Source organism: Diadema antillarum, unplaced genomic scaffold (genome assembly GCF_040938485.1).
Source record: "Diadema antillarum isolate AM-2024a unplaced genomic scaffold, OU_Dant_1.0 seq00000836_RagTag, whole genome shotgun sequence".
NCBI lineage: Eukaryota > Metazoa > Echinodermata > Echinoidea > Diadematoida > Diadematidae > Diadema > Diadema antillarum.
Window position 1 is genome coordinate 737,216 of NW_027271712.1, and position 60,948 is coordinate 798,163.

Here is a 60,948-nt window from a genome sequence, read left to right on the forward strand (position 1 = left end):
TTGTAGTTAAGTAAGTCGATAGGTGGTTAAGAGTGCTTATTTATTTCTTTTTGCATCCGATGAGGCCCCAATATTAAGCCCGGTTTACGGGATCCTCCTGTATGGATGTTCTCTGTCACAATTATTTGCGTACCTTTCATGCGCAAAATCAGTCATAAATTACGATGAACCATGTGTATATTTCTGAAAGTTATCTTAGTTGATTATTTGTACATGCGCAAAATCAGTCATGAATTACGATGAACCATGTGTATATTTCTGAAAGTTATCTTAGTTGATTATTTGTACAATGCTGAAACAATGAAATGAAATGAAACACCGTACTGATACGTTGGACTAATCAATTGATTTCATGACAGACTGCATTGTGCTAAGAACATTATGTACATTTAGTTTGCTCCTACATGCTCTTAACACTCTGCACCTGTAAAAGGTTTCGTTTCTGAGGAATATTGAGCCGTCTTGCATAAAAAGTAGCAATGGTTGCAAGCAATCTATTGCCTCAAGCACAAGCATGAGCTCGCAAAGAACAAGATCAAGTTCAAGTTCAACACATTTGCAAAGCTTTTTAAAAAAAATCTGCTCAAACCTTTTGCTTGCCCTGAATAAGCGATCAATATTGCTTGCGATTTCAACAAAAGGGCCGTCACGCCAAATACTGGAACAAAAATGGGTTGAATTATGATGTGGTACTTGAAAGGGCACATGTGTGCGGAAATATTTCCTGACATAGCAATACAACTAGAAAAGCACAATCATAAATGTAATAAAAAAACACGTACACACAAATACACACACACACACACACACACACACACACACACACACACACACACACATAATATACATACATGTATGCTGGCTGATTCCAATCACATCCCCAATTGCTACGTGGTATAGCCCGGATCTGCCAGATTGCACGTTGAGAGAGGTCTCCATGCTCTCCACAGATGTCTGGTATCTTCTAGGCCCACCCGTTTCTTATCACATTTTGTACACTAACTACTGGACATTTCCTCTATGTTGAAACGAAAAAGTTTGCGATAAATCTCAAGAGAAAATTCGTTTTGCATTATTCCAATCCTTCACAAATTAGCTTTTCTTTGAAAAACATGACCCTGATGTTTAAAAGCGAACTTCACATTTAAGCAATAGTTAAAGTTCGTTTTACAGAGCTTGAAAAAAAAGAAAACCTAGACAATATTGCTGGCAAGAACAAGCAAAAGGTCCGTTTTATGCATACGTTTGAAGCAAATGTTTGGTCTCTAAGCAATTGCTGACGGGCATCAAACGATTGCTTGTGCTTGCTATCATGAGCTTTTGCTCGCATGCAATGGCTTGTTTTTATGCATAGGCCCTACAGATTCAGGCAAAAGGCTCGCAATAGTAATTGCTATATACTTTTTATGCATGCGACCTGCCTCGTTTAGATACACTGTATTATGATTCGATGCAGGCTTGCCACATTGATCACAACGCAAATGACATATCGTCACTTTCATCACCAAAGTCATTGTCCCCGGCCCTTAACCTCTCAAATCCTCCATAGGACACATGTCCCCTTCGACTGATTTTAGTTAAATCTTATGATTAATCCAATAACACTTATGATATCAAAATGTATCTATGTGCTCTTTTCAACTATGTGCATTGTGCATGTGAATGTGCCATGTCAGTTTTATCATCACCTAAGCTCAACTACGTACGGTGCAGTACAATCAAAATTGACTTTTACATGAACAGTGAATTCTGCTACTTACAATTTGTAATGAAATTTCGCTTTGTTTTTACAACATTGCTCTTTCAATCAATCTTGGCTTATCTGTGCCTCATAATGTTACTTCCTAATGAGGTGAAATAAATCATACATTACCAGTGTACATCAGGCAAAATGGAACGCGCACCTGCAATAGCGCGTGTTTCATAACTGTGCAGCTCCGTAAAAGGGAGGGGCTTGTGATTTTTCTGTCTACTCAGGTAATGCAGGTCTATCAAACAATAAATACTAAACGATTCAAATTAACTAGTTTTCGCGTCGTTTCCTCAACATTTCATTATGATTTAACTTTAGACATATAGGTAAGTACCTGATATAGGTTAAACACTCTTCTACGTAATAGCTGCTACAGGTAATACATTGTAATACGTGTACCTTGAAAACAATATACATGTACCCTTTTTCAACTTCCACGTACATACTTTTTTAACCTTCAACACATTTTCAATTGACCTTCCCAAGACAAAATTGCAAATACATTAATGAGTCAATAAGGGAGCAGAAGCTCAGAGTAGTCTTACTCGTGAGTACGAGATTTCACATTGTGTAATGAGGAAAACATCATTATTGGTCATCATGATAACTGTAGCCATTTATGAAATGACAATAATCACCTTAACCTGTGATTGTGTGAGAATTGCCAGGTCATCAGAGACCACAGGTCTATGTCTAGTCAACTATTGGAAACCAATCTGTGACATTAAATGGGTTAGTCAAATACCGGCTAGTGATTGGCTTAACACAGTGACGTGATGGAGGCACATTGGTTATGTTCGCCCAATACACATGGGCAGAACATTTTTGTAATGTTCTCCCATGGGGAAAACATTTTCACGTAACAAATGACAAACGATACCAAAGGGTGGAACATTTGGTATGTTCCCTCCCCCGCCAGTCATCATCTGCATTTTATATTGTTTTGCCTCTTGGTGTCGCTCCGTGCAATCAACATTCTGCGGTTCCCTTTCAAAATAGTACAAATGTGCCTTTCAGATTACTTCAAAACGATACATTAAATGCCATGGCATGACATTTTTTTTTTTTGTTTTCTTTTGACTAGCCACATTTTAACAGACTGAACCCAACGAGTACATTTGGGCAATTCATACCGGGAATCATGAACATTCAATATATATATATTTTTTTCAATATTCAGATTACGCAGTAAAAACTGTTACGGCATATCAGGCTTTTCAGGAGCTGTTCATAAGTGTACAATCATAGTTTTCTGTTCACCAGTACATAAAGTAACAACAAGTATTCAAATTGCTCAGTAGGTGGGAGAGACTGGACATACGAGTGGATGATACTTATTTCTCCTACATATGTATTATTAAGAATTCAGGTTTATATTTTCAAAAATTAAGAATATATCATTCTCCATCATACATAAAATGATGGAAATCAATAACCGTAGACCATGTTATTACATACAAACTTCGGATGTTTGTATAAGTGTAAATGATCGGGTAAGAATGTAGAAATGCTTGTTTCCAAAATACTTGTCGACATAAAAATAACTCGAATGTTTACTGATACGTGATTACGATCTTTGTTTGTATTTATGCCATTTTTAGCCAATAAGAAACAACAAAATAAATTAACAAAGAAACACAACCAATAAAAACAAAACAAAAAACACAGTTAACAGTCTGTTATAGCAATATTCCATTTGGGTCAATGCAGGGAGATTTGTCGCAATAATTTCATCAATTTCAATAGGTACTCAGTAGTACCCGTTGCATGAAGGATTATAACCAGCACCAGCTGTTCGACAGTCTAGACGGTCTTGACGGTCTAGTGGATAAGACGCCTGTCCGGCGATCAGGAAGTTTTTGGTTCGAATCCTGCTCGAAATCATACCTATGACTTTTTTTGTTGTTGTAATGGCTACTACTAAAACACTGACTTATCTTTTTTATGCAGGTCGATATATAGAGCCACTTGCCAATCAGATCATGCAGTAAAATAATTAGCTCGACCCAAGAATTTCATTAAGTTGGATGATGACTGTCGCAAATCAATAAGTCTCCAAATGTTTGTAATGATTCGTCTTTGTTTTTTTTTAAATCGAAATATATGCAGAAACTATAATCAAGGTTATAATTAACGGTACGCTGCTCCCTCCAAGCAACCGAGTAGTTGGTATAGACGCCCTGATGTCATATCAATACTTTACGTAGTAGATTGCCGATGATGTTTCTTCATACAAGAAAGATAAGACTGTAGAGGTGATACAACCCACAGCGGACTCTCTGCGGGTGCTGTTCGTTATTCCGAAGGTTCGTTATTCCGAAGGTTTGTTATTCTAAAGATTCGTTAATCCGAAACACACGAATTCCCTATACCTAAAGGTTCGTTAATCCGAAAATGAAAAAGGGTTCGTTAATGCGAACATTTGTGGCGTCATTCCGAAGGTTCGTTATTCCGAAGGATCGTTAGTCCGAAAATGAAATAGGGTTCGCTATTCCGAAGGCTCGTTTATCCGAAAATGAAATAGGGTTCTTTATTCCGAAGGTTCGTTAATCCGAAAAATAAATAGGGTACGTTATTCCGAAGGTTCGTTGATCCGAAGTGAAATAGGGTCCGTAACGAACCTTCGGAATAACGAACCTTATTTCATTTTCGGATTAATGAACCTTCGGAATAATAACCCTTTTCACACTTTCGGAGTAAAGAACCTTCGGAATAACGAACCTTCGGAATAACGAACCTTCGGAATAACGAACCTTCGGAATAACGACCTGTAACCCTCTCCGTCACTGTCTTTCCTTTAGTAAGGTCTTTCCTTGACGGGTTTGAGTATGAGCGACACTCGATCTCCTGAACGCCCTGATTAGACAAGGGGTATTTGATGCTTCAGTTCAGGCGGTGACAAGGAGGGACAGGACGAGGCATGACGTCGGTAATTCTAGAAAGGCTGATGTGTAAGTGTAGGCTAATCTTTGAGAATCCTATCCTGTAAATAGCCTCGTTCGATACCTGTCTGTGTAAGTCATTCGTCGTAAGGAACGTCTGGCAACGTGTCAGCACTTCTTCGGTTGTCTAGAAAACTTGAGTGTGTCTCTCGTTGCGAAATTTCACTGAGACCTGTGACATAAAAAGGACCGGTATAACCGTTATTGGCGTAGTCATTGTCGGATAACACTGAAACATCATTTGATCCGGAGTTTTGCAACTTCTCACTGAGATCCGTGACATAGAGGGGACTGGGAAAATCTGCACAGGCGTAGTCCCGGTCAGGTACGAGCGGAGGATCAGCGTTTGACAAATCTATGAATCCAGAATCTTGAACTTTCTTACTCAGATCCGTGATATAGAAAGGACTGGGATAATTTGCGCAGGCGTAATTCCGGTCAGGTACGAATGGAGGATCAGCGTTTGACAAAACATTCGATCCTGGGTTTTGAAGGTTCTTACTCAGATCCGTTTCATAGAAGGGACTGTGATAATCTGCATAGGCGTATATGTGCTGTTCTGAAACCATGGGAGAATTAGCTTTGGACAAAGCTTTCGATCCCTGGTTTGACAATTTCTCCCTGAAATCTGTGACATAGAAAGGACCGCCACAATCTGCATAAGCGTAGTCCCGATCTGATATGATTCGAGAATCGACGTTTGACAAATCCTCCGATCCTTGCCTTTGAAGCTTCTTACTCAGATCCGTGACGTAGAAGGGGCTGCGATAATCTGCATAGGCATGGTCCTGGTCAGGTACGACTGGAGAATCAGCGTTTGAAAAATCATTGAAACCTGCGGTTTGCAACTTCTTACTAAGATCCGTGACATATAAAGGACTGTGACAATCTGCAAAGGCGCAGTCCTCGTCAGATACAACAGGAGAATCAGCGTTTGAAAAATCATTGGATCCGAAATCTTGACGTTTCTTTCTTAGGTCGGTGACATAAAAGGGACTGCGAGAATTGTCACTGGCGTAGTCCTGGTCATGGACGACCGGAGAATCACCGTTTGACATATCACTCGATCGGAAATTTTGCAAGTTCTTACTCGGGTGCGTGTCATAGAAGGAACTGTGACAATCTGCAGAGGCGCAGTCCTCGTCAGATACGACTGGAGAAACAGCTTTGGAAACCTCTTTCGATCCGGACTCTTGAAGTTTCTTACTCAGGTCGGTGGTATAAAAGGGACTGCGAGAATTTTCACTGGCGTAGTCCCGGTCAGGTACGACTGCAGAATCTGCGTTTGACGAATCACTCGATCCTGAGTTTTGCAAGTTCTTACTCAGATCCGTGACATAGATGGGACTGCGATAATCTGCATAGGCGTATAAGTCCCGGTCAGGTGTGAATTGAGAATCAGCGTTTGACAGATCATTCGATCCTCGATCTTGAAAGTTCATGCTGATATCCTTATCATGGATGCGACTTTTATGATCTGCATAGACGTAGTCATAGTTAGATACGTTTGACAAATTTGTTGATCCTCGATTTTTACCGTTCTCACTGAGATCCGTGACATAGAAAGGGCTTTGATAATCGGCATAGGCGTAGTCATGGTCATCTGAAGAATCGAAATGTGAGAAAGAAGTCGTTCCCCTCGAATGTCTCGACGCCATTGGTCTTAGATATCCGTCATAATCTTCTTCTTTTTCCTGGCAATGCTGACGCTGGCTCCTTATTGATCTTGTATTATCTCGCATATCATGTGAGCGTCGGCGCCGACGAATCATGACATTACATGCGATCATGGCGAATAGAAACACCAGACAAAGACAGCACACGACGACAACGACTTGCCAAAAACCCTTGATAAACTGAACAAAGTTTAATACTGTGGGATTACTTGCAGAAAAATTCGTGGGTGAAGTGATTTCTGTACTAGACCTGTTCGTGCTAGCAGTGTAAATATCAGAAAGTTCAGTTGTCGTAATCAATGTCAGTTGCATTTCATCAATGAAAGCCCACACTCTTAACACTTCAGCATCAATAACCACATCACAAGTAATCAAGCTCATTTGATTGAGATCTGATGTATAAATTACGGATGCATTTCTTTGATCTTCTTTTTTAACGTCACTGTTAGCCGAAAGCTGCTCACCATCTACGTACCACCTGAAGATCGGCTCTTCTGTGTTTTCGGAATCGAACAAACACGTAAAAGCAAGAACACCGCCACGTTCATCATAAATTACAGAAAGCGAAAGATTCTGTGAGCCAAATGTATCGGAAGAAAAGATCATTGATTTTGCAAGTTCTCCTGATGGTGCAAAATCGATAGTGCTTTGCACGTTTAATGTTGCTGAAGAAGAAGTCAAGTATCCGTTGACACACTCAGCTTTACACGTGATATTAAACAGGTTATGCTGTGATGGCAAAAGTGTGATGGAGACGTTACCGTACAAGTTGAGTTTGTCGGTGTCATTGTAACAGCCGTGAATGAAACCTTCAGGTTCACATGTCCACGAGTAGGAGCAGGAAGACGATGACAATCCACGAACTTCACAAAGGAATTCGGCGGCGTTGGCCAATCCCTGGATGATAGAGTGACTCGCTGGTTTAACTCTGGCAGAGTGAACAACCTTGATCAATCCAAGGGCACATGGATTAGCGGGGAGTGAATCACGTTGTGCTGCCCCATAGCAAAATATTATTACGCCATTAAGGTGCGGGTCCCACGAGAGCTCGGTGGTTATCCGTCTGTATCCACCTGAAAACCAATGAAATCAAACCAAACCTAAGCAATCTTTCGACATATGATATCATACACTCTTAAAACATCCGAGTCAGAACAGACCCGGAACTGGGTTCTTTGGGGTCACACACCGTTCCAGGTCAGAAATCAATGACAAGGAATGGGGTCAGATATGACCCATTCAGAGTCATGAATTGGGTCAGGGTGACCCCATTCGGGGTCTTCATGACCAAATTCCAAGTCATTTTTGACCCGGAACGGTGTATGACCCCAACGGACCCAGTTCCGGGTCAGTTCTGACTTGGATGTTTTAAGAGTGTACGTTATCTTTCCAAAATATCATTCTTTTATATCATTTTTTTTTTTGGGGGGGGGGGAGGGGGTGGGGTTCTCTAAGGAAATATGTTAAGGAAGAACAAAAGACCTTCCTGCATTTTTAGTGTATGTGCGCATGTGTCACATGATTAGACTAAATCTACTTTTTGTTTCATTCAGTTATCGTTTCTCTTATGTTCACAATTGGCACGTGTTTTTTTCTTCAGAAATTTGAGACACCACTTGCGGTGAGTACGGAAGGGAAAAATTCCATTTCTGACACGAAAAGAATTATCGAAGAGAACAGAGCAATACTGTGCAGCACTTTGGTAATAGCTCATTGTAATACCCTTTGAAGATCAGGTAATAATGGTTAGAGATTCTACTCCACCGCAGCTCCAGTTATTACATGATACGAAGATGATCGTTTTTCTTGGACACTAACTTACCCTCATCATGTTTCCTGAACGTTATGAGCTCCTTCGAGAGATCTCTTGTGCTGTGCAGCGCCATCCATCGGGGTTCAGGAATATTACTGCTTGTCCTTGGACCCTTGCAAGTGATTGACAGATCTCTGCCTCCTTCATACAGATGAATAACATTTCCTTGTCGAAAATTAGGTGATAGGCATGAAATATTTTTATCTACTGTTTTTAAAGCTAGCGAAGCACTAGAAAAATCAACCAACGTTTCGGTATATTCATGGTCATAGACTTCGCAGAAATACAACCCTTGATGATGCTGCGCAGTATTTGCAATTGTCAGCGAAGAGTACACTGTTCTGTCCGTGCTGTTCCAGACGACAGAGGCATACTGTTCGAGATCACTCCAACTCCTGTGCACGAAGTACCAGTCGAAGTCATACACCGAGTCCACATTCGTACGATGCATGGAGTCCCATTTGATACGATGACGACCCATGTCGACGTTGCCAACCTGACAACCAAAGGTCACAGATTCCCCGAGAGAAGTAACCACACTTCTTGGCTGTTCAATAAAGAAAACAGACGAAGATTCTAATCTCTGAGCAGCGGAACCCATTTCAAGACCAAGAAAATAAAAGAATATAAAAAGAAGAAGACCTGCTTTCGGTGACATTTTCTGATGCCTATATGGTATTAGTTATCAAGAATTATATGGACTTAAAATATGACTGGATCTAATGCCTGACGCACACACCACTGGCTCTGTGACAGAGATATGTAAACTGTCCGCATTTTAGCGTTACAAAGATGTACAGCCTCAAGAGCACCTCTTCGTCAGCGGACGATGTAACATATGCTATGTGGCAATTGGTTCTATCCTTAATTGACCGTTGAAGACGCCGTTCTCAGTGAGGGTTGTATTGAGTTTCACATACCCAAAGGTCATTGGAAGGTTGACACTTCTGATTGCAATACTCTGAAATATTTCAAGGAGTTTCAGCAAGAGTAGTGATGGGACATGGCGATACAAAGCGATGTCCTCATGAACTGGAAAAACTTGTTTTGCCTCTAAGCTTTCATGTATAGCACCTCCTTTCACACCAACATCAAAAGATTTCAAACCATGTCAAACACAAGAGTTACATTCTATGGTGGGTTTTCGCTCAAGTGTGCTCTACAGTTTTTGCTTTCTTTATTGTCTGGTGAAACTGAAAGTATTCTGTGGCAATAGCGAAAAAGAACGCAACAAAAATAAAAACAATGTGTTTGCCTCATTCTGTTAAAATCCATTTCAGATAATACTCGTGACCTATTGACCTATTGGTCTATTTGGGATTAAACCGCAGGAGAGAGCGAGGGGTGCAGTTCTATTCAAACAGACATAGACAAAAAACTTTCCCAGATAGGTTTCCCTAACAACCTATCCGTTTTATGCGCGAAGGGGGCGTGGTTACAATGCATGCACGTGATCAGCGAGCGATGGGTAGGCCCGATTATTCTATTTGGATTACTGCGCATGCGTTTTGAGTGTATCAAGTGAATGTTACGGGGGATATGTCGGGATAATGTTGGAATAATGTCAGGGTAGTTACCCTGACTGCCTAGTGTAGAATTTGGCTAAAGTTGCCGTGACAAACGTCCGAGCAACATTTTGCAGGGACTATTTTAACAGCCAGTGGAAAAAGAATGCCCGAACGTTGTAGCGGTAGCTATAATATGGTATGAAAGCATGGGCGTAAATCCCGGGGGGATGGGGGGATATATTCCCCCCCCCCCCCCACCTGAAATGGAGGAGGGGGATAGCCTGTACAATCATCCCCCTGAAATTTGAGAAAAAATGGAGGAAGCAGAAATGTGATTGTGTCAATTTTGGCATATTGCATGACGTTCGTACGCACGCCTTCAGACAGTTAACAGAGCTGAACAGTATTCTATCTTGTAGGATAATGTATACATAATTTTCTCAAGCGCTCGCTCGCTCGCTCGCGAAGAAAGTAATATCGACATAAGGTATGGTCCAAACGTTGACAACGTCAAATAGCATAGGCTTACATGTAAGCATGCTATGATGCGAGCAACTCGGGACCATCTGCAAAATTATGAACGAAAACAAACAAACAAAACAAAAACTATACCGCCATAATTGAACCCCCCCCCTCCATTTTCTGAATTACAAATTGTATTCCTGAAACGATGATGACTCTGATACATCTAAGGGCATACCCAAGGATGATCAGGGGCGTCGAATCTATCTCGGGGTGGGGGAGGGGGGTGGGGGGAAAGGGGCATTTGCCCAGCCCCTACGGAAATGTTGGGGGCAGACAAATCATTTGTCCCCCAAGTTATTCCCGAGATGAGGACAAATCTCGAACTTTCTTTATGGAAAATTGGACAACTACCGCCAGAATTATGCACCGGATCGCTGAATTGCAATCATAAATATGCAAAAGCTCCGCTACTGGGTCCCTTTCGATAGACTTTGTACACTTTTGAGATTTTATTTCCTTATATTTATCAAAGAGTGTGCAGCAGATCTTTCACTTACAAAAGCTCCCTCATAATACGCAGAAGCGTCGATGAAGGGGGAGGCCTGGAGGATGGTTCCCCCATAAAAGTATTGGGGACAAACAGATCATTTTGCTCCTCCTCGTAACTCCTGAGATGTGGAAATGTTCTTACTTTTTTTGATAGAAGACTGTCTAAATATTTCACCCAAAGATGGCTAAATTTCAATTTTGGAAATACATGTACAAAATCGCCCTCGCGTAAGAGGGCGGGGGATAGGCCTTAACCCCTTCCATACCCTCTCCGTTCAATCATTTCTACTTAATACACTTTGGATTGACAGATTTCAAAATGTTTCATCTAAAGTTTGCACCAGGTCTGTTACTTCAGTTTAAAGAAATGCAAATGTTCCTTGGGTGAGAGGAGATATCTCGATACTCTCAATTAATGGAGGGTTCCCCCCCCCCTAAAAAAAAATAGTATACACTTCTGGGATTGAAATTTCCCCAGATTACATCATAAATGTGTTAACGAGATATTTGTTGCTACCACCAATTGCCAGCAGTTGCGGCCGGTGCGCCCCCATCCTTTAATTTCCAAACGAAAAAAAAAATACAGCTACAAACGGCAGTTTTGGGACTGTAAAATGTCAACATTTTCAAGCTCGCTTGCTTCGCTCGCTTGCATTTAATCGTCATGCCATTCTCCTGATGTTGCTGCCGGGTAATTGCCAGCAGTTGCGCCCGATGCGCCCCCCTTATTTTTCAAAGCGAAAAAATATAGCTGCAAACGGCAGTTTTGGGACTGTAAGATGTCAAAATTTTCAAGCTCGCTCGCATCAGGGAGGTGGGAAGAGAAACACCTCCCTGCTCGCATTTAATCGTTATGTCATTCTCCTGATGTTGCTGCCAGTAATTGCAAGCATTTGCGCCCGGTGCGCCGGCCCCCCCCCCCCTTATTTTTCAAAGCGAAAAAAAAAATACAGCTACAAAAGGCAGTTTTTGGACTGTAAGATGTCAAAATTTTCAAGCTCGCTCGCTCCGCTCGCTCGCATCAGGGAGGTGGGAAGAGAAACACCTCCCATTTAATCGTTATGTCATTCTTCTGATGTTGCTGCCAATAACTGCCAGCAGTTGCGCCCGGTGCGCCCCCCCCCCCCCCCTATTTTGTCAAAGCGAAAAAAATATAGCTACAAACGGCAGTTTTGGGACTGTGAAATGTCAAAAATTTTCATGTTCGCTAGCTCCGCTCGCTCGCGTTTAATCGTTATGTCATTCTCCTGACGTTGCTGCAAGTCATTGCCAGCAGTTGCGCCCGGTGCGCCCCCACCCCCTTAATTTCCTCAGCGAAAAAATATAGCCACAAACTGCCGTTTTTTGACTGTACAATGTCATAATTTTCAAGCTCGCTTACTTCGCTCGCTCGCATTTAATCGGTATGCCATTCTTCTGATGTTGCTGCCGGGTAATTGCCAGCAGTTGCGCCCGGTGCCCCCCCCCCCCCCTTAATTTTCAAAGCGAAAAAATATAGCTACAAACGGCCTTTCGGGGACTGTACAATGTCAAAATTTATGATCGCGTTCATGATCTTCAGTGTAAGAATTAAGACAAGAAGTTTCTCAATGATACTATTTCATAGGCAAAATTGTTCAATAATAATCTACTGACATAAAATGTACTGCTACCTTAAACATGATGGACTGTTTGAAGTCGATAAAACACGCAATAAATGCATCAAATTGCACCATCTACAACATCAATATGCAAAAAGTTCTCACTCCCCCTCCCCCCTCGCTCGCATCGCTCCCTCGGATCTAACCGCTCCCCGTACGATCAAATCCTGCCTACGCCGGTGATATATAGGCCCCACTATTTAGTAGGCCTTCACAGTGATGTCGCACAGGCGGAGCAAGAGCTGAATTACCACGATGTAGTCATTCAATTATCTATGAATATTTCTTTTTCTTACTTGTTTTTTGATTGGAAAAAAATCCCAAATTTCACGAAAAGTGTGCACCAGATCGCTGAATTTCAGGTCTGAAAATACCAAATTTTCCTCGTGTGGGAGGGGGATACTCCCCTCCCACACCCTCCCCCCCGCTAAGCCGCTCCGCTCACTCGCACAGATATTCAAACTCAAAGTCCCTCCCCTACCCCCCCAACATTAAAACGGAACGATGCCCCTGGGATGGTTGCTTTACTGACTTAAATCAAAAAAATTGAAGAATATAATTAATAGCTACAGGAAAACATCTAAACGTTATTCAAGAAATGGATATCCTTATTAGCATTTTATATACACTTGTAATTTATTTGGACATTATTCAGGGCTGCGCTACGCTTTTGAAAGGGGGGGTGACAAAATCGCCTGTCAGTCAAGAAGAAAGAACATCAAAAGACAAGAGAAAAACAACAAAAAGTCTTCATACTTTAAAAAAACCAAACAAACAGAAACAAGAACAAAGAGTCTTCATATTTTTGCTGCCACTTCCCTTCCACTTTGCATGGAAAAGAGTGGGACATTAACTTGATCCCTGTAAAGTGTGTGTTATGCATGGGTGTAAATCCCGGGGGGGATGGGGGGATATATCCCCCCCCCCCCTGAAATGGAGGAGGGGGGGATGGCCTGTACAATCATCCCCCCCCCCTGAATTTTGAGGGGAAAAAATGGAGGAAGCAGAAATGTGATTGTATCAATTTTGGCATATTGCATGACGTTTGTACGCCGGCCTTCAGACAGGTAACAGAGCTGAACAGTATTCTATCTTGCAGGGAAATGTATACATAACTTTCTCAAGCGCTCGCTCGCTTCGCTCGCTCGCGAAGAAAGTAACATTGACATACACTGTAAGGTATGGCTCAGACGTTGACAACGTCAATATAGGCCTACATGTAGGCCTAAACATGCTATGACGCGAATAACTGGGGACCATCTGCAAAATATGTACGATAACAAACAAACAAACAATAATAAAAACTATATCGCCATAATTGAACCCCCTCCATTTCCTGAATCATTCCTGAGAAACGACAGTGACTAATGACTCAGTCAGGATACATCTATGGGCATACCCAGGGAAGATCAGGGGCGTCGAATCTTTGTTTTGTTTTGTTTGTTTGTTTGTTTGTTTGTTTGTTTTTTTTTTTTTTGGGGGGGGGGGGGGCAAAGGGGCATTTGCCCCGCCCCTGCGGAAGTGTTTAGGCAGACAAATGATTTATCCCCCAAGCAATTCCCGAGATGAGGACAAATCTCGAACTTTCTTAATGGAAAATTGTCGAAAAGTCGCCAGAACTCTGCACCAGATCGTTGTATTGCAATCATAAACATGCAAAAGCTCCGCTATACAGGATCCCTTTCGATAAACTTTGTACAATTTTGACATTGACGTATATTTCCCTAATCTATCAAAGAGTGTGCAGCAGATCTTTCACTTAACAAAAGCACCCTCATATGCAGAGGCGTCGATGGGGGGGGGGGGGGGATGGTTCCCCGATAAAGTGGGACGAACAAAAGCGAAAAATATAGCTACAAACGGCAGTTTTTGGAGTGTAAAATGTCAAAATTTTCAAGCTCGCTCGCTCCGCTCGCTCGCATTTAACCGCTATGCCATTCTCCTGATGTTGCTGCCAGTGACTGACAGCAGTTGCGCCCAGTGCGCCCCCCTTAATTTCCAAAGCGAAAAATTTATCTACAAACGGCAGTTTTGGGACTGTAAAATGTCAAAATTTTCAAGCTCGCTCGCTTCGCTCGCTCGCATTTAATCATTGTTCCATTCTCTTGATGTTGCTGCCAGTAATTGCCAGCAGTTTTCGCCCGATGCGCCCCCTTAATTTCCAAAGCGAAAAATATAGCTACAAACGGCAGTTTTGGGACTGTAAGATGTCAAAATTTTCAAGCTCGCTCTCTTCGCTCGCTCGCATTTAATCATTGTTCCATTCTCTTGATGTTGCTGCCAGTAATTGCCAGCAGTTTTTGCCCGGTGCGCCCCCCTTAATTTCCAAAGCGAAAAATATAGCTACAAACGGCAGTTTTTGGAGTGTAAAATGTCAAAATTTTCAAGCTCGCTCGCTCCGCTCGCTCGCATTTAACCGCTATGCCATTCTCCTGATGTTGCTGCCAGTGACTGACAGCAGTTGCGCCCAGTGCGCCGCCCTTAATTTCCAAAGCGAAAAATTTATCTACAAACGGCAGTTTTGGGACTGTAAAATGTCAAAATTTTCAAGCTCGCTCGCTTCGCTCGCTCGCATTTAATCATTATTTCATTCTCCTGATGTTGCTGCCAGTAATTGCCAGCAGTTTTAGCCCGTGCGCCCCCCTTAATTTCCAAAGCGAAAAATGTAGCTACAAACGGCAGTTTTGGGACTGTAAAATGTCAAAAATTTTCAAGCTCGCTCGCTTCGCTCGCTCGCATTTAATCATTGTTCCATTCTCTTGATGTTGCTGCCAGTAATTGCCAGCAGTTTTCGCCCGATGCGCCCCCTTAATTTCCAAAGCGAAAAATATAGCTACAAACGGCAGTTTTGGGACTGTAAGAGATGTCAAAATTTTCAAGCTCGCTCTCTTCGCTCGCTCGCATTTAATCATTGTTCCATTCTCTTGATGTTGCTGCCAGTAATTGCCAGCAGTTTTTGCCCGGTGCACCCCCCTTAATTTCCAAAGCGAAAAATATAGCTACAAACGGCAGTTTTTGGAGTGTAAAATGTCAAAATTTTCAAGCTCGCTCGCTCCGCTCGCTCGCATTTAACCGCTATGCCATTCTCCTGATGTTGCTGCCAGTGACTGACAGCAGTTGCGCCCAGTGCGCCCCCCTTAATTTCCAAAGCGAAAAATTTATCTACAAACGGCAGTTTGGGGACTGTAAAATGTCAAAATTTTCAAGCTCGCTCGCTTCGCTCGCTCGCATTTAATCATTATTTCATTCTCCTGATGTTGCTGCCAGTAATTGCCAGCAGTTTTAGCCCGTGCGCCCCCCTTAATTTCCAAAGCGAAAAATATAGCTTCAAACGGCAGTTTGGGGACTGTAAATGTCAAAATTTTCTAGCTCGCTCGCTTCGCTCGCTCGCATTTAATCATTATTCTATTCTTCTGATGTTCCTGCCAGTAATTGCCAGCAGTTTTCGCCCGGTGCGCCCCCCTTAATTTCCAAAGCGAAAAATGTAGCTACAAACGGCAGTTTTTGGAATGTAAAATATCAAAATTTTCAAGCTCGCTCGCTTCGCTCGCTCGCATTTAATCGCTATGCCATTCTTCTGATGTTGCTGCCAGTAATTGCCAGCAGTTTTCGCCCGGTGCGCCCCCGCCCCCTTAATTTCCAAAGGGCTATACTGAATCACTGCCATGCAGGTCCTACGCGGGCGAGTCCTGTGATGTATTCTCAAATTCATATTTTGTGTCTCGTTAATGCCCCCCTCAGCCCTCTATCGAATTTATCTGGATATCCGGCATAGCAAATCGCAATTCATTATCATTCAAAATCGGTTCCAAATGCGAAATCCGTGATTGAGACGATATTTTGATATAAAAACAACAACATCAACAAAATCCTAACTTTCATGACAAAACAAAACTAATCACTTGACAAATGGATTCAATGTCATTGAACATGCATCTCCATAATAGTTCCGGTCTATTGAATCTATTTATGAAATCGATTAGTTTTGTTTTGTTTTGTTTGGATTTTGTTGATATTATTGATGAAGGCTTGTTTTACACAATTAAGTTTGACACAGTTTCGATCAACACATATAGGAACAAGTTAAAGCGTATACCATTTGAACCGAAACAAAAGCCAACGTTTAAAAGTTTTAAAACTGCACTCGACAAAAATTGTTAATAGACTTACTTTTCTCAGTTTTTCTTTGCCTGCACGTCTCTCCTTATCTCCTCTCTCTCTCTCTCTCTCTTTCCCTCTCTGTCTATGTCTCTCTCGCTCTCTCCACATTAGCATGTCTCGTCCTTACTCACCCTCTCTCCTGAACTCTCCTTTGATTTTGTCTCTTTCATTCTTAACTACCGCGATGTACTTGTATGGTAATTGTATATGGTTATCCTTAATTGATGTTTGTTTCTATCTAGATGTTATATATATATATATATATATATATATATATATATATATATATATATATATATATATAACCCTCTACTCCCGACCCAGCTCACCGCCCTGGGCTGGGGCTACCAGCGGCAGGGGATGGCTGGGCTCGCGCCCGGTCTGTAAGACGCGAGGGGATTTGGTTAGTGCACTCGTATAAATAGACACACCTGCCACATCATCAGCAATTCATTAAATTGATTTACGGACAAAATTTAAGGAAACGTTACATCAAATGCATAAAATTAATTGCCTTTTATTCAAGGGGAAAATCTCCTCTTGTTCAATCAATTTCTATCAATGATTACTTGACACTGGCGATTCAAACACTATTACACAATTTAACTGGGCATGCGCATTTCACTCTCATTTCGGTTATTGTACTTACATACAGCTTCGGGTGCAAGTGCAAAAGGGGGGGGGGGGGGTTAATTGGGAGGGGAATTTGTCCGTGGATAACTGCAGTCATTTACGGAAGTCCTTCCTTCGCTCAGTCCTTTTCGCTGGCGCTACACGTAACTCTGCTGATGGCTGCCTTCGTCGCCTTCGACCCGTACCGCTTCCGTCGCACCGGCGGCTCGTCGCAGCATCTCCCTGGTATGCGGCTGCGTCGATCTGGCTGTCTGGGCTTCGCTTCACCTGCTCCTCGGCCTCATCGGGATATTAGTGGGCATCAGGGGTGGGGTTGTGCACAATTCACAATCACTTTTTACACGACAACTCGTCGGACAGTGGCACGGATAGGCGTTCCCATTCGAATCAAATTCCGATCTTTCCGCTAATTATATTGTCATTCGAAATTTCAAGCCGTTCCCCACGTCAGAAGTTAAAGTTCGGCCCACGGCACTATATATTAATAAATGGTCTGGCAAAAGTCAATCATTGTTCAGGACGACACCCCACTATAATTCAATTCAGTCCACCGGTGTGTTGCCAAACTCGGTCTTTCCCCACAAACTTTCAGAAGGAAATTATGCCAACGGGCTACATCTTCAAATCTGCTGCTCTGAGGACTTCATCTTTGCTAAACTTCAAATATCTGACAGAGTTCTCTCTCGAGCCGGGCAAAAAAAGTTCTCGCAAAAATTGCTCGCAGAAATCTCTCCAAAATGTGTGCGGAAATCTGGGCGAAATTTCCCCAAAAGGGGTGCCGAAAGTTCCGTCCACAAAATCTGTGCAAAAATCTATCTCGAAGTGTGCAAAATTCTCCTGAAATCTTTCTTCTCCCTACAATGCATGCCCTTTTAAACTAACCCTTAAATCCCTCCTACAATTCCATTATCCAATCATTTTAATTAATTTCCCACACCTGAATTATTGGCAACCCTCTTTCGACCAATCCGCTTACCTGTCCCCAACTTGACCCTCTCCTCTCACCTGCGTAACCTACCTGCGTCTCGAACCCAACCTGACACTCTCCCTTCCTCCTAATATTTATAAAACAAAACCTAGCTTCGCTACGAGCCCTTTAACTTTCTCCTCCAGTAGGATTCCCAATTTAACTCGCACTACCACAATATTCTCGTTAAACACCTCAACTCCTCGTCAAACATCTACTCCTAACATCCTGCCGGTCCTATCTATTTCTTTATTCCCTTAAAAATCACCTGATGTCTATCAAATGTCCTTCTTCTTTATTCCCTTTGTCTGATTCCCTACACTGTCCTACCATGCCCTAAGCCCGCTGTCTGAACCTTATTCCCTTCCCTTTTATTCCCTTTATTCCTTCACCCTGTGCTTTGCCCTATCTTCTTCCTGACCTTCTAAATTTTTATTATTCTCTTTATGATACCCATCCTATTCGGAAGCCCCCTATTTTCAGCTCGTTACATATATATATATATATATATATATATATATATATATATATATATATATAATATGCCGTATGTAGTTTCCTCACGTTTGTCTGTTCTCCATGTTTTTGGTTTTTTTAAATAAATTTTGTTTTTCATTTCTGACACATTTATGTCGTATTCTATCCGCATGGACCTGCGGAAAAACAGTCTTCGGACTGAAGTATGTGCCGTGCTTAAATAATGAAATGAAATATATACTAAAGCGGTATAGATTTTCGATGGACTTATGTGCGCGTGTGTGTCTGTGCAGGTGTCTAAACGCTAACGAAACGTCGTACATGTATAACGAAACGTTGTTTAACAAAACTAGGGTCCGAGAATCGTTTCGAACTGTATAACTTGGTAACAATCACCTGTGTCCAGAATTATACCCAATGTAAGGCGACCATACCAAGTATTCGCGATATGAAAGTTTCACAAATGGGAGCAGACGGCCTTCTTCGTGACATAAATTCTTCGTGATTTTATTTTTCTGGCATACAAGGTATAACAGTGTATAGAGAAGGGCTTCCGATTACATTTTAATTTCGCAAATCTTTGCTCCTCACAAAATTGGCGAAAAGTTCTGGCTTTACAGTATACAAGTAGGCCTACATTTTGCCTTGAATTTTTAAGGGGCCTCAAAAAAGTACATCGGGGTTGCGCCTCCAATAAAAAGTACCATTTTGGAGTCACCTCCGCCTTCATTTTAAAAAGAACCTCGAAATCATAGACAGAATATGTGTATTATTTTGTCGGCTGAATTGACAGAAAGGAAATATGAAGCAAGAAATGTAGTTGATGCGATGTTGTGGAAGGGTCTTACACAGTGACAGTGCTCGGGATGTCACAGCTGCTTTGTTACGTTTCATAGAGTTCGCGTTCGAAATAGCCTACGATCTCATAATTGCTTGGTGGCGTCACTGTTGCTTTATTACATATCGCAAAGTGGCCGTATGAAGCACCAAGCGTTGTCAGAGGATGTCATAATAATACCTTATTAATGGCCTATATCCCCTGTCGGTTATATATCTTCCAACCAATAACCTCTGGGTAATTCACGGGATGAGAGTACATGTAATTTCTTATTTTTGTAATTAAACAAAATATTACCCAAAAATTGCCGGAAAGCTTTTTCTTTTTCTTTTCTTTTTTTATACATAATCCCATCTATAGCTGATCTACAAAGTCGTCATGCATTTAAATTAGATCGTATTCGTCTTTGAGATTGATCAGTGTCTGTGGGAAAATTCATTACGTGATCATTTGATAAAGACGGTAACGTATACCCAGCAATACACAGGAAGTCACATGGTGTAAGTTTTCTCCAAACTTTGGCTATTTTATTATTACATATTTGAACTATGTAACTACTTACTTTTCACAAAAGTTTATAATACATGTAGTTCCGGTATTGCAAGTACCAAATCTAAGATTGAACATGTTGAATGTTACAGTTGCTGAAACTTTTGGCCTTTAGTATAGACATGAAGTAATTATTAAGTTATAATTATTAACATAAAAGACTACCATGGACGTCATAATGCGGCTGCAATTCTATCTTAGTTGCAAGAAGTATAGTATGAATAGCTTTCAGCTCGTGTTTTTTTTTTATTTTGAGCTTTGTATGTGTGTGAGTGTGTGTTCAATAGTAGTAAATTTTTTTCGTGTCAATTCTATTGTGTATATTTTGTATCAAGTCATTGACAATGTATATGCGTGTATTCATTTGCTTCAAGCCCTCATGAAGAAAAGCGCCTACATCTCAACCGCGGCCCATGGGGGGGGGGGGGGGGGGTCTGGTAGGTAAATGGGTAAGCATAAATAACAGATATAATGTTAGTACACAAAGGTCAATAAAACATTAATCATACGATCAGGAATAGTGTATGTGTTTAGAGACGAAATGGAGCATATGCATAAACTTCAATTTTCATTCTTATATCCCTCCCATCATAAAGGGGAAATTAAATGTTGCAGATTTACAATTTCTACAGAATCAAATCACAAAAAGGAACTTCCCTTATAAGCAAATCATGTAGGCCTATGTATAGACACTCGCAATATGACATAATTTGCTTACATGAATAATGTAATACAATAAGCTGCTAAGCTTACATTGTTGTTGGTATCAAATTCTTATATCTATCGACGTTGAAATACTCCACTCACTGTGCAATAGACAAATATAAACTATGTATGAAAGGTTTACCCTGGCCTATTCCCATTCCTATTTTGTACAGGGACACTATCTAATACATAGCATGAATAGTTTTCAGTATTGGGTACAATAATTGTCACATGAATCGACAACTTAGCATCCCATCACACTGTAAACATGGAAATTGATGTCACACCAAATAAAGTAGTTTTTCCACTCTTCTAATGCTCATGATTTGAAATAAACAAACAGCGTCATTAATAAAGCTGGAAAGGAAAATGATTAAAGGGGCTCTACAGTACTGGTTGAGATGAGGATTCATGTTTTTTTACATTCCTAAATGAGATAATGAGGAACCTCTTATGAAATACATGTATGAAAGAGCATGTCATTTTACGAAGGATTCCACGTCTATTTGATGAAAATTGGTTTTCAAATGGCTGAGATATCCAAAAAAGTTATAATGATAAAAGAATACAGGTCACGCTTTTATTAGGATCTCTTTGTTTCACCTTATTTTTGGATATCTCAGCCAGTTCAAAACCGAATTTCATCAAATAAACTTTTGATACCCCTTAGAATTGCATGCTCTTTGACATCTCAGAGTGGTTTCTGAATATCTCGCAAAACGTTAAAAGCTAAATCCTTACCTCAACCAGAACTGTACACACCCTTTAACCATGATTCCCCTTTCTTTCGGCTGCTTCGCATTTTTATGGAGAAGCAAAAAACAAACTAACTGATATAATGCACCAGAGCAATCTAACACACAGAATCATCTCAATTTTTTTTTCACATGCTTTGAATGATTTGTCACAGATATACTATCGACCTACACGGAGATTTTAGCGACAGATGCAGACCTGAGATGTATTTTTCGCCTCTCCTCCTTCCAAGCGACCGAGTCGTTCGCATAGACGCCTTGTTCTTTAGCATCAGTTTTAAACTCTTTTTGTGGTAAATACAATCTTTTAAGTTCAGTCGATTCCTGATGGTGTTCTTTAATGTGAGGAAGAGAAAAATGTGGCGGTGGTAAGGCCCTCGGAGGACTCTCTGGCGGTACCTCTCCATCATCAAAGCTCCTTGCTTGACAGGTTTGAGGGTAAGCAGCACTCTCATTAAAGCTCTGATGAGACATGTGGTATTGGTCCTTCGTTTCTGATGATGAAGTCGTGGAGTTCCAGGACGAGCTTGGAGGCTGGTCACTCCAGGAAGGCCGATGGATGTGTCTACTGTGAGGATTGTATCCTTCCAATGACAGTCGCTGTAAGTCTGGGCTGGATCGGTCATAATAGCATTCGTCAGTCAGAGTGCCAGGAAATAGGTCGGCGCTACTTCCTCTGTCTAAACTTGAACGTAACTCCCTCGGCCGATTTTTACCGAGATCCGTAACGTAGACAGGACCGTGACAATCTGCGTAGGCGTAATCATAGTCAGATGGCGAATTGGCATGTGAGAAAGATGTCGTTCCCGAGATATTATATCCTGCCACACTGGGTTCTAAATATTCTTCGTATTCTTCTTCTTTCTCCTCATGCTGCTCACGGATATTGTTCCTTATTGAATTATTCTCTCGTATATTTTCAGATCTTTGCCGGCGGCAACGATATACAATAACGGGGATTATGACAATGCATAGGATCACGACCATTATTAACACCCCCGCGACAAGGGCAACTTGCCAATGATCTTTGATAAACTGAATAAAGTTGACTTCTGTTTGCCTGCGTGTAGAAGATATGGAAGGTAGTATGGTTGCTGTACCAGTCACAAGTTCATCTAGAGTTTTCTGACGCGATGTCAATTGAATTTCATCAACGTGCGCCCACACTCTTAGCACTTCAGCATCTATGACTACATCACAAGCAATCAAATTCGTTTGATTAAGGTATGATGTATGAATTACCGACAAATTTCCTTGATCTTCCTTCTGAATTTCACTGTTTGCAGACAGTTGCTCACCATCTATATACCACCTGAACAACGGCTCTGTTGTAGCGTCGGAATCGAAAAAGCATTTGATCGCATAAACATCGCCATGTTTATCTTGAATTCCAGAAAGTGAAAGATTGTGAGATCCATATAGACTGTCTGATGAAAACGTTACGAATCTTGAATTCTTTCCCGACTGTTCAAATTCGATGGGGCTGTGTACGTTTAATGTTGCCGAAGACGTTGTTACGAAGTTACTGCCACATCGAGCTCTGCACGAGATATTCAATCGGGACGGTGACGTTGCCAAATCGTTGTTGTAGAGATTTAGAATATTGTTGGTGTCACTGTGGCAGCCGTGAATGAAACCTTCAGGTTCACATGTCCACGAGTACGAGCAGGATGACGATGACAATCCGCCAACTTCACAAAAGAATTCGGCAGAGTTGACCAATCCCGGGGTGATATCGTATACCGCTGGTTTCACTTTGGCATCACCGACAACCTTAATCAATCCAACGACACACGGATTGGAATCTTCGTACGTTGTTCCTTTGCAAAACAGAATCTCATCGTGAAGTCCTTCCGTTGGTTGCAATGTCGTGTTTATATATCTGTAGCCGCCTAAAATGAATACCAAAATGGGAAACTGATTTTAACGAGGAATGAAGCCCACATACACATGCGCATTGGGTGAATGCAGCATTACTATAGGAGATCACATCAGTGATAGATCGGATAATCCACTCAAAAGTTATGAATCTAATAAAGTTTAGGTGTAGTCATCGTTGGATGAGAAGACTAGGCTTACTATTAGTTCGTGGTGTACACGTACGGAAAACAACATATAGAATAGAAATGTCGCTATGGCGACTGGCATGCCTCCGCCATAATGTATGATTCTCCTAATAGGTCTATAGTACGTCTAGAAAATGTGTGATGACAGTTTCATCTACATGGCAAAATATGTTGACATGTTATAATGTCTTGAATGTCAACTTTCCTTTAACAAGGCTTAATTGGATAAATGGCTACATTTTGTACGACAGCATGTATTTGGGGGATTCAGGGACTTTACTTGACTTTTGAACCTCTTATAAGTCTCTATGCATTGTGTAATTTTCAAGGTACACAGAAACAGGGTAATTTCTGTATTAAATAGTAGATTGTAAGCATCTTGACCTGGCCTTTGACCCTTGTCGAACCTTGACCTTTGACCCTATGATCTTAGAATTTCCAAGAGAATCACTGTCAGACAAAACATGCATATATATTACATGATGATACCTTTAGCCACTTCCGAGATATGAAGTGAACTTTTGCACATTAACTTGACCTTTGACCTTTTGACCTTTAACTTTTTGGCGAAAAACTTTCCAGAGAATCTCTATTGGGTAATACATGTACATACATCAAGTCTCAAGAAAAGTCCGGCAGGCATTGCATAAATATGATGGAAAAAAAATGAAATTTCATTAGTTGACCTTGACCTTTGACCCCTGAATTTTTTACCTCATGAACCCCGAAATTCCCTAGATAGTCATCACCAGTCAGTACATGCATATGTACTATATTCCATGAAGATACATTGAAACATTTCCAAAATATGGAGAAAAAAGGTTATTTTTTTTTGCAATTTTACTTGACCTTTGAACTTTCACCTCATGACTCCAAACTCTCACTAGAGAAACTTTATTGGTTAATACATGTATACACAAAGTTTCAAGAAAATACAATCTAGCATTGCATAGATATGGGGGAAATGGTGAAATTTTGGGGAATTGACCTTGACCTTTGACCTTGAGCATTTACAGCCAAAAGTTGATAGGCACAACTTCACCTCCTCATACATATATCTGCCAAGTTTTATTAGGATACCTCAAACAATTTTTTAGTTATGCTGTCCACAAAATTGGTTACGGACGGACGGACGGAAGGACGGACAACCCGAAAATATAATACCTCCGGCGACACTGGCGGAGGCTTAAAAATACTATACTACAATTCACAAGAGAACTACTTAAAATTCCATTTTCTTCTTTCAAAGAAAAGTGTCCATTCCTGTGATTTTTCAGTGACGTTATTATCTTGAGGGCAATATCAAAACCATATCAACACCCTTGCTTTCTCACAGAGGTACGTCAAGTGCTCTTTCATAGTGCCAGAACAGCCAGAAAAAAGTCATTTTTTTATTACAACCCCCCCCAAAAAAAAAACAAAAACAAAAACAAAAACAAAAACAAAACAAAAAACAAAACAAAACAAAACAAAACAAAACAAAAAACCTGAAGGACAGGCAAGTGAACGAGACAGACATAGCAAGTACAAACAGCTCAAAGATTGTTGGGTGAATAACTGCTCAAGAGTACTAGGCCTATTCAGATGTAAATTTCACCGTTTTAGTGTAATATTTCATACAATGAAAGAAAAACATTCTTGATTCCTGGGAACTATCTTACTTTTGTCCAACCACCTGTATTCAAGCCTTCTTTCGATGTTTGTAGTGCCGTGGAGGGCCTTCCATCCGAGTTCAACTATGGGTCTTGGAAGCTTTCGAACCTTACAGCTGATCCAAACATCCCTGCGTCCTGGATACAGATGGATAACATTTCCCACTCGAGAAGATGCCAAGCATGTGAGACTTTTTTCAATCACTTGAAAGGACAGAGAAGCACTTGAGAAATTGACTAATGTTTCGGTATGCTCACTTTCATACACTTTGCAGAAATACAATCCTTGGTGATGCTCTGAAGTATCTGGAATTGTCAACGAAGAGTACCCTGTTCGGTTCGTGCCGTCCCAGGCGACAGATGTATACTGTTTGAGTTCATGCCATCTTTTCTGCACGGAGTCCCATTCGATACGATGACGACCCATGTCGACGTTGCCAACCTGACAACCAAAGGTCACAAATTGCCCGAAAGAAGTAACCACATTTCTTGGCTGTTTAATAAAGAAAACAGAAGGAGATTCCAATTTCTTAACGACCGAAGTATCCGAATCCGTAGGAAGAACTAAAAACTGGAAGACTTTCAGCAAGAGCAGACCTGCTTTGATCGACATTCTCCTCTGCATGATGTTTGACTGCGAAGAGAATCTCCCGTGATGGGTTTGCTCTTAGCAGCACATTTCGTCCACTGTTACAAAAAACACAGGTGGAAATTGATGCATTCATAAATGCAACACCATAGACTAAATTCAGAGGAACATACACTGTATATTCCTGCGTTGCAGCGTTTTATATATGATACTAGTCCACTTCCTGGACTGTTTTGTGTGATCATTTACCGCGCGCACACACCGCTACAGCACGCGTATGCCCCACCGTACGCTCTTGTATTAATTTGCCGCGCACGCACGCATCTCGACCTCCAAAACAGTCCAGTCTGGTTTGCCAAGTCTCCCCGAAATATTTCGGAAAAAAATGGCCCCACCCCCACTCCCTCATTTATTTCGAGCATCCTGATTGGCCGATGAAATCGCGTCCAGCAGGCAATTTGCGGGATCGAAAAAAGTCGATCGATCTTTAATCTTGTAGTCATTTCGAGGCCGAGGAGGTGGCTTAGCTCGATCGGGGATCCCCCGGATCGCGTGTACAGCATACAGCATGTGCAATGTGCTTTTCGTATTGATTCCGAGTCTTGCGTTTTCCGACCAAAATCTGTGCAGCATTTCAAGTATTTCCTCCAAATCTTGTTTACATGATCAATGGATGTCAACATCAGCGTCTCCGCGTCGCTTTTCTGACAGTGATAATGAGAAGAGCATTCAATGCAATGTGCTACTGAGAAGCTTGGATTCGTTGACGGTTTCGGGGAGCAGCAGCAGAACCAGAACTGAGAAGTCCCTACACGTACACGTACTCGTTTCTCCGTGCATGGTCATGATTTGTTATCTCCCTGCCGACTGGTTTTCGGCAATAGTGTGGTGTTCCAACTTCCAAGCTGCACCGTTATGCGTTGATATTCTTCGCAAACTAGATCTACATGATGGACCAGACTCTCCGAAAGCTGTGGCTCTTGTTTTCATGCCTTTGAAGTTTTTAATTTCGGACCAGATGAGCAGGGCTACGGATCTTGCTTGGCCTGCTTGACAAAGTCAAAGACTCAAGCGGCCTACCTAGAGTAGCGGTAAGCTAATCATAAAGATTTATCCAGTTTCTAAAAATTATTCGTCAAGGCAACTTTCATTACGTGTCTCTTAAGAGTTGTCTTGAATTACAAACTGTAACTGTAGGCCCCTAGTTGAACGACAAAAAATGATTGTAAAACTAAATGTAGTAATGTCTGGCCTCTGGGCCGGGTAGGGTAAACACATGTCAGGCTTCTACTACAGTACCGGTACTACTCTTGTGAGTGTTCCTAGGTGTACCGAGTTAAATCCTGTGTAATTATTGTGATAAATTGTTAACACCGTAACTGCACTGGTTTTATTGTTTTGTACAGTACAGTAACTACTGTAACTTTCTTGCATACAAATGCAATTACACATAGGCCTACTGCCTTTTCATAGCTTTAGTCTGTGAGCCACAGCCTTTGTCTCGTCAGCTTTGCTCCTCTACTCTGAGGAGCGATCGAGACACACGCTGTGGCCCTCAGACTAATTCTTCATGTGCATGTACATTGAGAAAAAACTCAAATAGGAACATGCTTCAGTATGCAAATGTACTCATACCGTACTTGTTCATCTATAGATTACAATTATGCAGTCTTATGGCTCTGCGATATGCATTGTAGAGACTGCAGGCATTATTAAAATCATTTATGTGCAATGTAGAAAATGTTTTTTTTTTCTTATTTTTCAAATAGGGGGACCGCATCTGGAGACACCAAAGCATTTCGAGCAGCGTATGGAAAATTGGGTGAATTACGATCGAAACTCAAGTCGTCAGTCCTGCTGTTGTCCTGACAGCCACTGCAACCAGAGATGTGCTTAGCGGTATCATCGAAAACTTTGGTCTTCGCAATTATGTGTGGGTAAATCAGTTGCCGGACAAGCAAAATATAAAACATGTTGTCAAGTCTGCTGCAAGAGATTTAGATACAATGTTCAAGTGGCTGGCAGATGACTTGAAGACCCATGGTGCATGTTGTGAAAGGATGATAAAAATGTGCAGTAATGTGTACGCAACCTTTATGGCACTGCTTCCAGAAGGTTGCCACAGGTATGTTAATAAGTTTATATGTACCACCGGAACACGGAAACTGATACCCAAAAGGAAATTGTTGACAGCATCTGCATGTTGGCAACAGATGGTGAAATCAGAGTTCTGATTGCTACCATTGCGTCTGGCCTGGGTGTTGACGTAAGCAGCGTACACAGTACGGTTTTGTGTGAATGCCCAAGTGATCTAGACGATTATATCCACTTTTTAAAAGCACTCAATTTTCAGGCCTTATCAGATATACTGGTAACATGAAGAATCATGTACAGCTGTACATCGTAGCTCAGATTTTTTTTTTTTTTTTACTGAAAAATGTTACGTACACATGTGTACACGTAGCTTGTAAGTTGTACCTTTGGGCTTTTAAAATTGTTTTTAGAGAATTCATATGAATCCACTGTGGGTGTTTTTCCTACTTAAGGTTTGTAATGGTGAGTGGTTGGTACATTGGTTTCTGGTGTACCTAAATTTTTGCAGTTCCATGTTACATGTACAATAATTTTCCTTTTATCACTGCAATTACTGTACCTTGCTCTTATGCACTATGCAAATACAATGTACATTTGTACACTCCTACTTTTCATACTGTACTTTGTTTTTTAGGCGTGAATATTTTCATTTCATTGGACATGTTGACGGGTACATATCATAATTACAAGTGATAAAATCATGGAAAAGTTGAAATATTTTAGTTCAAGGTTGTGTTTTTGTGATGTAGTGGATTACATGTACATGTACATACAGACCATGCCAAGTGGGGATGGGCTGTGTGTTGTGGGTGTTTGGGTGGGTGTTTGAAAATTGAACTGTTATGCCGTTTGTCTGCACATAATTGTACATCGCATGTTCATCTATGCATGCATGTACAGGAAAGTGTACACATGTGTAGAGTATGTTTTTGAGTTGTACAGCTACCAAGAACTTGTTTACATATACTTTCTTTACATACAAAATCACTCATGAGAAGTACAGTATGTTCTTTGGCCCATTTTGATAAAAATAAAACTAGTTCTGTTAATGCACATGAACATTTGTACCTGTAGTTTGAACTGTGTAGCAATGAATTTATTTCCTTTTTTTAACCTTTAAAGCATTTTTTTTTTTTACCAAGAATTGTTGTAAAACACAACAAATGAAAAAAACAAAATCTACAGTGGGACCAGGAAGATTTCTTTGTCATAACTTTTAACCAGTTTGTGTTAATCCTGTGTTTTTGATGTGTAATGAGAGTCTACTGCACATGGTAATCAGACTGAAATGTGACATATCAAATTATTTCTCTGACATCAAAATTCAGAGTCAAACAGTTTACAATGTATTTTGTTTGAAATAATGCACTGTTGTTGAACAATGATCATGAACTATCATGAATTATATACAGTAAATTTATTGTATATTACAGTACTTGTACATGTACATGTACAAATGAAAGTGTATAATGAAGGAATTTCAAGAGCATGGAGAAACAACTGAAATATGCCTAATATCTTATCAACTATAGAACATTTAATTTCACTTCCTTATGAGTACATGGTGGCACAGAATATACAACTTTAAAGACACTTATACACCTGAGGAATTATTTTGAACGTCCTTCCCAGAGTGACAACTTTTTGAACTCATTATTGACAGTTGGGAGTGGGATGCTAGCTTTGAAACTTCCTTGGTAGTTGGTACAACATTAACAGTTTTACCATCATGGCCAAATTTTTATAATAAATGCTTAAGAAGTAGGCCTAATGTGATTAAAAATGTTCAAATTACACTACTCGTAGTCCATTTGTTTTCACTTTGCTGTCTGCTCTTACTGTACACTACACAGTGTATTTAACAGTACATATATTGCACATGTACAGTGTACATGCACACCGTATACATTGTACATTTCAAAGTACAATAGTGGTAAATTGATGTATTTCCTGACCACACCTCAACACTGAAAAAAAAAATCTAAACTTATTTACCAATAATCAGCTGCCATAAACGTGGAAAAAAGTAAAGTCTACTACACTGTACAGCTGTATGTACAAAGTACATGTACAATGTTTTAATTTGGATGTGATTTCTAATAGGTGGTTTAATAAAATTGCTAACATGTGAGTGTGTGTGTGTGTGCATGTGTTTGTGTATGTTTGTTTGTGTGTGTGTGTGTGCATATGTGTATGCATTTGTGTGTGTTGTGTGCATGGCCCACACATTTCCCAAGCATAATTTCACGCTGATTAACCCTTAAATGTTTGTGAATTAGAAACAAACAAGTTGCTCTGTCAGACTGTCTTTTGATATGAATAGGCCTACTTATTTACATGGAGCTACTATTTTGAGCAAATGCAGGTATGGTTTGCAACAAAAAAAAAAAGAAGATATGATTGGATATCATATATATATATATATATATATATATATATATATATATATGTGCACATGCAGAAGGGCAGTTCAACCAAAACTGTTCACTTCTGTAATGCCAGAGACAAATGAACCAATATCTCTGTAGCAAAAATGCTCTTAAGCGTCTTCATCTTGGTTTACTAAATTTAGCTTTATTATCATGAAGACTAACAAACAAAGACTGAGTGACAGGGTATTCTTACAACAGGGATATTGGTCTGATTGTCTCTGTTATAGAAATAATTATCAAAGCGAATAGTTTTGGTTTAACTGCCCAGTAGGCCCTACATGAAGTGGTAATAAAATGATAAAAGTTTTACAAACTTAGCGCAATTCTTTAAATTTAGACTGCTCTCTACTAACATTTGGGGAAAAGAACAAACAAAAAAGGCACTTTCTGGTTCCTTACATGTACTTCAAAACTTTGCACTACAAATTGTGTAATGTATCCCCTTCACCTCCACCACCCCTGAATATGCTAAGATATCTTGTATACCATAGCTAAGTACCGGTTCATAGAACCCACATCTCACAGCCCTGAGCTTACATTACAAAATTACATTGTTATTTAGTGGGCCAGATAATAGTGAAAACAGGTGTATACAAGTACCTTTGTCAATTAAAGAATTTCTTTAATTTCTGAATATTTCATCACACAATATTATTAATGAAGAATATTTGATGACAAAATTATTTCCTTTAATGAATATGATTGGCACAATCCCCCCCCCCAAAAAAAAACAACAACATATGATCCCCTTTACCAACAATAACATCGCCAAACAAATCTTCCAACTTTTCTTGAGGTCCACATCTCACGACCTTCACAGAGTTTTTTGCAGTTTTATGTAGTGTTTGGACGTTAGAAGTGGCACATCACAAATCATACATCGGCGAGCTGGCGATTTGTTGCTCGCCATTTCCAATCTCAAGAATAATATTCAAGTCATCATCGAATCGGGGCACAACAAAGTCCAAAACACCACGTGAAAGTAGGTCCTAGATGACTGCAACCATAACTTTCAGCCAGTCAAAAACGTTGTACGAATCAGCTTGCAACAATGCATGGTACGGATCACTGAAGCACTGAGTATCGCACTGCATTGTGATCAAAGAGTTGGCTCTTTGATTGTGATAACGTGTGTTGCGCAAAAATGCAGGCATCTCTGTGCACATAATTAGTAATTGTTGCAGATCGCACTGTATTCACGGTGCACAATGCACACAGCTGGCTGCAGATCAATCGATCCCACAGAACTCTTTTCTGTGATCGATCCCTTAGTTTTCATGCATACGCATGAGCTTGAAAGAGATAGGGCATTACGTCAGCATACCTATTATGAACTTTTGACCCTACGCACTGTCAAACCATTCTGGACGTTTTTTTCGGACAGGTTTGTTGGCGCCCTCATCGATATCGAGCGGTTACAGGGGATAGCGCGATAAGCTGTGGAGCGCGCGTGGATCCGTAATGATAAGAAAACGTCCAGAATCTGGACTAATATGATACAGGAAAGTGCGCTTCCGCATTTGTGAACGACCTTGTAATACATATGTATATGAGGTATCTTTCTTCTTACAACGCTCATTCGCTGTCGGATATCCTATTGCAACCATAAAGACTATAAAGCCCACACCACTGCCGCAATTCTTTTGTATATAATCTTTGTTTGCGCCATCGCATTCAGTTTCACAAGGACCACACCTTCACAACGAGACAAAGAGCTAAATCCTACATTTAGTTTCATCTGGGCATTACTGTATACTAAACTTGTCGCCACACATCGTCAAAAACTGAAACTGCGGCATGACAACAACCAGGAAAGATGATCGAACAAAAGAACAACAGCAAGCAGACCAAAATAAACTGTAAATGTTTCATACCATCAATTTACCAAAATCACAATCGATGTGGTTATTGTCAAAAAACGTATTCCTACTGATCCGTTCACACAAGAACAGTGTCTTTCACTGAGAACTGTCAGCTCTGACCACTGCTCCTGTTTTATCCGATTACAGGTCTAGTTCTGTCGTAGGTTATTTCAAAGGAAAGAAGAAAGTTGACCACATATTCCCGTTTATTACAGGGGTCTAACTGTGCTCCTGATTACGGAAAAAAAGAAAACAAAAGGAAATATCGGTAACATTTAAAGTCCATCTCAAAACGTTGCGTGTGACCTTCTTCTTGTCGGAAGGTCTAAGTGGTATGAGGACATCACAAGTCTGTTCTTTCTGTCCGTCTAAAATCTAAACATCGAATCAATAGGCGTGTATTCCATCGGTACACTGTATTTGTTCTGACGGATTTAACTGTCAGAATGGACATAATTACAATTTATTCTATCACAACATGATGTAGGCCTGTCTCCCCCCCCCCCCCCATAAAACTGTCCGCCTGAAATCTAAACATCGAATCAATAGGCGTGTATTCCATCGGTACACTGTATTTGTTTTGACGGATTTAACTGTCTGAATGGACATGATTACAATTTAATCTATCACAACATGATGTAGGCCTGTCTCCCCGCCCCCCCCCCCCCATAAAACTGTCCGCCTAAAATCTAAACATCGAATCAATAGGCGTGTGTTCCATCGGTACACTGTATTTGTTCTGACGGATTTAACTGTCAGAATGGACATAATTACAATTTATTCTATCACAACAATAGGATATGTAGGCCTGTCTCCCCACCCCACCCCCCATAAAAATGATTTTAAAAAAATCAATCAACCGACAAAGGAAAACAAAAATAAAGACAAAGCAATTACTAAATCAATTCACTATTCAATAAGGGGACATTACAGTGTACTTTTCAATGAACATTGTACCTAAAAAGTAATCTTTGAACAATTTAGCTGATTTCAGTCAATGTTTTTTTTTTTTTTTTTTTTTGTTTTTGGTATACCAGTACAGCATTAAGACAGGAAAAGTGATGGGGTTATCATCGAAATAGGCGGCTAGATCTTGATATGACAAACCTTCATATCAAATTTGAATAAATCCGTCCAAAAATGGGGTCAGTGTGACGCACATAAATAACATGCTGCTGCGGCGGCGGCGTAAAAATCCTGAATCTACAGTATCCTCCGTACACGTACCGGGGATAGATCCTTGTACAATAGCATGCCAATAAAATAATCGAGTTAGAAATACACTCACAATTCATGTAAATATGAAGCAGTACTTCCTGGTTTTCTAACCATGCTAATTGTGACAACCATCCTATTTTCATATTTTTCACGCTTGGCTTTACACTCTTTGATCCCAAGGACACTTCGTGGGGAAAGTTTATGATGCAATACATCACATCATTTTTTATTCAAATGTCACGGATTCTATATTGTACCACGAAATGTTCATCTGTTGTTCCCAACAAAAGATGATGACTGGCGGGGGAGGGAACAAACCGAATGTTCCACCCAAAGGGTTTGAAATGCTGTTGAGGGAGGTTAAAAGTCCCGAGACAAGGTCGACATGGTCGAGGGATTTACGCATTGTATAGCCTCCCCCCTCCCGAAATAGCATTTGAAACCCTGAGGGTGGAACGTTTGGTATAATGTTCCCGACAACAAAAGTCATCATCTGTTATATTATAGTGAATGGGTCAGTCAAATGCGTCAACGTCAACGTCAACTACCAGCACAACGCACTCGATCGCTCGCTCGCACAGAGCCAAATTCACTGTGCGCGCGCGGTCCTAGGCCTTCTGTTAGTTGTTACGTGAAAATGTATTCCCAAGGGAGAACATTTCAAAGAATGTTCGCCCATGGGCAAACATAACGAATGTGCCTCCATCACATGACTGTGTTTAGCCAATCACTAACCGGTATTTGACTAACCGATTTATTATAAAGAGTTATGAATTGTGAAAATTTGGTAACTCTCTGTGCTCTTAGTGTTGAGCAAGTCTTCATTTTGAGCAAAGTCTGTCGATTCTTCATTCTTAAATCATTTTTCTTCAGACCTGTTCTTGGTATATAACATGAGTAATATCATTCTGCATTTCCTCCTTAACAGACAAGTTCTGTCTGTGTCCAAACATTCGGTAGAAAATCTTTCAATTCATTCTGTTGTGGAAATCTAACACATTAATTGTCACCCTCAAGAACTGCATATATAATATACACGGTTCTATGTTTGAAGACTCTTAAATACTGCTTAATGAGATTTGGGAGCTACAAATGTGTGCTTACATAATTATACAGCCATATGTCTGCAAACTATTAACCAATATTTTTTTTTTCATTTGAAATAAACATGTGAACACGACAATTTTCTCACTTGCGAGTTGGGCTTAGAGTGAAGCAACAGTCTGAAGTCCTACATGAAGGTATTCATGTAGCAAGCTAATAGCATCTGCTGAGCAAGATTACAGCTAGACGAGAAATCTTGTGGTCCAAAGTATCTCATTATAAAAGACTTTGCCTGTAAACACTTACAATACTTTCTGGACACTGAGCACACCTTAAACGTACATGTATATACAAAACCCCTGACCGTTCAGTTTAAAACGTGATACATAAAAACAATAGTCAGGATGGTAAAAGTGATGATGATAGAAGTTAATACTTATGAGGTACTAAGAAGGTGCAGATGATCGTGGGAAGAAGGGAAGTGGATGTAACAAAGGCTGTATTGCTCCCTTTCTATCTCCAAAATTTGGGTGGAAAGGAGAATAATGCTTGACAAAATATAATCAGCAGATGTTGATCAATTCATTGCTTTTGCTCAATGCTTATTCCAATGATTACCATTTTTTGCAGGGTTTTTTTTTTTACTTTTTTTGCGGCAGTGATCATGGTCTACAAAATATCATGGACCTGAAATATCAAAAATATTACAGTACATGTATCGCGCAATACATCTTAATTATAGAATGTATATCCAAACAAAAATGTTCACGGTCGAAATGCCACGTTTATGTAAGAAATTGAACACCATTTCAAGTTCAAGTTGTTTATTTCATCTCCAACAAAATGAAAATACACTGAAACATTTAAATAAACATAATAACACAAAATCAGTACAACAATGTAATCAAAAACAAAGAAACTGTGAAATGAGATACAAATACAATGTATATGTTTTAAGTTTTATGGCAAATTCTGACACAAAGTCATTTTGAAATGGAGGGACTGCTAATAGGCAGGACTTCTAGTTTGCAGTCTCCTCCTAAAAGGAAACTAGAAATGTCGCTACGGCGACTGGTATGTCTCTGCCATAATGCATGGTCCTCCGAATAGGTCTATACTACAATGTCTTGACAATGTGTGATGACAGTCTCACATAATTGGCAACATATTAAAATGACAGGTTTGTCACATAAATGTGTTGAATGTTCACTTTCCTGGAACAGGGTTTAATTGGATGAATGGCTATATTGCCTAAGAGTGTAGGCATTTGGGGATTTTGAGAATTTTTGCTTGACTTCTGACCCTTTTTTAAGTTTAAGGAAGAAGTGAAACTTGGCACTTTTACTTGACCTTTGACCTTTTGGCAACAAACTTCCACAAGAATCTCTACTGGGTAATACATGCATGCACTAAGTTCAAGAAAAATCCTGCAGGCACTGCATAGAAAAGCGGGAAATACAATGTTGTGAAATTTTGTGGAGTTGACCTTCACCTTTGACCCATGACCTTTGACTCATGACCCCAAATTCCCTAAATAATCACTGCCAGTCAGTACATGCATATGTACTAGGTTCCATGAAGATACCTTGAACCATTTGTGAGATATGGAGAAAAAAGTGAACTCTTAACATTTTCACTTGACCTTTGACCTCGGGACCTGAAACTCTCTCTGGAGAATCCTTATTTGGTAGTTCATGTATACACCAAGTTTCAAGAAAATACCTTCAGGCATTGCATAGATATGGGAGAAATAGTGAAAATTTGAGCATTTGACCTTGACCTTTGACCTCGAGCATGTGCATCCAAAAGTTGATAGGCGCAACTTCGCCTGCTCATACATACACATGCCAAGTTTCATAGGATACCTCAAACGCTTTTTTAGACTTTACCTTTTCCACAAAATTGATTATACGGACAGACGGACGGAAGGACGGACAACCAGAAAACATAATGCCTCCGGCGACACTTCGTGGTGGAGGCATAAAAAATCTGATTGCAAAACTACCAAAACTGGGCAAATTGCCTGAGACAAAAAGAAAAGAGAGACAGAATAATACACACACACACACACACACACACACACACATGCAGAAGCACACTTACAAACAAGAGGCAGTTCTCTTGTAAAAGAAAAAGAAAAAGGAATTAGCTAAGAGGGAAAGGAATGACAGGAATGGACTAAAGTGAACAGGGAAAAGGGAGAAGGAGAGGAGACGGTGGGTTAAAACCAGGGTACTTAAAGCATGAGAAGTAAGGGCTCACCAAGAAACAGGGAGTTGTAAGGAGATCATCTCAAAAGAAAATTAGAGCTTATAAAAGAATTTCAACTTATTGTGGTGTACAGTATAAGAATTTCTCAAGAAATTCTTTAGTTTTAGAGTAAAAGTAGAGGCGTATTAGAACTTAGAGCTTCTTTTATACTACTACCAAGAGAATTCCAAAATTTACAAGGCTAGAAAAGAGAATATGGATTTAGCAAAATCAGTCCTAGTCAAAGGAGAGTGAATTCATTGGATCTCCAGTAGGATATGAATAGACAACTTTGTTTTTGATAAACATGGAATCAAATATAAGAGGGAGAGAATGGTTGGCAAGTTTGTACACACATTGTCCTAAACAGACCATTACTTCAGAGTGGGAAAAAAATGCCTAAGCTGCTCAAACAAGATTTAGGACATTCTCATAAAATATCAATTTTGAATAAAACACAAGGGTGTCACAGTATTCTATAGTTTAACACATATACCACTTGGCTCTGTAGAAGTGAAATAGCATGTATTAATCCTGGTCTTCATAGAATGTAAATGAACATAACTTTAACATAACCACATCATGTAGTGCAACTAGTTGATAATTATGTGTGTTACAATTTACCAAAAAACTGTATGATATACAACTGGAACAGCAACAAGATAGTCTCCTTTACCCAGGGCAGTCTTATCAGTGTTGATATTGTTCTACCAGAGGGCCCTGCCATATGATTATTACCATCCTGACGTTGCCAGATACCCACATTATGCATCTGGGTCAAGAGGGTCATTGTGGGTAAAAGCATCTCGTTGAATCTACTCCAGTAAGTCCTTCAGAGCATATGCACAACTCACTCTCTACATGAATAGTTTTTTATTGTAAGCACAAATAACACTCAAGCAACTGATTACGAAATACACTCAAGACGCCAGTGAAATTATGTTACTACTTCCTTGTTTGCAACTTGACAACCATTTTCACTTTTCTTTCTTGCTTCAGTTTTACTCACGGAACCTTTAGTGAGGATAGCACAACTTTATCAACACTTAGCACTCCAAATCATGACTGAAAACTATTTAGGACAAGAATCTTATTATGGCAGGAAGGATGTACATGTACTTGAATTATACAGAACCCATGACATAAGCATCTAGGTTTCCCAGTAAAACTAGTTTTAAGAGTGACATGGGAAAACCCCACAGACGTAGAAGCAAATGTAAAGGAGAGTGCAACCTGAATTTACATGTACATGTAGATTGGGGAACTCTAGCAATACAAGTAGAACACATCAGTAAACTTTGAGGAAATTGGAGGGGACTTTCTGCTGAAAATTTATGAATTAATAGAGTGTCTTTGTCATCATCACTGGATGAGAAGATTGCAACAATTTGTGACATCAGGCATGGACGAAGAATATATGAAAATTTGACTTTTTCTCAGTTTTCTCGCAGAATTAAAGAGCAACTGACTTACCTAGTCAAGAACCAGGGAATAATATAACCCTTAACATATATCAGGGACAAGTCCACGGAATGCATACTTTTCATAAAATGGAATTTTGTGGAATTCTCTTTATATTTTCTGTATATCGTGGACCTCACTTTGCCGCCGTCATCGCCCCCCCCCCCATAAAACACAAACAAAACAAAACAAAATGGCCACGACAGCATCTGACATGAACACACTTAAATATGCACTTGTTAACAGACTTGAAAATGTACTCACTTATAGCATTTTAGCTCAATCACTTCTGGTTTTGTGGAAGAAGAGATTTTGAAGTATTTTCTACTTTGGGGATCATGGGTCCCAAGCGGCACATGGTGCCCATGTTTAACAATAAATATTCTATTAACTCTTAATGTGCCAGATCCAAAACCCCTAACGAGCCAGACGTTGTTACCCAACGCCAGAAAGTTCGCAAACTTTAGTGGCAATGTAATTTAAAACTGCCATATCTTTGAAACTATTGACTGTTTTGAATTGAGGTCTACACAACATATATCAAGAAATAATTGGTCTTTCGTGCCATGCAGTCAGTTTGGTGTAATATCTATCTCAACCTGAAATTTTGCAGAAATAATTGATATCATCAAAAAATTGTTAGAAATTTTTGTGTAGTATGGAAAAAAAGAGTCATTCATGGTTTTTCTTCAATAGAACGCTCCCTTGACTCTGTGAGAAAGTTTTAGAGCTACATCTCCTCTTTCGAATGATAACAAAATTGTCTTCTAGAGTTGTACAACAAAATGATCCTAAAGTCGGGCGAGGTCGATTACTTGAAAATTGCATGATATAATCCCCTTATCTTTCTGCTTTAAATTGATATATAACACATTTTATAAAAATAATCGGCTGCTGAGATATCGATGTTTAAAAGAGAGCATGTCGAGACGTCTGGAAAATCACTGTTTCGAGAAAAGCGCCCTAAAAGTCTTCCTTTCGACGCAATCGCGATCAAGGGACACGCAAGTCAGTTTTCACCTCTGGACAATAGAAGGTAAGCCCTAGCAACCCCCGAAGAGTTCATTCAAGCACATCAGCGTCGGCGGTCTCCTCACCAACCAATCAGTGACCAGGATGTGAGAAGCGGCTGAGCATAGTGCACCCCGCCCGCACGCACCAGTCGACTGGGCAGTGTGCGAGCTTCACGCTTCGGTTAGCAGCAAGCAGCAAACTGACCAATGAGATCACTCTGGTCGTTGTTAGGGGCGGAACCTATCTGTAGCGCTCAATCCAAATTTTCCAACCAGTTTCTGCTTCGTTGAAATGCCAAAAATCATGGCTCAGAAAAACGTTATTTTTTATCTTTCCTTTGATCGTTTTGCTTCAAAATTTCGACAGATGATAGAAAACATGTTAGACTCCAATAATATATCAAAATCAGAAAATCGTAAGTTTTGACCAATTTTAATGCTCTGACTTCAAACTCGATTTTCACGGCTTCGACCGTGCGCGACATTAGGACCTTTTTGTTGTAGCGGGTCACAATTACAAAGATATTGGCAGTTCAATTTGTCTTTTCAATTTCTTTTTTTTTTTTGCCTCGGTAATTCATTCCCCAATCTGAGTCCTTTAGTCCCAGATCTTGTATTTGAAACTTAAGTAAATCCCGGGTCCTGGAATGGTGTCTTTTGTCCACTTGAGAAGGAAGCACTGACTAATCCTTCTTTTGTCTATGCCGACTGCGGGCAGGTGCAATCTACTGAAATCGGCAGGCCTTTGTTTACAGGTCTACTTTCCGTCCACTATACATGTGCGTAGACAAGAACAAAAGCGTGTTCTTCCTTCGTATATCCTAGCATGGGGACGATTTCTAGTGAAGTTCACCAAGACAAAAGGATGAAAGACTTGACCGACGAACGAAAGCTTGACCCACTTTGAGGGACAAAATGAAAGCCGCTCCCGCAGGAGAGCACCCAAGCAGAACAATGCGAGCGGAAATGCATAGACAACACACGCAGATTAAGCAGCATACACACGCGTGGTTTATCAATGAGAATTTAGATCTATACACAGCACGTAGAGGATGCGCTCACTGCGGAGTTTCCCGACGCGAAAAAAATACATCTAGCTGAAAAATCAGGTATTTACTCAAAATTTTCCCATGTAAGTATACTCATATTTTTAGCAGAAACAATGGCTATGCTAATCAGCTACCAGTACATATCAGTGGCAGTTTCTTGGTGTAACAAATTATGGTACCACAAGAACTTAAATGACCAATGCTTTTCGCGCTCTTCTTAGTCGACCATGGCACATCAGGACTAAGGTCGCCGTTCGGCGACCATGGCACGTTAAGAGTTTTTAAAAAAATCATCTTTACTGTTAAGAGAAGCTGCCTATGTAATGTTCAAAGAGTATAATGCAATACTCTATGGAATATTCACTTTACCTTTGATAAATTGGCTTGATGTAAAAGACACAGGTTGTTTATACAAATTTAGCAAAAGGCTAAGAACAGTATGAAATTCCAAAGTTTAGAGATACTGTACGAGCTGAAATTTTCACGAATTGCTACTTGGAGGACATTTTCGCATGTTGTTAATTTCGCGGCTGCGAGGGTCCAACTGAACTGAGTTATTCACCTGTTGTTATTTTCGCAGTTCAAAGGTGATTCGCAATATTCACGAAAATAACACCACCGCGAAAATTTCAGCTCATACAGTACAGTATAATTACGTCACAACAACAAGCTAACTTCATAGAGAAAAGATGCCATTGCAAAACATCTCATCAGTCAAGAAAATTAGTTTTCTTTTGGGAAGTTAGCAGCTTCTCCACCTTCAGAAGTATGTTATTTTGCCTGAAGGGGAAGCTTGTTTATTTTTCCCAGAAATTAAAAAGAAAAATATTTCTGACAAAGCTTTGTGAAAATACTGAAACGCATATTGTATTTGTATAGAACTGACAAAAGCAACACAAACAACAATGATATTAATGCAACAAGAAATAATTATCAACTGCAATCATGACACTAAGGCCTGCTTAACTTGGAGTTTGGTCTTTTCTTTATCGGAGACACTGTGCCTAAGCCTGCTTGTGGTGCGCCTTGCTTGCTCACAGCATCATCACTACCACCAATCCCACGCTTACGGCTTCTCGACGGAGGAGTGCCATTTTTGGTTGTTCTTCCTTCCCTTGAAAGTCTTTCATTATTTGTCTTCCTCTTCCGACTCTCGGCCTCTCCAGAGCTGCTAGGGTTAGTCTCGTTACTAGACTCCAGACTTTCTGCGACAAGTTTGTTTGGAATGTGGTGTGTCTGAATGTTGGCAGCACGTTTCTTACTAGTAGGACTTCTGCTTCTTTGAGAGTCTGCCATTTTGTTGCTTGTGAATTCCCCTCTGCTTTCTGACTGCCCATTGGTAGTGTGTGTACCCTCACGCATAGGGGTGGAGCCAACCAGCCCGGCCATGGAAAGTCCCAATGTCCCCGCCTCCTCTTGATCTTCAATCTCCAGACACTGCTCTATGTTGGCGATACGTTGATGCATGGCGCACACCAACACCTGAAGCTGTGAGGATTAATGCAATGATGACTGTTAATTATCATTCCTCACTCTTGGCTCATATACTTACATGTACGTGCTAATATACCTAATAAGACTCACCACTCAACTGTCCACACATGATATTCAGCTCTCTTCCGCTAATAAAGAGCTGTTTCCCATGACACTAGACCCTAACTAGAAATATCACTGAAGGTGACTAATACCCCCTCCCCGTGACGACAGTCTTACCCAAGGAATGATCTTTCCTTGATCTGCCATTTAAATGCCATTACCATGGCAACGCAGCTTCCGACACGTCCAAAAAATATGTCTTGCACATCTTCCCACCAAGACTATTGTGTATGCCACATTTCATAAGCTTTTGTCAAAAACTGAGGAAGTAGTTCAATCCACAAGATCTTTCCTTGATCTTCCGCCATTAATATGCCGTTACCATGGCAACGCAGCTTCCGACACGTCCAAAAAATATGTCTTGCACATCTTCCCACCAAGACCAATGTGTGTGCCACATTTCATTAGCTTCAGTCGAATACAGAGGAAGTAGTTCAATCCGCAAGATCTTTCCTTGATCTTCTGCCATTTATATGCCGTTACCATGGTAATGCAGCTTCCGACACGTCCAAAAAATATGTCTTCCACATCTTCCCACCAAGATCAAGGTGTGTGCCACATTTCATAAGCTTTGGTCAAAAAACTGAGGAAGTAGTTAAATCCGCAAGATCTTTCCTTGATCTTCTGCCATTAATATGCCGTTACCATGGCAACGTACTTTCGGATACTGTCAAAAAATGCGTCTTGCACATCTACAACCAAAGGCACACATCTGTACCAAGTTTCATGGAAATTGGGCAAAAACTGAGGAAGTAGTTTGCAACACAAAAATTTTCCATCATTTTGGCTCATAATATGTGAGCTGTTACCATGGCAACATACTTTTTGTCACTGTCAAGAAATGTGTCATGCTGACTTATATCCTAAGACAAACATTCAATATGAATTCCATAAGAATTGGAAGAACACTGATGAAGCAGTTTTGCCATGAAGCATTTTGCCCTATATTTTTACCAATAACATGCCGTTACCATGGCAACGCACTTTTTGCCACTGCGGAAATATGTGTCTTGCACATTAACATATTCAGATGAACATCTGTGCCTAATTTCATAAAAATTGATCAAAAACTGTGGGAGGAGTTCGCGACGCAAGATTTGTACCCATTTTTGCCCATAATATGCCGTTACCATGGCAACGTACTTTTGGGTACTGTCAAAAAATACGTCTTGCACATCTACAACCCAAGGCACACATCTGTGCCAAGTTTTATGGGAATCGGTTGAAAACTGAGGAAGTAGTTCGCGACACAAGATTTGCAACGGACCGACCGCCCGACCGCCCGACCGACCGCCCGACCGCCCGACCGACCGCCCGACCGCCCGACCGTCCACTGATTCCTATATACCCCCTTCAAACTTTGGCGGGGGTATAAATATCAGATACAGACACCTGGGATGTGATGGTAACAAGAAGCATCCAAGTAACTCTCATCCTCACCCATGAATACAGTCTGACAAGTTATCCAGCCATGTTGGTATAGGTGCTCATTGGGATTTCATATTAAAGCGAATTGGCCAGATGAGGGAGAAACAATGTTTATGTATACATGAGAACAAGTAGACTGCCAACCCAGTGGTACTGTAGCTATGTAAGTAGTGCACACTGTAACAGTGGTGTAATCTAAGCTAGGAAACTTAATTATATTACAGTAAATGTTACATGGAAATTTTAAAAATGTTTATGTAAAATTTATAGCATATTCTGTTGGGACTTGGATATATTATAGGTACAAATGTATATCATGTAAGTTTTGTTGGAATTCTAATTAGTGTTTGAAATCACTTTTTTAGTAGGTTCAGTGTATGATTATATCTAGATAGAGAAGTCCACATAAAAGATGGCCGCATAATCGAAATTGGGCTGTACTCAGAGTTACCATAAAAGGGTGAAAGTACATGTATATTTTAGTGATTTATGAAAGAAGACTTTGCTGTGTTAGTGATCCATACACAGCAATAAATGGTTGCTAATATATAAATTAAATCCACTTATTCATTTTTTGGTTTCTCTCTCTGATTTTGGTACTAAGCAGTATAACCCTATGCCCTGCACTATAATGGCTACATCATGATCAGTCTAGAGACAAAACCAAACTAGAAATGTCGCTACAGCGACTGGTTATACCCCCGTCAAACAACATTTCATAAGCTTTGGTCAAAACAACATTTGATAAGCTTTGGTCAAAGAACTGAGGAAGTAGTTAAATCCGCAAGATCTTTCCTTGATCTTCTGCCATTAATATGCCGTTACCATGGCAACGTACTTTCGGGTACTGTCAAAAAATGCGTCTTGCACATCTACAACCAAAGGCACACATCTGTACCAAGTTTCATGGAAATTGGGCAAAAACTGAGGAAGTAGTTTGCAACACAAAATTTTCCATCATTTTGGCTCATAATATGTGAGCTGTTACCATGGCAACATACTTTTTGTCACTGTCAAGAAATGTGTCATGCTGACCTATATCCTAAGACAAACATTCAATATGAATTCCATGAGAATTGGAAGAACACTGATGAAGCAGTTTTGCCATGAAGCATTTTGCCCTATATTTTACCAATAACATGCCGTTACCATGGCAACGCACTTTTTGTCACTGCGGAAATATGTGTCTTGCACATTAACATATTCAGATGAACATCTGTACCTAATTTCATAAAATTGATCAAAAACTGTGGGAGGAGTTCGCGACGCAAGATTTGTACCAATTTTTGCCCATAATTTGCCGTTACCATGGCAACGTACTTTTGGGTACTGTCAAAAAATATGTCTTGCACATCTACAACCCAAGGCACACATCTGTGCCAAGTTTTATGGGAATCGGTTGAAAACTGAGGAAGTAGTTCGCGACGCAAGATTTGTACCCATTTTGCCCATAATATGCCGTTACCATGGCAACGTACTTTTGGGTACTGTCAAAAAATACGTCTTGCACATCTACAACCCAAGGCACACATCTGTGCCAAGTTTTATGGGAATCGGTTGAAAACTGAGGAAGTAGTTCGCGACGCAAGATTTGTACCCATTTTTGCCCATAATATGCCGTTACCATGGCAACGTACTTTTGGGTACTGTCAAAAAATACGTCTTGCACATCTACAACCCAAGGCACACATCTGTGCCAAGTTTTATGGGAATCGGTTGAAAACTGAGGAAGTAGTTCGCGACGCAAGATTTGCAACGGACCGACCGACCGCCCGACCGCCCGACCGACCGCCCGACCGACCGTCCGCTGATTCCTATATACCCCCTTCAAACTTCGTTTGGCGGGGGTATAAAAAACATAGACTGATTTTGAGGACTGAAATTACAGCTATATCTGTTTCTGAATGACTGCATAAAATTATCGAAGTAATTTGGGGGGGGGGATGCAAGAAATTTATAACAGAGATAGACTGACATTGGGATTGTTTCCCCTAATCTCTAAACTTTGGTTGCCATGACAAAAGTGTGTATCAACACATCTTAACCCCGTTGAGGAAGAGTCTCGAACTTACTCAGGATGGGGTCTATGGGAAATGCGTGTTGTAGCAAAATCAGCCCATCCTCAACAGGTTTTAAGAACACTAGATGGTGCTATTACACCACACTAACTCAGGGCCTGACTGTAAGTCTGGTTGTGGCATGACATACACTGTAAACACCACATACACAATGTCATGTTTGTGATTCTTATGAAGTGTTGTAACATCTTTGTGTTTGATCCTACACATAACGATTATGTGAACTTCTTTCAGCTCACCTTGAGAGTAGTTTCTTTCAGTGATTTCAAACTTGTGCTGCTCTCCACAAGGTTGTCAGATGCTGTCATGGCTGCAGTATCTGCTGATCCTACCTGATACCTACAAAAAGACCAGACAATGCACCTGATATCAAAAGACATCACATTCACAGAGTTTTTGAGAAATTTTTCATCCATTTCTGTCAGCAGATGTAAAATTGTTAGAAGGGAAACTCCATAATACCCACAGATATAACAAGATATCTGACATTGAGAAAAAAATGTTTGCAGTCCAGAGTTTCTTCCATATGTGTCAATTAACTTTATTCCTATTATCAGCTACAATGATCCATGTCTGCTTTGATAAGTAAAATGTCATTTACTGATTGAATGTGATAAAGCTAGAAAAAAAAAATCCCACTGAACATGTGACCATTACAAAGTCCAAGAGCCAACATGCCCAGCCCATTATCCCCTTGTCATTTGTCCGCACCGTTGCTTGGTTGTACATGTATACAAAGCAGTGTTCATGCTAACATACATGGTATGGAATACATGGTATGGCCCTAGCAACTCTATCCACAGTATTGAGATCTACACAGGCCTGTGTGCTGCGATGCCACATCATTTCAGACCACAGACCTCAATGTGCAAGGATTATTCCCTTGCATGCAATTTGCTGTAACTTGCCAGACATTTTACTAAGCATTCTACAGACCATCTTACCCTAAAAGTTTGATGCCATCACATTATGTGAGAATGCAATACACCTTTCTGGTATAAACACAGAGAACAGTGACTACCTGTGGAATTAGGAAGACCAGTTAATCCATATTCACTTACAGATAGGTTCCGGATATTTACAGAGCACTGCCATTATAACAAACTTGGGCATAACAAAATTTTGTCACAACAAAAGTAACAATTCAGGCCTCATACAGGGTAACTATTATCTATATCTTCATAATTACATCAGATTTCATTTAATGCATTTATTATTTTTTCTGCTTTAACAACTTTTCAATATAATGAAAAACAAAAACTGCTGGTAATGGCAGTCGCTTGTTCTGTATGATGATAAGCTAACGAAGCAAAGCCCTCACCCCTGGATTACCGATCTCATATACTTGGGTAATTTAAAGTCAGCATACACTCCAGGATCTATCAAAGGCAAAGGGGGACTTACATTGAGACACTGTCTACACTCAGAGTGAATGCATCCCGTAGGTCATCAAGAATTCTGGGTGTAGTCTTGTAAGACTTGCCCACCACAGATTGGCAGCCATTACAGATGAGGGGAGTGTATGTACTGGGTAGAACAGACATGGTAAGGGAGAAATGAAAAAGAGATGAGTATGTGACATAACATGAAGTATGCAACATTTATTCTCAGAGTATCAGCCATATAGATGAAAGTACAAGTAACTTTTAATATGCATGTGGGTGAGAAAATACAGCAATATTAGTAAAACACATCAGTAAATGCTTGAAGAATTCAAACAAAAATAAATTTTTGAAGTTTCAGTGCCATCATTACTAAATGAGAAGACTACTACAGCTTGTTGTGTGTTGTTCAATTTGCGATCCAACTGTGATTTGAGAAATTCACACAAAAATTAAACCCTCTCAAAAATAACTGCTTATACAGGTAGTGACCTTATTCAAATCGAAGATTCTTGCATCAAGTTGTTTGTGATTGCAACTGATTTACAAACTGCCATTTATCAATGCAAATACACAATTACATGTATGTATTCCAGTGTTTTTATCATGGCTGTAATAACTGAAAACACTTGAATCATCTTTGCTTATTTATGTTGATGTAGGGAAATTTGTCAATCAGTAGTAATAACTGACCTTCCCTGATCAATGCCATCTGTGGACGTCACCAACTTTGAAGATAACTCCACTGATGATGTTACACCTAGAGTGCAGAAAGAAAATAACACACAGTTCGGGGTATCAAAGAATGAGATGGTACAGAACTGAAAACTTTATGGCTTTGCATAAACTGGGTAAAAACCATACCAGCTGATCACCGAGAAAAGTACAGTACTTTGGAAGAATTGAATGGTATAATCCCAATCATTTTACTTTGGGAAGGTCATATAGCACAGCATTGAAATGATGCTTTGATTCTGCAATGCCATTATTTTTGGGCAACTTGTCCAAATGACTAACATCGCTTATTGGGTAATGACCATAGGTGCGTAAATATAACTTCTGTTTTATGTAATACAGTTGTCTTACCATATGCATGGCCTTTACATCTACATGTACTTTGATACATAGTTCCATTTTATACATACATTGTAGATACCTTCTACTCATTTCATGTTCCACATTTAAAATTTTCTTCAAATTGTGAGACAATGAAATGTAGAAAAACATGCACCACATCCCTTTACAGCCTGACCTCTCTTATGCAGCCTCTCTTTGTCCGGTTCTCTCTATCATCCAGTAGCAATCTTGCTGTTTTTGTTTTTGTTTTGATAATAATTACGGAGGAAGAGGGGGATTTCAAATTCAAATGAAATTCCTACACAAACTCACATGAGTTAGACTCCCTGTACATATCATTCCCAACATAATAACCATACATTCACATCAAATTTGATAATCTACTGAACGGACTCGACAAAGTATAGAACCTAGGTGTATGACGTTACTTTTGCAGTGCCAAGCATGACTTCAAAGCTCATTCTTATTGCCTCAGTAGTGTGATTTCAACTGGAACGTCGAGAGAGGGAAACCATTGCACAATCATGTTATCAAATTTTGTCCCTCCCTGCTAAACACCTGCTTAATGGCCATCATTGCATCATCTAGTGGTATAGCCCAAAGGTGATTCACAGGTGGCAGCAGAAGGTGAATACTGACATAGTCATGTGGGTAGCAAACCAAGCCACCCATAATTCGACCACTGCACCATCCAAGATTTGACCACCTGCTACAATATACAAACCTATGCTTTTGCACATGGTCTAAACTTAACATGCAGGTTTTTTTAAATTCCCACCTAGCACCTCCCAGGTTAGACACCTCAAGAATTCTTGTGAGCTGACAGTGCAGTACAACTATGAAATGATTAGTAAAACTTCGTACAACTACAGAGACTCCAACCCCAATCACCTTCTGATCTGGAGATTCTCCAGCCCGAAACCCCTAACAAACGGGAGACTCCAAGTTGATGTGTGCGAAGCGCAAAGTTCCTAGGGTTCTAGATGTTCTCTGGTGCTATCTAAGGCTTATTTTTTCAATATACGATAGCAATAATTAAGAAATCCTTTCCAAAGGGAGACACAGAGCTAGGGCGGGAGAAATCAAATCTCAAGCGGGAGAACGGGAGATTTTGCAAAAATGGGCTTTCTGCAGGAGATCTCCTGTCGAAAACAGGAGAGTTGGAGTCTCTGCAACTACGACTCACGAGTGACGCTTATCATACAAGTACTCACTCGCCTGATCACCCTGGGCCTTGCCAAGGGCCAAGGCAAGTGGCCTTGCACATCATCATTTGACTTGTTATGATAGTGTATTAAATTTACAAACTAAACTCGAGTAATTTAGAGAAAAACTGAGAGCGCAGACCTTCGCCAAACAGCTCATCTCCACTACTGATCTCGTTCTTCCATAGAGATAGCTCTGTCATTTCCACTCATACGTACATTCTATGCATGCTGAAATCGCCTGGTGGTTTCCTAAAATTAGTAATGTAGAAGCCTTTTTGTTACATCATCAACATCCAGCTGCGCAGCGCAGCATGCCTCGCTCTAGCAGAAACTAGAGCCAGAGGTAGAGCATGCTCTTACAAACAAACAAACGTCAATGAAAACTAACCTTCGCGCTCCCTTTTGGCGGAGGTAAATTAACTCTTAACGTGCCATGGTCGCCGTTCATGGTCGCCGATCGGCGACAAAGAACAGCGAGAAAAGCATTGATCATTTCAGTTCTTGTGGTACCCTAATGTGTTACACCAAGCAACTGCCAATGATATGCACTGGTAGCTGATTAGCATAGCCATCATTTCCACTAAAAATATGAGCATGCTAGATTTTTTTTTTCACATTGGGAAAATCCGCAGCGGGCGCAGCCTCTGCGAGATGTGTATGGATCAAAAGTCTCATAGGTAAACCATGCCTGTGTATGCTATTGACTCTGCGTGTATTTCCTATGCGGTTCCACTCGCATTGTTCCGCTTGGACGCTGTCCTGCGGGAAGCTTTCGTTCGTCGGTCAAGTCTTTCATCCTTTTGTTTTGGTGAACGTCACTAATCGTCCCTACACTAGCATAGGAATTGCGCGCGGACAAAGGCCTGCCGATTTCAAAAGAGTACGCCCGCTCGCGGTCTGCGTAGACAAAAGGAGGATTAGCAGGTTCTTCCTTCTCAGGTGGACAAAAGACACTATTCCAGGGCCCGGGACAATTACTTTAGTTTCAAATACAGGATCTGGGACTAAAGGACTCAGATTTGGGAATGAATTACTGAGGCAGAAAGAGAAATTGCTAGGACAAAATAAACTGCTGGTATCTTTGGAATCATACAATTCTAGAAGGCAGTTTTGTTATCATTTGAAAGAGGAGATGTTGCTCTAAAACTTTCTCACAGAGTAAAGGGAGCGTTCCATTGAAGAAAAAACACGGCTGACTCTTTTTTTCCATACTACACAAAAATTTCTAATAATTTTTTGATGTATCAAATATTTCTGCAATATTTCAGATTCAGACAGATATTGTGGCAAACTGACTGCATGACACGAAAGAGCAAACATTTCTTGATATATGTTGTGTAGAACTCAATTCAAAACAGTCAATAGTTTCAGAGATATGGCGGTTTTAAATTTCATTGTCAGTCCAGTTTCGAAACGTTCTGGCGTTAGGTAAAAACCTCTGGCACGTTAGGGGTTTTGGGCCTGGCACATTAAGAGTTAACTCCCGAGTGGTAGAATCTAACTAAATCTTTACTGCTTGCATGCTCCCTGGATAGAACTCCAACTCAGTTCGGGAAACCCACTCACAAGGGGGGCCCCTCCTTATAAGTAACCCGTCCCCCTTATAAGTAACCCCCTCCCCCTTATAAGTAACCCCCGGGGCACCCCTTATAAGGAGTCTCCACGCTTTTTTGCAATGCAACGCGAAAATGAAAGGACTGCGGCAATTCGCTTGATTATGTCCATAAAGCTTCACAAGTTTCCTAGTTACTCACGAAATTTGAGCAAAATCGGTTTGAGGCATCATATCTAAAATCATGGATTTAAATGCGATGTCAAACGACCCATGTGAATGCTGAAATGCGAGCGATTACTGGCGTGAGTGTCGCCAGGCGCGGCGGCGCGGCAATGCTTGAGTGCAGACGTGGCGACTGAGTACGAAAGTCTCCGTACTCATTTCAGCATTCGCATGGGTCGTTTGACATCGCATTTAAATCCATGATTTTAGATATGATGCCTCGAACCGATTTTGCTCAAATTTCGTAACTAGGAAACTTGTGAAGCTTTATGGACATAATCAAGCGAATTGCCGCAGTCCTTTCATTTTCGCGTTGCATTGCAAAAAAGCGTGGAGACTCCTTATAAGGGGTGCCCCGGGGGTTACTTATAAGGGGGACGGGGTTACTTATAAGGGGGACGGGTTATATAGGAGGGGCCCCCCTTGTGAGTGGGTTTCCCGAACTGAACTCCAAGCTGACGGTTCCTTGCATATTGGAACTGACTGCGCAAATTGTGACCTGACCTGACAGCAGTCAGCACTGCATCAGTTAACTACTGTTTCGCCATGTAAACAAAATGTTTTCGTCTCCTTCCAGCTACGGGCCGACCGACCAGGATCCATAATATCCAGCTAACGTGTTACACTTACAGTGTGACTGCAACGTGGCAACAATAAACATAATATATGGGACTACGTTACGTAGTCCACAGTTGTGACCAACCAGTGCAGCTATTTACTTACGATCCAGAGTAATTGCCTTCAGGTCATCATTAGCAGCTACAAAAGCTAGTGAATCACTCAATATCGTATTGCATTGCTGGCACTGGAAAACAACAGGTAAATCTTTGCTCTCCTGTCCAGCGATATTTTCGGGCTCATCAACTGCGGGTTCCTCGTCGACTCCGTCCATGCTTTACTAGTAATTCACTCTCAAATTTCGCTCGCTCGATCAAATTGTAAACAGTACAATTGTAGTATTGCACGTGCACGGTACTAGCGCGCGCGCGCGCGTGTATGAGTGCTTAGTCTCAAAACCAGAAACCTGTTCTTAATTTTAATTATTCGTAATGATTGCACCGTTTTCCACGATTGAATACTCATATTATTAAAATATCATAAATTATTCTCTCTTTTGATTTTTATGGTGATTAAGAAAGCTATACATGCTTGCTTTTAAAACGAGTGTAGCGGATGAAGTGGATAGAAGATAGACCAGAGACTATGTCCATGCGATTGTAAACAATTTGTTCGGCACGTGTTGGGCGTTCATATCATAGAGGCGGACCTTCTAAATTGTAAATTCCTGATTATAATACGCGTCTATGTTTTATTTCGGCAAAAGTGTTTGTGGACGCTGGAAGACCCAGCTTTTAGCATCTACCTTTGCAGCACAGGACTTCAATAGCTTGGCAGCAGTTTAATGAATTAGAAACAGCCGTCAGCCCATATCGCTGCAGCGATACGGCGGAGGTTTGGTTAGCGCAGCCAGAGAATTGGGGGAAAGGCGCTCTCACAACCCGTATCTGAAGAGTGGGGCTGTGGAACCATGGTACTGGTATTCAAATTGGCGCACAATGCGAACACTGCTACAAGTCTAAGTGCAGCCATGGGCATATTCAACCGGACAATTTTGTCGAAGTGTGTTATAATAGATCAACTAAGATTCTCTCGAAGTTTATGCGGCCTCGCTTGCACTCGGAGTCGCAGTCAAGAATGTAGAGAACAACCGCCGGTCGTATTGACCAAGCCAAGTTTCACATCTTTTGACTCGGCGGAAATTATCAAGCAGCAGAATTTTATATCACGTGCACGAGCTGTTACAATATTCATACCGTCTCTCAGTTGTCCCGGTATGAAGTCATTGTATGGGATTCAAACTAACTTGGGCCAGTATTCTCACTCCTTGTCCACAAGAGCAGTTTTAGTGCAGCCATGTCAAGTGAGGCATTATTCAACGAAAAAATCCAAGTCCAAAACATCCTTGAAGTCGAAGAATAACGCTCGCGATCTTGAAGACCAAGACGCCAGTGATGAGAGTAGCAGTGATGCTGAGGAGGAAGAGGAGGAGGAGGAGGAGGATTGGAATCCGGATGATGAGGTGGATGAGGCCAAGAAGGACTGGAAAGATCTCAAGATGAGTGTACCTTCCCTCAGGATTGATGCCATCTTGAGTGCTGGACTAGGAATTTCAAGAAAGTAAGAGTCCCTAAGTTATCTACTCAGGTCTAGATTGCAACAGACGGCAACATTATCAAACAGCTGTCACAGCAACAATATTGTCATTATTACCATCATCACCATTCGAATATGATAGCTACTGTGCATTGTTTGTATATTAAAGGGATATCAAATTGCTACACTGTATGTTGAATGGTTCTTCATGTAGACTCTATTGATAATCCTTTCAAATATTGGGATATACTGATTTTTTTCTGTGAGGTTTTCCATCTACCTGATTAAATGTTGTCATGTTGATAGGAAAACAATGATCATTTACATTCTAAATACAGTAATGTGAAGATGTACATCAGATTTCTCTATGAAATTTAACTTACTTGTTTGCAGCAGAACAGCAACTTAATTGATTGTAGATTTACTGTACAACTGTGTATATCACGTTTAGCTGTTTAGCAGATGATATCAGCTTACCATTTTCATTCAATGTTGAAGGCATTCAGACTTTATCAGAGGTGTAGAAATTTCAATACAAATGCACTGACTTTGTTTTCATATTTGACTTGATTTGTTGTTGTTGTTGTTGTTTTTTTTTTTTTTGAGGGGGTGGGAGGTTGGGTATTTTGAGTTGAGATCCAAGTGAAACTGTTCTACATGACCTCATTCTTCTTTTTAATTCCTATGTCTATTCATGTCAACTTCACATTTGCCCTGCATCCTTTTAAGAGTTTAAGAGCTCACTTAAAACCTTTTTATTTAAACAAGCTTTTTTGTAAACATTTCCTTTATTCCTTTTCTCATACCTCCTTATCACTGATATTTTCTTTCTGCCCGTCTCTTTCTTGTGCCATGAGCATCTATTCATGATGGATACCGGCGCCTTACAAGTGTTCATATTATTATTATTATTATTATTATTATTATTATTATTATTATTATTATTATTATTATCTTCATTTACTATGATACAACCTCTTGTACTGGGCAACAGGCCCCTGTTGATGCAACAATTCTGTTACCATATTTCTGTTGCTGTTGTTTATATACGTCTTTGAATGTTTTCCTTTGTTGTTTGAAATACTTGAACAGGAAGGTGGAAGATGCTTTTCTCAGTGCAAAGTTGAGGCACAATGGACAGAAGGTCACAAAGAAGAGCAAACAGGTGGGACTTTGATTATCAACTTTGATGTGCTACCTGAGTGAACTGTCTGATTTGTGTGCCAGGTCCTCTTATTTTCCACATGGAAACAAGGGAAGAATAAAAGTGAAGTATTTTCTTCGGGCATTTTGTTATGGAAGAAAGATAAAAATTCACTTTAAAGAGCCAAAACATAGTTCTGGTACGCCTGTAAGAATTGTCAAATTTTGTTCCCAAATGTACACGTATGCCTGAGAAATCTGTGGAATAATGCTGTAATAACACGATACATGTATTCACTGGGTAACGACAAAAATGTGAAATATTAACCAAAAATGTTTGCATCTGAAAACCTACCTGATCGGGGCCAGGCTAACTCCGACTCTAGGACATCTCGACCTCACTTTAATGGCAGGACCAAGTTGTGTAAAACTAACTTCTTGATTGTACAGCATTGTGCTCTGGGAGAGCTTCGTGTTCAACTGTTTCTGGCTTGTCGCAGTTCACAACGTGTGCATCAAAAAACCACGCATGCCTCAAAAACCTCCTTGGCGTGTCTACAAAATGAACATGCACCTATGTATATTTAGTTATTTTAAAGCGTCTTTGGTATAGAATATGGCTATCACCAACTACGTATAATTGCCTGAAATAGGGCAGTGTTGTCTCTGTGACCAAGTTAACCCGGATCCTCCTGGGATAAAAGTCGGTTTACTGACTTTTACTTTTAATCTGAAAATACTCTGAAACAACTCATCATCCAGGCATATCGCGTCAGCTAGGTACGTTTCTTGGTAGCTTCCTTCGATATATTGCAAGCAAATAATCATGCAAGACGGGTTCTCAAGCCCTTACCAGAACTATGTTTTCACTTTAATATTACTCAATCCAAAGACTGTTTCATGTTTTGAGGTATGCATGGTGCAAATTGACGTACAAAAAAAAAAAAAGTAATAAAAATAAAAAGAATTGTGCACATAGTGAAATTTCCAGTTATTCAAAAAAATGCTGATTTGATAGACCCACAATGTAGCCACATAGATAATAAGACAAACATTTACATGTACATGTATGTTGACTTGCAAGGTTTCAAATTGATGCAGTTCTCCTTAAAGGACAAGTCCACTTTCATACACATAAGGATTGAGAGAATGCAGCAATATTAGTAGAACACATCAGTGAAAGTTTGAGGAAAATTGGACAATCCATTCAGAAGATACGAATGTTTTAAGTATCTGCGCAGTTACTGCTGGAAGAGAAGACTACAGTATATGATGTCACATGCGTACAACTATATAAGGAAAATAAAAAGAGAATTTGACAAAACTTTACTTTTTGAATAAAGTGCACAGTTCTTCGACTTGCTACTGACGTATGTTAAGGGTAATATTATTCCCCCTGCCTTCTGAAAGAGAGAAGTCAAGTGTTCTTTTGTTATGGGAGAAAAATGGAAATATGTTGAATTTTCTTTATTCTTTCTTTATATCGTTGTACTCATGTGACATCACAAGCTATAGTAGTCTTTTCATCCAGCCATGACTGAGCAGAAACTTCAAAAATTCATAACTTTTTAACAACGGATTGTCCGATTTTGCTCAAACTCTCACTGTTGTGTTCTACTAATATTGCTGCATTCACTCAACCCACGTGTCTATGAAGGTGAACTTGCCCTTTAAAGACACTCAGTCGTGGCGAGTGGTTTGTGCGGCACGGAGACGAACGCAACACGCTGCCTCCCCCATTCTGTATCAAATGTAGTGACCCCCGAATGAGAATAGCGCTGGCTCAATGGGTCAGCGAAAATACGATAGGCTACAAGAGAGCTCCCTGTGCTTATCTCCTAACCCAAAATAGCTGTTCCAGCGAGCCACGAGAGCTTCCGAATGGACGCACACTCTCAGTGCGCATGCACATGAAGAGAGGCCGAAAGAGCCACGCGTCTTCTAGCCTCTCTCCTCCAATCAACGCAGCTCGCGGTGACAATATTTGTGTATGATGCGTACACACACACGCACACACACACACACACACACACACACGCCGCAGCGTCTTCTGGCCTCTCTCCTCCAATCACCGCAGCTCGCGGTGACAATGTTTGTGTATGATGCGTACACACACACGCACACACACACACACACTTGTCTCAGTGGTAGCATTGCGCAATTGCATGCACAAACTTCGGTCGTTCGGAGTTTACGTACCATTAGGGATGGCGATCGGCTGCCTTTAAATCTATGATAATAGAGGGGATAAACTAAAGGTATATTTTAGTTGCTGTTTCTTATTCTATTCTTGTTTTTTGAACAGGTGGCTGAGGGTGATATTTTGGATGTGGTCCGGGATGACAAAGTGGCTACCAAGGATGACGACCAGGGAATGGTGGTCATGAGAGTAGCTGTGATGAGGGTCAAAGGTGAAAGGTCAGCCTCGGATCGCATACCTGTCAGGTTACGGCGATGGAAGCGACTGGAAGTACCCCACAAGAAGTGATACAGTGTACAGTAGAAGCTTCAGACTTTCATCTTCTGGGAGTGCAGTTGACTCTGCCCTGATCATATTTCCTGGCAAAATTCAAAGCGTCTGCCTGGAGACAGAAATAAGGACAGACTTGGTTTCTTAAGGTGAAGTTGGTGCTTTACATCTTTAACTCTACTGGATTGAAAATAAAAGTTTATCTGATGTTCCTTTGATATTGATGTCTTCTATGCAGTCACATAAGTACGAATATTGTACTCTGTATATGACAAAACCTTGCAAGGTTTTTATTTTTGCAAATTTTGCAAGTCAGGTATCATTTGTTAATTTATAAACACACAAAAGAACTTCAGAAAGCTACACTCAATTATGCATTGTATTCACATGTTAAATCCCTCTTGTACCTGCTCTCTATTAACTCTTTATGTGCCATGGTGGAAACCCCATGTGTGCCACGTTATTCTGAGACACGAAGATAGTCATGCTTAGAGAAAGAATTCTGTTTTTCCAATTTTTCTTTTGAATTATCAGTTGCTACATTACTGTAAAGGAATGACTTTTGCACATAAAATATTGACAGAAACTTATTAAAGTGTACATGCAAAATCTAGTTTGGAACACCGCTTGATAGTCATTCACCACATAGAATGCATGCCGTATGTGAGAGGAACAAAAGCGCGAGAAACGCTTTGATTGTACCGCGGGATTAGCGATTTATCGATCGGTTTTGGCGGCTTTGTTGAGCTGAATATGCCAAGTTGGCACGCTGTCGACTGAGTCGGACGTGCGAACGTGGCACATAAAGAGTTAAGTGTTCTGTCCTCTTACGAAGTACACAGCAACAGGCATCTGCAAAAGTGGACATTTATACGGTGTTGAAATTTTTGTGCGATATGAAACTTGTGCAAAAAAAAAAAGCATGCCAATGTAACTGCTTGTTATATTTTGACCATTGTAAAATATTTTCATTCTGCAGAATTACAAACACACAAAATTTATCTTTCCCGGGGGGGGGGGGGGGGGGGGGGATTTACTTGTGCAAAATATCCACTTTTACAGTACAGTATTTTATCTATCACTTTGAACTGAATGTACAAGTGTATTTCAGTATGTGGAATCCACTTGGCATGCATTAATTATGGCTATGTGTGACAAGACTTGGGCAAACCTGCTTTAAAGGGATTGTATCGTTTTGGTCGAGACCTAATTTCAGGATTCTAACATTTTTTGGTGAGATAATGGGAAACCCCTTATGAAATATGAAAGAGCATGTAATTCTGTGAGAAATTCAACGTTTATTTGATGAAAATTGTTTTTGAAATGGCTGAGATATCCAAAAAGAGCAATTCTTTTAAAGTGTGGGACCCACACTTTATTACGATTGCTTTGTTTTACTTTGTTTTTGGATGTTTCAGTCATTCCAAACCCGATATTCATCAAATAAACTTTGAATTCCTCTTAAAATGGTATGCTCTGTACTATATCATAAGTGTTTTCTTGGTATCTCGCAAAAATTTAAAAGCTCAATTTTCATCTCCACCAATACTGTACCATCCCTTTAACAAGAGCAAGACTAAAGGTATATATATAAGATTTATTGAACAGGTTTATGTAGTTAGAATGAAGGTAGGGTTTGGTGTGTTCCACCTTTTTTGATCAAGCACAGTGATACACAATGATGGAAATAAAAGTGAAATATACATTTGTAGGACAAGAATACTGTATACTGCATATAAGACAATGAAAATATACGCCTTTAAAAGTACAGTTCAAAGAATTGTACAGTTAGCAAGAAGTGGTGTCACAGACTAGTTGATCTGTCCTCCTGTATTGATGACCTACAAATGTATGCGATTTATGTCTTCCATACTTCATTTGTCATCATGATTACCACACAGAACACACAGCCAGCGATACATAATAAACATACATGTATGCTGTATCTTTTCAAGCAGTTTGTTTGTGATTAATTTGTGCAATTGATACATGCTTTTGTTGTGTGTATGTGTGATGAGGAGTGAAGAATGTACAGGCTGTATGTGGGTATTACACTTGAATGTATGCATGCATGAATGATCATTGATGTACAATAGTTGTGCATGTACAGTGTACGTGTACATGTATTACTATTGGACATTTAAGAAAGTCTTTAAAATCCTGTGACAACCACATACATGTAGTACAGTATGAGAGCCTCATATCACCAGCCCTATCAATTCCTACTGCCTTTGATTGGCATACTGACAATGAAAATGTTCACTGGACAAATCAATGTACAATGTAACCCAGTGTCTGGATATAAACCTATCAGGTTCATGCTCTCTTGGCCAGCACAACTACATTTGTATGTACAATGTACATGTAAAACTCAGTTTTGGGAAGTGCAGTGGACCCTTGTTATGAAGAGCTCATAAATATACATGTACAACAAAATACTCTTAGAAAAAGGTGGTCCCACTCTTCATGTTTCTTTGTTTTCATACCTTGATAATAAGGTGAGAAATGTGATATGTGCGTACTAGGTAACAAGGCTAATCGTCTTGGGGTCCGTTTCATGAAGTCATCACAAAGTCTTTACATAAATCTCAGAATGGCCAAAGTTGCTTACATGTATGGTTTTTGCAGCTGTACATTAGACTTTAAAATCCATTTCAAGAAGTTTCTCATAAGCGTCTCTTACGAAAGAAAAGTCTCTCATAAGATTTTCATGGAACAGACCCCTGGTTTCTAGGTCTTCATTATAACATAGGCCTACATACTGTAAAAGTGGCCATATTCTTTATACATGTACTGTATGACCCGTCTCGGCAACATTCAGTCCATGTTATGCGATATGGGTGGATGAACAAGACTGCTATGGCAAATTGTAGAGTTCATGTACACTGCTATTGGTACATGTATTTGTATTCGTGTATTAACACGCACCCACAAACACAAACAAACATGTGATGTCTCCTTTTTGACTCCAATGACAGACATTCAATCATATTAACACATAACTGTACAGACAACAGCGCCATGAAATGCTCAAAACTTCTACGGTTATAGAAGCGTTGGATTTTACTCTATGTTGTATTTGCAAGAAAAGCTTTCACTATCAGTGTTTGACTTAAAGAAAGATTTTTTTTATTGTGAAGGATACCCACTGTTTTATCAGGGACACAAAACTTCTGTACATAATGTTTGAATTTTTATTTTCAAGATATGCTGATCTACACGAATTGAATGCCATAATTTACATAGTACAGCCATGTGATATTGAAGAAACAATACATTGTACAACTAATTGTTGTAAAGTACAGTGTAGTACAATGTATATGATAATGAGCAAATGTAAACTACCCTACTAGAACAAATGTCTCAGAGAAAAGTCTGATACAGTGTATTGCAACTCAGTTGCTAGATGCTTCTAAATACAGTCAAAAACAAATGACCTTGGTGAAAGGCACAATGTAAACGGTCAACATCAGCTGTGATAGCTGATCTTGTTAGTGGCACACTGGTTCTGCTTTGGTTTCTCATTGAAAATATGAGTTATAACACAGAAATATTTGACCTGATCAGGATTTGTGGAATACATTTGAATACTAGTATACATTGCACAAGTATGTAACTTTTTGAATCACTCAAAAAGTTCATTAGCCACACAGATAGAGACATTTAAGAAGCACTGAATTTGAATATGACTGGCAACAGGATAGCTATCTGAAATGTATGATTCCATCGTCTTCGTGTAACCTTGCCTGCCCAAGGGTATACATTTAACCACATTATTGTTTGTTTAACATGTACACACACCTGAATCACAGTTATGATGTAAGGCCTAGCTTAACCCTTTCTGATTCATTCAGCCAGTGAATGGTTCCAGGTTTGAAACCAATTTAGGATGCTTGGTTGTTAAACTACATTTAGTAGTTTCAAGTGGCATAGATAGAAATAAATGCAGCATTTCTTTCTCACTATAAAGTGTCATGCTAAGCTAGTAAAATCAGTGATATTATGCCACAAGTTTGAGTACTAGTATACACTACTGTAAACCCAGACATATTTGTGGCATGAAATTTGTGCAAATTGGGGCCAATGGCCTTTATGCCCGGCATGACATTTTTGTGATACACAGTACCACTGGCATTCAATATAGACATAGTGTAGACAAGAATGAAAGAGCATTTTAATTTCACAAATTTTGGATCCTTGCAAATTGGATCATGGAAATTGCTGGTTTTACAGTTTATGGAGTATTATGGAGTGGGAGAATGATCTATGAATAGAAACATTCTGGGTGGCAGTATAAAAGAGAGAAAGAGACTAGATACAATGATTTTTTTTTCTTACCAAAACTTTATGAAATCCTCACCCAAATGTATTTGACTCTAAAGTATTCTGAAAGATAACAGAGGAAATGAAAAATATTTTATCGGATACAAGATTTCCCAGTTCTACTGAAATGCAAAATCCATTCAAATCTAAA

The 60,948-nt window shown here is 40.1% G+C and overlaps 2 protein-coding genes across 2 annotated transcripts; one reads left to right on the forward strand and one right to left on the reverse strand.

The window, feature by feature from the left end:
* Positions 1–41,112: 41,112 nt before the first annotated feature.
* Positions 41,113–51,599, reverse strand: LOC139740116 (uncharacterized). The gene is made up of 5 exons (XM_071650699.1): positions 51,431–51,599; positions 47,339–47,405; positions 46,668–46,790; positions 45,503–45,602; positions 41,113–41,649 (listed from the first exon to the last, which is right to left on the reverse strand). The coding sequence occupies exons 1-5, from the start codon at positions 51,597–51,599 to the stop codon at positions 41,113–41,115; spliced, it is 996 nt and encodes a 331-aa protein (XP_071506800.1).
* A 942-nt stretch (positions 51,600–52,541) lies between these two features.
* On the forward strand, positions 52,542–56,535 carry LOC139740118 (mitochondrial transcription rescue factor 1-like). The gene is made up of 3 exons (XM_071650700.1): positions 52,542–52,885; positions 53,954–54,026; positions 56,310–56,535. Exons 1-3 carry the CDS (start codon positions 52,542–52,544, stop codon positions 56,490–56,492), a joined length of 600 nt encoding a protein of 199 aa, XP_071506801.1. The 3' UTR covers positions 56,493–56,535.
* Positions 56,536–60,948: the final 4,413 nt, after the last annotated feature.

Coding starts and splice junctions, on each gene's coding strand:
- LOC139740116 (XM_071650699.1), bottom strand. CDS start 51,599: ATGGACGGAGTCGACGAGGAACCCGCAGTTGATGAGCCCGAAAATATC. Junction 47,406..51,430: donor GAAGGCAATTACTCTGGATC/GTAAGTAAATAG, acceptor TCTGCACTCTAG/GTGTAACATCATCAGTGGAG. Junction 45,603..46,667: donor AGTGTAGACAGTGTCTCAAT/GTAAGTCCCCCT, acceptor GTCTTTTTGTAG/GTATCAGGTAGGATCAGCAG.
- LOC139740118 (XM_071650700.1), top strand. CDS start 52,542: ATGAAGTCATTGTATGGGATTCAAACTAACTTGGGCCAGTATTCTCAC. Junction 52,886..53,953: donor GGACTAGGAATTTCAAGAAA/GTAAGAGTCCCT, acceptor ATACTTGAACAG/GAAGGTGGAAGATGCTTTTC. Junction 54,027..56,309: donor TCACAAAGAAGAGCAAACAG/GTGGGACTTTGA, acceptor TTTTTTGAACAG/GTGGCTGAGGGTGATATTTT.